The sequence below is a fragment of the Triticum urartu genome, chromosome 1, assembly GCF_003073215.2.
Source record: "Triticum urartu cultivar G1812 chromosome 1, Tu2.1, whole genome shotgun sequence".
NCBI lineage: Eukaryota > Viridiplantae > Streptophyta > Magnoliopsida > Poales > Poaceae > Triticum > Triticum urartu.
Window position 1 is genome coordinate 175785586 of NC_053022.1, and position 72089 is coordinate 175857674.

The 72089-nt window shown below is 41.7% G+C and overlaps 1 long non-coding RNA gene across 13 annotated transcripts; it reads left to right on the top strand.

The window, feature by feature from the left end:
* Positions 1–35491: 35491 nt before the first annotated feature.
* LOC125553150 lies at positions 35492–41614 on the top strand. Of its 13 annotated transcripts, none has more exons than XR_007303961.1 (7): positions 35494–36024; positions 36289–36355; positions 36916–37343; positions 37529–37612; positions 38128–40377; positions 40892–41227; positions 41347–41614. It is a non-coding gene; the product is annotated as an uncharacterized LOC125553150 (long non-coding RNA). The 13 variants fall into 13 exon arrangements; XR_007303940.1 differs by having other exon boundaries at positions 35495–36024; positions 36916–37612; positions 38128–38190; positions 38735–40377; XR_007303951.1 differs by adding an exon at positions 36488–36510 and having other exon boundaries at positions 35492–36024; positions 36916–40377.
* Positions 41615–72089: the final 30475 nt, after the last annotated feature.

Below are 72089 nucleotides of genomic sequence, written 5' to 3' on the forward strand. Positions count from 1 at the left end.
TGCGATATTAATGTGTCAGCTTTTTGTTACAAAAAGCACTTCATTGGCTACTAATGTGTGCGCCTTTTCTCAAACTGGACGATTTTTTTACCACGGCATATACGTGCCATGTCATGAAACCATGCCAAGTTTCATGTTTTTTGGGTGACTTTTTGACTTACTGGTATTTAAAAACCGAGATTCTCATTGTTTCAGGACGACGGCAAGTTTGTAATTCATTCTCATTCCTTAAATGAGACCTAAACATGCACCCAATGACACATGTATGATTTCCCACCCATTTTGCTTCACTGGAGCATGTGGTTGTAGTTCAAATTTGAATTATGGACTACATTAAATGCATAGAAAACTTAGTAATTACTACTTAGTAATATATATATAGGCCAAACGAACATTGAACAGTTTCAAATTTCAACTCGACACTCCTGTTATTCTATGTTGCCTGTAGAAATCAAAGTTCAAGGCGAGAAGAGGCATCGATTATCGTTTCGCCCACAAGAGGGGCATGTTTCCCTATGATACGACTCCAACGTATCTATAATTTTTTATTGTTCCATGCTATTATATTATCCATCTAGGATGTTTGATATGCATTTATATCATATTTTATATGATTTTAGGGACTAACCTATTAACCTAGAGCCCAGTGCCAGTTTTTGTTTTTTTCTTGTTTTTAAGTATAGCAGAAAAGGAAAATCAAACGGAGTCCAATTGACCTGAAATTTCACGGAGATTGTTTTTGGACCAGAAGAAGCCCACAGAGTATGGAGATGGGCAGAAGAGTCCCGAGGCACCCACGAGGGTGGGGGCGCGCCCTACCCCCTGGGTGCGCCCCCTATCTCGTGGCCGCCTCGGGGACCCCCTGACTTGTCCCCGGCTCCAACACCTTTTATGTATACCCAAACTTCCAGAACATAACCTAGATCGGGAGTTCCGCCGCCGCAAGCCTCTGTAGCCACCGAAACCCAATCTAGACCCGTTCCGACACCCTGCCGGAGGGGGGATCCCTCTCTGATGGCCATCTTCATCATCCCGGCACTCTCCATGACGAGGAGTGAGTAGTCCACCCTCGGGGATGAGGGTATGTACCAATAGCTATGTGTTTGATCTCTCTCACTCTCTCGTGATGAGGACATGACTACCTTGGATACGACCAAAATATTGCATACATGCATATTTGTTAGGTGATTTCTAATGCAAACTATTCAATAATCTATTTATGTTATCCAGAACAAAAATACTTCAAACACTTTCGTGTTTTGTCTAATTGCAGGTGTATGGGACATTTGTACAATCCACATATGAAGATAAGGGAAAAGGAGAAGTTTAGGTTCTGTTCAAAAAGTCCTCTCACGTCACTTTTGGGCCAAGAGAAGATAGAGTCCATGTCTCTCACGTTCTGGATTTAGATTCGGACTGCACAGACATACCTGACTCAAAACGGCAACAACTTTTTCATACGGACTCCGAATTGGGTGATTCTTTTTTTGTTGGAAATTAGATTTCGTGCTCTTTCCAACCCAATTAGATTCACCTTCAAATTCGTCCGAAGCGTTGAGTTATGGACGAAACAATCTGACGTTGCAGCAGAATCCGAGTCAAACTATAAGCCCAAAGGTGTTGCATCACCTCCACTTGGGCTCATGAGCCTTGTACGACCTAGGGTTAGTTTTAGGCTTCCTTGGGACGTCCTCCCACCTCCTTGGCCGCCACCCCTTGCTCCTATATAAGTAGATCCATCTAGTAGCTTTTTCTTTGGGTTTTATTTAGTTAAAAGTTAGCCATCGCTGCAACTTCGTGTACTTCATTTGTGTCCAACGCCCAGACCAAGACCGCTTATGAAACCCCACTTTTATCAATACTTCATCCATATTCGCAATATTCAGATTGCTTAATCATATTCTTGCTTGTTCTTCGATTGCTTGCAGGAATAGACCTTCGTGGTCAGGTTGATCGTGCTCTGGTGTGGTCAATAACCTCTCGGAGTTGGTTTAACGATTGCTAAGGCGCAACGTCATGCACGTTCGTAGTCGGATCGTCAAAGTCGTCTCCACCAAATCGATAGTTATCATCTCATCGAAAGATTGGGACACCCTCGCCTCTATCAAGTGGTATCAGTTTTCAGGTTGCTCGGTGAGAATTTCCAGTTTCCCCTAGATTAGATTTATTTTCTTACCTATTGTGCAAGAAAAAGCCACAAAAAAGTTAGATCTATTCTTCCTTTTGTCCAAGCCAGTCTGAGCCTTTGCAATTTTCTTTTCATTGTTTGCATTATTGAATTATCGGTTGCATCGTCGTGTCGAGTTGCTGGTCTTAGTGTCTAGTTCGTTTAGAGTTTCGAGTTCTGTTCACATTAGTCACGTCGTCGCTGCATCATTATCCCTTCTGCTGTCCACCACACCATCCAGCAATTTCCACCACGTGCTACCCATAGTTCATTGTCACAATCATAGTTGAGGTCGTTCACATCTTCGCTTGATCCAATCTGCATCTTATCTAGTTTGTCTTGGAAAGAGGGAGAGAAAAAAAGACAGAGAAAAAAAGAGAGAGAAAAAGAAAAGAAGTCAGAGAAAAAAAAGAGAAAGAAAAAGAAAAAAGTGTGAGGAAAAAAAGAGAGAAGAAAAAAAAACAAAATTCGGATCTATCTAGAGTCAATCTCGTAGTTGAATTCTGTTTTGTGCACTGTTCAGTAAAACATGCATAACTTCCTCATACGAAGTCCGATTTGGCTCCGCGAGTACTCAAATAAAAGCTAGCGACGAGCCACATCTAAATAGTTGCAGAAGCATGTTCAATATTTGGCACCTCAAAATCGGCTTCTAAATAGGTCTTTTTGCCCTCCGAAGTTCACGAACACAGCTTATTCCAGTTTTTCACGCCAGTTTTAGAATTTTTTGACTCCTTATATCAACTCGGAATTGAGTGATTCCTTTTGTGTTTGAAAGCATGAGGCAATACCATTCTTGAAAAAAAAGTAATCAGAAAATTGGCTCAAACTTTTCCAGAGGAAAGTTGGAGAGAGAGAGTTGTTGTATCTCCTGCTTGGCAGTTGTTTTTCATCATTATCTTTACTGCCGTTGTGATCTTCACTTATATCTTGCTGTCCAGAGCTACTTAGTATCCTTCATTGATGCTATTTGTGCTACATCGTGACCTCATTAGTGTTCTAGGCTCGCGTCTCGAGTCCGGTCTAGCCTAGGATCAGCATAGTACCGTCGTTGAACATTTATTCAACATTGCATCTTCGAATCGATTATTGCTAATCTTTTGCTACCATATATAGCCAACCTAGCTCCACATATTTCTACACCGTGTATACGTACGTTCCCCTGGCAATCGCTTTACACAATCTTCAGAGTTATTTGACACCGCTGGTTGCCTGTCACCACCTGCTGCTTGGTAAGAACTTGTAAGATATTGATATTTGCTTTACTGTGAGCGCTTTACCACCACACCCTAGTAGTTCATAGGAACATTATTCTTGAATTCTGTTTCTTGTTTCTACTAATCATGTCAGGTTCCGAAGATAGAAGTTCTTGGACGATGAACACATCTTCACCATCACGAGAGTTGGGACAACACACACAAGCACATGGTCAGGTTATCTTTTTACCGTCATTTGAGGGTAGATTTAATCCTACTACTTATCTAGCTTGGAAGCTTGAAGTACAACAAGTTTTTCATCACCATGACTTTTTTGAACTTGAGCGAGTGCGAGCAGCCACTAGAGCATTTACTGGTTTTGCTTCTGTTTGGTGGAGTGTACATTGTAAGAAAAACATTGATAACCAACCCACAACTTGGAAAGTTTTGAAAGCTGTAGTGAGACAACATTTTTTCCCTCCTTACAATCGTCGTGAATTGCTTCGCAAATTTGAACAATATAAACATGATAGAGACGAGGGTCCCAATGTTTCGATGAGATGATAACTATCGATTTGATGGAGACGACTTTGACGATCCGACTACAAACGTGCACGACGTTGCGCCTTGGCAATCGCTAAACCAATCTCCTGAGGTTACTGACGATGCTGGAAGCACGGTCAGCCTGACCACGAAGGTCTATTCCTGCAAGCAATCGAAGAACGAGCAAGAATATGATAAAGCAATCTGAATATTGCAAATAAATATGAAGTATTGATAATGGTGGGGATCCGGAAGCGGTCTTGGTCTGGTCGTTGGACACAAACGAAGTACACGAAGTTGCAATGGCTAACTTTTAACTAAACAAATCCCAAAGTCTAAACGACGCCCTAAGGGCTGTATATATGGAGGAAGAGGGGGGAATTTCGTGGCCCTTGAGGGTGGGGTCCGAAACCAACCCTAACTCTTGTTTCCCCACACATACGGACTCTAAAAATAGCCTATACTTAAGTATTTGAAAATTACATGGGCCTGGCCCATTAATAAGGTGACGCAGCACCTAGAATAGCCTATGGACGAATATTATGACGTGGCATCTTGTATATTTCGTCCAAGGCTTCATGCACTCCTTATGGCGGCTTCAAAGTCCTGAAATCATCACTTGTAACTCTGTTCTTGATCCCCTTGCACATGCCATCAACTCCATGCGTGTTCTTGCTCCAATGTTCATCCTTCTCCAAGCTAGGCCCTTCATTTGTAAGCAAAACAAATGTATCCAATTTAGGAAGCATCATAATCTCATGAACATTATAATCTTTACCAAGAAACGAAAGTACCTGGTAATTTAATTGGCGTGCGCGAGCTCCTAGTAATTGGTCCAGTATATGTAACAGTAGGGGCTATGGGTGTAACAATGGTATTGATGTCCTCATCATCCTCCCCTTCTTGAAATGAAGTCGTCCTCGACGGAAGCGCATCTTCCTCACCCAAATAAGGCTTCAAATCTGCAATGTTAAAAGTGGGACTAACCCCAAAATCTACAGGTAGCTCAAGTTTATATGCATTATCATTTATTTTCTCTAACACCTTAAAAGGACCATCAGCACGTGGCATTAGCTTTGATTTGCGCAGATTAGGAAATCTATCTTTACGCAAATGTAACCAAACAAGATCTCCAGGCGCAAACACAACATGTTTTCTACCCTTATCTCCAGCAAGTTTATATTTAGCATTCATACGCTCAATGTTTTCCTTAGTTAACTCATGCATTTTTAAAATCAATTCAGAACGTTCTTTAGCATCAAAATTAACCTTCTCTGAAGATGGAAGAGGCAACAAATCAATAGGTGCACGAGGTAGGAAACCATACACAATTTCAAAAGGGCACATCTTAGTAGTAGAATGCAATGAGCGATTATAAGCAAATTCAATATGAGGCAAGCATTCTTCCCACATTTTCTTGTTATTCTTCAAAACAGCCCTAAGCATAGTAGACAATGTTCTATTGACTACTTCAGTTTGTCCATCAGTTTGGGGGTGACAAGTAGTACTAAAAAGCAGCTTAGTCCCCAACTTAGTCCATAAACATCTCCAAAAGTGGCTAAGAAATTTAGTATCACGATCTGAAACAATAGTATTTGGCACACCATGTAAGCCAATAATTTCACGAAAGAACAAATTAGCAGCATTAATAGCATCATCGCTTTTATGACATGGTATAAAGTGTGCCATTTTCGAGAACCTATCCACAACAACAAATATGCTATCCCTCCCCTTCTTTGTTCGAGGTAAACCTAAAACAAAGTCCATAGATATATCCTCCCAAGGAACACTAGGTACTGGCAAAGGCATATATAAACCATGAGGATTGAGTCGTGACTTAGCTCTTTGACATGTAGTGCAGCGAGCAACAAAACGCTCAACATCCCGTCTCATCTTTGGCCAAAAGAAATGTGTAGCAAGTATATCCTCCGTCTTCTTGATGCCAAAGTGTCCCATTAATCCTCCTCCATGCGCCTCCTGCAACAACAAAAGATGAACGGAGCTAGCTGGAATGCATAGCTTGTTAGCACGAAACACAAATCCATCGTTAAGAACGAACTTGTTCCAAGTTCTCCCTTCCTTACAATTTTGCAATACATCTTTAAATTCAGCATCATGAACATATTGATCTTTGATGGTCTCCAAACCAAATATTCTAAATTCAAGTTGTGAAAGCATAGTATAACGACGAGACAAGGCATCAGCAATAACATTTTCTTTACCCTTCTTGTGTTTAATGACATAAGGGAAAGTCTCAATGAATTCAACCCATTTAGCATGTCTACGGTTCAGTTTTTCCTGACTTTTAATGTGTTTCAAAGATTCATGATCAGAATGTATAACAAATTCCTTGGGCCATAAATAATGTTGCCATGTTTCTAAGGTCCGAACAAGAGCATATAATTCTTTATCATAAGTAGAATAGTTCAGACTAGGCCCACTCAATTTTTCAGAAAAGTATGCAACAGGTTTTCCATCTTGTAATAACACACCTCCTAATCCAATTCCACTAGCATCACATTCAAGCTCAAAAGTCTTATTGAAATTAGGAAGTTGGAGTAAAGGAGCATGTGTCAACTTATCTTTCAATACCGTGAAGGCTTCTTCCTGTGCGGTACCCCAAACAAAAGGCACATCCTTCTTTGTAAGCTCGTTGAGAGGTGCAGCAATGGTGCTGAAATCTCTCACAAAACGCCTATAGAAACCAGCAAGGCCAAGGAAACTCCTCACTTGTGTGACCGTTTTGGGCTGCGGCCAACTCTCAATAGCTTCAATCTTGGCTTTATCAACTTCAATTCCCTGTGGAGTAACAACATAGCCAAGAAAAGATACTCGGTCGGTGCAAAAGGTGCACTTTCCAAGGTTTCCAAACAAACGTGCATCACGTAGAGCAATAAAAACAGCACATAAATGTTCCAAATGTTCCTCCAAAGATTTGCTATAAATCAATATGTCATCAAAGTAAACTACCACAAATCGTCCAATGAAAGCACGTAAAACTTCGTTCATTAACCTCATGAAAGTACTAGGTGCATTAGTTAACCCAAAAGGCATGACTAACCACTCATATAATCCAAACTTAGTTTTAAATGTTGTTTACCATTCATCACCCAATTTCATACGAATTTGATGGTATCCACTACGCAAATCAACTTTGGAGAATATTGTAGAGCCACTCAATTCATCAAGCATATCATCTAGCCTAGGAATAGGATGACGATAACGAATAGTAATATTATTAATGCCTCTACAATCAACGCACATACGCGACGTACCATCCTTTTTCGGCACTAAAATGATAGGAACAGCACAAGGACTAAGGGATTCGCGTATATAACCTTTGTCGAGCAGTTCTTGTACTTGACGCATAATCTCCTTCGTCTCCTCTGGATTGGTACGGTATGGTGCACGGTTGGGTAGCGAAGCACCGGGAATTAAGTCAATTTGATGCTCAATCCCTCGAATAGGTGGTAATCCCGGTGGCACGTCTTGTGGAAAGACGTCAGCGAACTCCTGCAAAATGTTAGTGACAGCAGGGGGCAAAGAGGAAGGCACGTCCTCGAATGAAAATAATGCCTCTTTGCACACAAAAGCATGGCAAATAGATTTGCTGAAATCTAGCTCATCAATATCAGATTTGGTGGCAAGTAAACATGCACTTTTCAATTTAATTTCAGAAACAACAGTAGATGGTTTATTATTAGGCTTCATTTGGTGCTCAAATTCTTTTGCCACAATCTGATTTTCACTCTGATTTGTCTCCTGTTTTGCTTTATTAGCTCTATTAATATCATCTTTCAAAATGGAATCAGGAGTCATAGGAAGCAAAGTAATATTTTTATCGTTATGAACAAGAGTATACTGATTGTTTCTACCATGGTGTACAGAATTTTTATCAAATTGCCATGGTCTACCAAGTAATAAGGAACATGCTTGCATAGGTACCACATCACAATCAACATAATCAGCATATGTAGAGATACTAAAATGCACACGAACAGTACGTGTTACCTTAACCTTGCCGCTGTTGTTGAACCATTGGATGTAGTAAGGATGTGGATGTGGTCTTGTGGTGAGAGATAGCTTCTCCACCATCTCCATGCTAGCCAAGTTATTGCATCTCCCTCCATCTATGAGCACGCGAACAGAACATTCCTTCACAACTCCCTTTGTATGGAACAAATTATGCCTCTGATTTTGCTCAGCTTGTGTAACCTGCACACTCAAAACACGTTGAGCAACTAAACATTCATACCTGTCAGCATCTTCAGGAGCCATGTATTGCGTCTCATGATCAGAATCGTCTCCACCGTGTTCGTCACGTGTAATAAGAGCCAAAGTCTCCTCATCATAGTCACTAGCGGACTCATACCCACCATCCTCAGTAACAATCATCACACGCTTAGATGGGCATTCTCTCGCATAATGACCTCCACCCTTGCAACGTCGACAAATAATATCATGTGTTTGCCCTGTTGATGCCATGGATGAAGAAGAGCTCTTTGCAGGCCCAGAAGGTGTGCTCTTGGCAGATAGTGGTGATTGTGCCTGCTTTATTGTATCACGGTTGGAGGTGGCAGCCGACGGAGGCGCCGGTGTAGCAGAACGTGTGGAAGTAGATGATGCACGTGGTGTCCATGATGAAGGTTGACCTGCAGAAAAGTTAGTCCGCGCCAATGCCTGTCGATCCTGCACTTCACGTTCAGCTTTACAAGCAAGATGGAATAAACGAGTGATATTAGTATACTCCTTATACTCTAGAATCGTCTAAATCTCTCTATTTAATCCACCCATAAAACGTGCAAGCATAGCTTCATTCTCCTCAACAATACCACATCTAATCATGCCAGTTTGTAAATCCTGATAATATTCTTCTACAGAATTTTTTCCCTGTCTTAAGCGCTGCAATTTTTGAAGTAATTCACGTTGATAATATGGTGGAACCCAACGAGTACGCATAGCAGTTTTCAAAGCAGCCCAAGTAGCCGGAATAGGATATAATCTAAAATGCTCAGACCACCAAACACATGCAAAACTAGTGAAAGCACAAACAGCAGCAGGAACACGTCTCTCCTCGGGATATTGTAAACATGTAAATCGTTGTTCAGTTTCTAACTCCCAAGTAAGATATATATCAGGAACATATCTACCCTCAAATGGTGGAATATTCAATTTTAGTTTAGGGAGATGGTCATGATCTCGTACCTGAGGGTGAGCCCTACCATTGCCATTATTTGCATGTGGACGACCTGGTGGTTGATGTGCTGTTGGTGGCACGTAGTTCTGATTTTGATCAACCTCATCCTCATAATCTCCCACATAAGCATCCTCCTCCACATCAGCAGTAGGAGCCACAGAAGCATCAACAGCAGCACCAGCAGTTTGGCCCAACTGAAGAGGGACACGGCTCGCTCGGCGGAGGGCTGTTTCCCGACGTGGAGGTAGTCGGTGTTGTTGCTGTTGTTGCAGAGGTGCGGCAGGAGCAGCCGGTGGTGGTGGTGGAAAACGCGACAGCAATTCAGCAAACTTGTTATCGAGCTTTGTTTCAAACGTCTTCTCCATGCCATCTATCTTCTCCATGGCCTCTTCAAATCTGTTTATCACATCTTTCACCTGTCCATTCATCATTTGCTGAAACGTATCATGAAGCTCCTTGTTCGTCAAGTTCTCCCAGTCAGTCTCGTCGGCTTGTGATCCTGGCATGGTTAGCAGCAATAGAAACACACAAGAATATGATCCTACAGACTACTAACAAGTGGTGGTGGTGGCGGGTGTCACAAATCCGTCAAGCAAATCTCAAATTCTTACCAATTCTTACCCAGCAGCAGGCGGTGATCGGCAACCGTTGTAGTCAAAAACTCTCAAAAGCTTGGATAGAGCGATTGCTAGGGAGAGTCAAACGCACGACGTAGATGTATGTGGAGCTGGGAAGGCTTATAGTATGGTAGCAAAAAGGGTCAGCAATAATCAATTCAGAGATGCAAAGTTGAATAAACGCTCAACGACGGTACTGTGCTGGTCCTAGGCTAGACCGTGCTAGAGACGCGAGCCTAGAACACTAACAAAATCACGGCGCTGCACGTAAATAAGGGAAAAGCACACTCTGGAACTCTCTTTTTTTCGCTCTCTTTTTTTTTGCGCTCCCTTTTTTTTGCGCTCCTCTTTTTTTTGTGCTCCTTTTTTTTTGCGCTCCTCTTTTTTTTTGCGAAAAATCACTATAATGGCGAGTGTCTCAAAACTCTTCCCTCGTCAAACTGATAGGATGGGCACGAAATTTTTTTTTTCACTTTTTTTTTCGGACATCAGGGGAGCGACGACGAAAAAGTGCGACAAAAAATCACTATGATGGCATGTGGCTCAAAAGACTCAGAAAAGTCTAAAAATAGGATAGGGAAAAAAAATTGCCCGTGAAAATTTTGGCCTAAAAACTGCCCGGGGGTCTCCAGACTTTTTTTTCCGAGACCTACGCAGGCAAGGAAACATGAATCGGAATTTAGATTGACCTCAAGAACAAACCTAATATGAGAAGAACTCGGATTGGTGGTGGATATATGGTTGTGGTATATGGCAGCGGTGGTGGTATATGGTAGCGGTGGTGGTATATGGATATGGATGGTAGTGGTATATGGATATGGATTCAGAGCGGTGGCGGATAAGCAAAAGTGGTAGATGGGCGATGATGATGGTGCGGCGGCGGCGTGACAACTTATGACCAGAACTCGAAACTCTAAAAGACTAGACTCTAAGACCAGCAACTTGACACGACGATGCAACCGCAAATTCAACAAAGCAAAAACCCTAAAAAGATTATGCAAAGGCTCAGATTGGTTCGGATATGATGAACTAACCCTAATTTTTTTGTGTGGCTTTTTCGTGGACTGTAGGTATGAAGAACAGACTCGATCTAATCTACGAAAAACTGTAAAATCTCACCGAGCAACCTGGAAATCTAATACCACTTGATAGAGACGAGGGTCCCGATGTTTCGATGAGATGATAACTATCGATTTGGTGGAGACGACTTTGACGATCCGACTACAAACGTGCACGATGTTGCGCCTTAGCAATCGCTAAACCAATCTCCTGAGGTTACTGACGATGCTGGAAGCACGGTCAGCCTGAACACGAAGGTCTATTCCTGCAAGCAATCGAAGAACGAGCAAGAATATGATAAAGCAATCTGAATATTGCAAATAAATATGAAGCATTGATAATGGTGGGGATCCGGAAGCGGTCTTGGTCTGGTCGTTGGACACAAACGAAGTACACGAAGTTGCAATGGCTAACTTTTAACTAAACAAATCCCAAAGTCTAAACGACTCCCTAAGGGCTGTATATATGGAGGAAGAGGGGGGAATTTCGTGGCCCTTGAGGGTGGGGTCCGAAACCAACCCTAACTCTTGTTTCCCCACACATACGGACTCTAAAAATAGCCTATACTTAAGTATTTCGAAATTACATGGGCCTGGCCCATTAATAAGGTGACGCAGCACCTAGAATAGCCTATGGACGAATATTATGAAGTGGCATCTTGTATATTTCGTCCAAGGCTTCATGCACTCCTTATGGCGGCTTCAAAGTCCTGAAATCATCACTTGTAACTCCGTTCTTGATCCCCTTGCGCATGCCATCAACTCCAGGCGTGTTCTTGCTCCAATGTTCATCCTTCTCCAAGCTAGGCCCTTCATTTGTAAGCAAAACAAATGTATCCAATTTAGGCAGCATCATAATCTCATGAACATTAGAATCATTACCAAGAAACGAAAGTACCTGGTAATTTAATTGGCGTGCGCGAGCTCTAGTAATTGGTCCAGTATATGTAACAGTAGGGGCTATGGGTGTAACAATGGTATTGATGTCCTCATCAAAACAAGGCAAAAACACTGTTCATGCTTACTACCAAGAGTTGAAATCTTATATGCATCATTGTGGCATAGAAGAATCTGAGAATGATACAATGAATAGATTTTTTGGTGGTTTGAACCATGATATTCAGGCAAGATTTCAGTATATTCCTCATTGCATTACTGGTATGTATGTTCGTGCTTGTACCTTTGAGAGACAGATACAGGAGGATGCATTAGGTGACTACAACAACTACTATTGCAGTTCATGCTCACCACCGCCGGTTGGTTCCTCCACCGTTGCACCTCGGATTGTGAGCGCGGCATCATCTCAAGAGTATGGTACATTGTCAACGTCCGTACCTACATCAGCTACATATTTGCGACAAGGTAATAGTAAAGGTATTGATGATATAACTTGACATGAGAATGATGCATGCCTAGTTAACTTGAATGCGTCATGTATTGAGTTACCTGTTGATTTGAGCACACCACCTATTTTAGAGAATCTTGTTACTGTGATGAATGCGTCATGTGATCAAACAACTGAAATATCAACAATTTTGAGTGCACCCATTGAATTAACTGTTGATGCAAAAGAACCAATGTTTAATCATTTTGATATGACCTCCAATCTTGGTGATGATTCTGTGTTCAATGACTTATTGCATGTTTGCTTATGTAAGCATGTTGTAGCATGTAAATTTGATGCAAGTAATGTTTATTCACCAAAGTTGGGATGGTTTAATGATGAACATTGCCAATCTTTTGAAATGAATAAGGGCTTCACTTATATGTGCAAACTGAGTTGCAATATTTTCATGCCTTCTACTTCTTGTGATAATTTTTTGGCTTTAGATTTTATGAACTATGAAAGTTACTCATGTATACATGTGTCATATGTGCAAAAATCAAGGGAAGTTAAAATGGATGACATATACATATACAACATGTACACCTTGTCTCTTTTGTTAGCCACATTCAGATTAAGCAACGCTGAGGACGGTTTTGTTTTCAAAAAGGGGAGGATGATGAGGACATGACTACCTTGGATACGACCAAAAATATTGCATACATGCATATTTGTCAGGTGATTTCTAATGCAAACTATTCAATAATCTATTTATGTTATCCAGAACAAAAAATACTTCACACACTTTTGTGTTTTGTCTAATTGCAGGTGTATGGGACATTTATACAATCCACATATGAAGATAAGGGAAAAGGAGAAGTTTAGGTTCTGTTCAAAAAGTCCTCTCACGTCACTTTTGGGCCAATAGAAGATAGAGTCCAAGTCTCTCACGTTCTGGATTCATATTCGGACTGCACAGACATACCTGACTCAAAATGACAACAACTTTTTCATACGGACTCTGAATTGGGTGATTCTTTTTTTGTTGGAAACTAGATTTCGTGCTCTTTCCAACCCAATTGGATTCACCTTCAAATTCGTCTGAAGCATTGAGTTATGGACGAAACAATCTAACATTGCAGCAGAATCCGAGTGAAACTACAAGCCCAAAGGTGTTGCATCACCTCCACTTGGACCCATGACCCTTGTATGACCTAAGGTTAGTTTTAGGCTGCCTTGGGACGTCCTCACACCTCCTTGGCCGCCACCCCTTGCTCCTATATAAGTAGATCCATCTAGTAGCTTTTTCCTTGGGTTTTATTTAGTTAAAGGTTAGCCATCGCTGCAACTTCGTGTACTTGTTGTGTCCAACGACCAGACCAAGACCGCTTATGAAACCCCACTTTTATCAATACTTCATCCATATTCGCAATATTCAGATTGCTTAATCATATTCTTGCTTGTTCTTCGATTGCTTGCAGGAATAGACCTTCGTGGTCAGGTTGATCGTGCTCTGGTGTGGTCAATAACCTCTCGGAGTTGGTTTAACAATTGCTAAGGCGCAACGTTATGCACGTTCGTAGTCGGATCGTCAAAGTCGTCTCCACCAAATCGATAGTTATAATCTCATCGAAAGATCGGGACACCCTCGCCTCTATCATCTCGTGTTCTTGATTCGGCATGATCTTGATGTCCCGCGAGCTTTGCTATTATAGTTGGATCTTATGATGTTTCTCCCCCTCTAATCTCTTGTGATGGATTGACTTTTCCTTTTGAAGTTATCTTATTGGATTGAGTCTTTAAGGATTTGAGAACACTTGATGTATGTATTGCATGTGCTTATGTGTGGTGACAATGGGATATTCACTTGATCTACTTGATGTACGTTTTGGTGATTAACTTGCGGGTTCCGTGACCTCGTGAACTTATGCATAGGGTTGACACACGTTTTCGTCTTGACTCTCCGGTAGAAAGTTTGGGGCACTCTTTGAAGTTCTTTGTGTTGGTTGAATAGATGAATCTGAGATTGTGTGATGCATATCGTATAATCACACCCATGGATACTTGGGTGACATTGGAGTATCGACATTAGGGTTTTGGTTGATTTGTATCTTAAGGTGTTATTCTAGTATGAACTCTAGGATAGATTGAATGGAAAGAATAGCTTCGTGTTATTTTACTATGGACTCTTCAATAGATCGATCAGAAAGGATAACTTTGAGGTGGTTTGTACCCTACAATAATCTCTTCGTTTGTTCTCCGCTATTAGTGACTTTGGAGTGACTCTTTGTTTCATGTTGAGTGATAGTTATATGATCCAATTATGTTAATATTGCTGAGAGAACTTGCACTAGTGAAAGTATGAACCCTAGGCCTTGTTTCAACGCATTGCAATACCGTTTTCCCTCACTTTTATCATTATCTACCTTGCTGTTTTTATATTTTCAGATTACAAAAACCTATATCTACCATCCATATTGCACTTGTATCACCATCTCTTCGCCGAACAAGTGCACCTATACAATTTACCATTGTATTGTGTGTGTTGGGGACACAAGAGACTCTTTGTTATTTGGTTGCAGGGTTGTTTGAGAGAGACCATCTTCATCCTACGCCTCCCACAGATTGATAAACCCTAGTGAAGGAAATATGCCCTAGAGGCAATAATAAAGTTATTATTTATTTCCTTATTTCATGATAAATGTTTATTATTCGTGCTAGAATTGTATTAACCGGAAACATAATACATGTGTGAATACATAGACAAACAGAGTGTCACTAGTATGCCTCTACTTGACTAGCTTGTTAATCAAAGATGGTTATGTTTCCTAACCATGGACAAAGAGTTGTTATTTGATTAACGGGATCACATCATTAGGAGAATGATGTGATTGACTTGACCCATTCCGTTAGCTTAGCACTCGATCGTTTAGTATGTTGCTATTGCTTTCTTCATGACTTATACATGTTCCTATGACTATGAGATTATGCAACTCCCGTTTACCGGAGGAACACGTTGTGTGCTACCAAACGTCACAACGTAACTGGGTGATTATAAAGGAGCTCTACAGGTGTCTCCAAAGGTACATGTTGGGTTGGCGTATTTCGAGATTAGGATTTGTCACTCTGATTGTCGGAGAGGTATCTCTGGGCCCTCTCGGTAATGCACATCACCTAAGCCTTGCAAGCATTGCAACTAATGAGTTAGTTGCGAGATGATGTATTACGGAACGAGTAAAGAGACTTGCCGGTAACGAGATTGAACTAGGTATTGAGATACCGACGATCGAATCTCGGGCAAGTAACATACCGATGACAAAGGGAACAACGTATGTTGTTATGCGGTCTGACCGATAAAGATCTTCATAGAATATGTAGGAGCCAATATGAGCATCCAGGTTCCGCTATTGGTTATTGACTGGAGACGTGTCTCGATCATGTCTACATTGTTCTCGAACCCGTAGGGTCCGCACGCTTAAGGTTTCGATGACAGTTATATTATGAGTTTATGAGTTTTGATGTACCGAAGGAGTTTGGAGTCCCGGATGAGATCGGGGACATGACGAGGAGTCTCGAAATGGTCGAGCCGTAAAGATCGATATATTGGACGACTATATTCGGACATCGGAAAGGTTCCGAGTGATTCAGGTATTTTCGGAGGTACCGGGGAGTTACGGGAATATGAGGAAGAAGCAATGGGCCTTAATGGGCCTTAGTGGGAAGGACCAGGAGGTGGCGCGCGCCCCTCCCAAGCCCAGTCCGAATTGGACAAGGGATTTGGGGTGCGGCCCCTCTCTCCCTTCCTTCCCCTCTTCCCCCCTTTTCCCCCCTTCTCCTAGTTGGACTAGGAAAGGTGGAAACCTACTCCAACTAGGAGTAGGAATCCTACTCCTCCTTGGCGCGCCCACAAGGGCCGGCTGGCCTCCCCCTTGCTCCCTTATATACGGGGGCAGGGGGCACCCCATGGACACAAGTTGATCCACGCGATCATATTCTTAGCCGTGTGCGGTGCCCCCTTCCACCATAATCCTCGATAATATTGTAGCGGTGCTTAGGCGAAGCCCTGCGATGGTAGAACATCAAGATCGTCACCACGCCGTCGTGCTGACGGAACTCTTCCCCGACACTTTGCTGGATCGGAGTCCGACGATCGTCATCGAGCTGAACGTGTGCTAAAACTCGGAGGTGCCGTAGTTTCGGTGCTTGATCGGTCGGGCCATGAAGACGTACGACTACATCAACCGCGTTGTGCTAACGCTTCCGCTGTCGGTCTACAAGGGTACGTAGATTACAATCTCCCCTCTCGTTGCTATGCATCACCATGATCTTGTGTGTGCGTAGGAATTTTTTTGAAATTACTACGTTCCCCAATAGTGGCATCCGAGCCTATGTTTTATGTGTTGATGTTATATGCACCAGTAGAACACAAGTGAGTTGTGGGCGATATAAGTCATACTGCTTACCAGCATGTCATACTTTGGTTCGGCGGTATTGTTGGACGAAGCAGCCCGGACCGACATTACGCGTACGCTTACGCGAGACCGGTTCTCCCGACGTGCTTTGCACAAAGGTGGCTAGCGGGTGACAGTTTCTCCAACTTTAGTTGAACCGAGTGTGGCTACGCCCGGTCCTTGCGAAGGTTAAAACAGCACCAACTTGATAAACTATCGTTGTGGTTTTGATGCGTGGGTAAGATTGGTTCTTGCTTAAACCCGTAGCAGCCACGTAAAACTTGCAACAACAAAGTAGAGGACGTCTAACTTGTTTTTGCAGGGTATGTTGTGATGTGATATGGTCAAGACATGATGCTAAATTTTATTGTATGAGATGATCATGTTTTCTAACCAAGTTATCGGCAACTGGTAGGAGCCATATGGTTGTCGCTTTATTGTATGCAATGCAATCGCGCTGTAATGCTTTACTTTATCACTAAGCGGTAGCGATAGTCGTGGAAGCATAAGATTGGCGAGACGACAACGATGCTACGATGGTGATCAAGGTGTCGCGCCGGTGACGATGGTGATCACGACGGTGCTTCGAAGATGGAGATCACAAGCACAAGATGATGATGGCCATATCATATCACTTATATTGATTGCATGTGATGTTTATCTTTTATGCATCTTATCTTGCTTTGATTGACGGTAGCATTATAAGATGATCTCTCACTAATTATCAAGAAGTGTTCTCCCTGAGTATGCACCGTTGCGAAAGTTCTTCGTGCTGAGACACCACGTGATGATCGGGTGTGATAGGCTCTACGTTCAAATACAACGGGTGCAAAACAGTTGCACACGCGGAATACTCAGGTTATACTTGACGAGCCAAGCATATACAGATATGGCCTCGGAACACGGAGACCGAAAGGTCGAGCGTGAATCATATAGTAGATATGATCAACATAGTGATGTTCACCAATGAAACTACTCCATCTCACGTGATGATCGGACATGGTTTAGTTGATTTGGATCACGTGATCACTTAGAGGATTAGAGGGATGTCTATCTAAGTGGGAGTTCTTAAGTAATATGATTAATTGAACTTAAATTTATCATGAACTTAGTCCTGGTAGTATTTTGCAAATCATGTTGTAGATCAATAGTTCGCATTGTTGCTTCCCTGTGTTTATTTTGATATGTTCCTAGAGAAAATTGTGTTGAAAGATGTTAGTAGCAATGATGCGGATTGGATCCGTGATCTGAGGTTTATCCTCATTGCTGCACAGAAGAATTATGTCCTTGATGCACCGCTAGGTGACAGACCTATTGCAGGAGCAGATGTAGATGTTATAAACGTTTGGCTAGCTCAATATGATGACTACTTAATAGTTTAGTGCACCATGCTTAACGGCTTAGAATCGGGACTTCAAAAGACGTTTTGAACGTCATGGACCATATGAGATGTTCCAGGAGTTGAAGTTAATATTTCAAGCAAATACCCGAGTTGAGAGATATGAAGTCTCCAACAAGTTCTATAGCCAAAAGATGGAGGAGAATCGCTCACCAAGTGAGCATGTGCTCAGATTGTCTGGGTACTACAATCGCTTGAATCAAGTGGGAGTTAATCTTCCAGATAAGATAGTGATTGACAAAATTCTCTAGTCACCATCACCAAGTTAGTAGAACTTCGTGATGAACTATAGTATGCAAGGGATGACGAAAACGACTCCCGAGCTTTTCATGATGATGAAATCGATGAAGGTAGAAATCAAGAAAGAGCATCAAGTGTTGATGGTAGACAAGACCACTAGTTTCAATAAAAGGGCAAAGAGAAGAAGGGGAACTTCAAGAAGAACAGGAAGCAAGTTGCTGCTCAAGTGAAGAAGCCCAAGTCTGGTCCTAAGCCTGAGACTAAGTGCTTCTACTGCAAAGGGACTGGTCACTGAAAGCGGAACTGCCCCAAGTATTTGGCAGATAAGAAGGATGGCAAAGTGAACAAAGGTATATTTGATATACAGATTATTAATGTGTATTTTACTAGTGTTCGTAGCAACCCCTCGGTATTTGATACTGGTTCAGTTGCTAAGAGTAGTAACTCGAAACGGGAGTTGCAGAATGAACAGAAACTAGTTAAGGGTGAAGTGACGATGTGTGTTGGAAGTAGTTCCAAGATTGATATGATCATCGTCGCACACTCCCTATACTTTCAGGATTAGTGTTGAACCTAAATAAGTGTTATTTGGTGTTTGCGTTGAGCATGAATATGATTTGATCATGTTTATTGCAATACGGTTATTCATTTAAGTTAGAGAATAATTGTTCTTCTGTTTATATGAATAAAACCTTATATGGTTACACACCCAATGAAAATGGTTCATTGGATCTCGATCGTAGTGATACACATATTCATAATATTGAAGACAAAAGATGCAAAGTTAATAATGATAGTGCAACTTATTTGTGGCACTGGCGTTTAGGTCATATTGGTGTAAAGCGCATGAAGAAACTCCATGCTGATGGGATTTTGGAATCACTTGATTATGAATCACTTGATGCTTGCGAACCATGCCTTATGGGCAAGATGACTAAGACTCCGTTCTCCGGAACAATGGAGCAAGCAACTGACTTATTGGAAATAATACATACTGATGTATGTGATCCGATGAGTGTTGAGGCTCACGGCAGGTATCGTTATTTTCTGACCTTCACAGATGATTTGAGCAGATATGGGTATATCTACTTGTTGAAACACAAGTCTGAAACATTTGAAAAGTTCAAAGAATTTCAGAGTGAAGTGGAGAATCATCGTAACAAAAATAAAAAGTTTCTACGATATGATCGTAGAAGTAAAATATTTGAGTTACGAGTTTGGCCTTCAGTTAAAAACAATGTGAAATAGTTTCACTACTCACGCCACCTGGAACACCACAGCATAATGGTGTGTCCGAACGTCATAACCGTACTTTATTAGATATGGTGCGAACTATGATGTCTCTTACCAATCTACCACTATCGTTTTGGGATTATGCATTAGAGACAGCTGCATTCACGTTAAATAGGGCACCATATAAATCCGTTAAGACGACACCGTATGAACTATGGTTTGACAAGAAACCTAAGCTGTCGTTCCTTAAAGTTTGAGGTTGCGATGCTTATGTGAAAAAAACTTCAACCTGATAAGCTCAAACCCAAATCGGAGAAATGTGTCTTCATAGGATATCCAAAGGAAACTATTGGATACACCTTCTATCATAGATCCGAAAGGCAAGACTTTTGTTGCTAAATTCGGAAACTTTCTAGAGGATTTTCTCTCGAAAGAAGTGAGTGGGAGGAAAGTAGAACTTGACGAGGTAACTGTACCTTCTCCCTTATTGGAAAGTAGTTCATCACGGAAATCTGTTCTTGTGACTACTACACCAATTAGTGAGGAAGCTAATGATGATGATCATGTAACTTCAGATCAAGTTACTACCGAATCTCGTAGGTAAACCAGAGTGAGATCTGCACCAGAGTAGTACGGTAATCCTGTTCTGGAAGTCATGTTACTAGACCATGATGAACTTGCGAACTATGAGGAATTGATGATGAGCCCAGATTCCGCGAAATGGTTTGAGGCCATGAAATCTGAGATATGATCCATGTATGAGAACATGTATGAGAACAAAGTATGGACTTTGATGGATTTGCCCGATGATCGGCAAGCCATAGAAAATAAATGGATCTTCAAGAGGAAGACGGACGCTGATAGTAGTATTACTATCTACAAAGCTAGACTTGTCGAAAAAGGTTTTTGACAAAGTTCAAGGTGTTGATTACGATGAAATTTTCTCACTCGTAGCGATGCTTAAGTCTGTCCAAATCATGTTAGCAATTGCCGCATTTTTATGAAATCTGGCAAATGGATAAACAAAACTACATTCCTTGATGGATTTAAAGAAGAGTTGTATATGATGCAATCAGAAGGTTTTGTCAATCCTAAAGGTGCTAACAAAATATGCAAGCTCCAGCGATCCATCTATGGACTGGTGCAAGCATCTCAGAGTTGGAATATACGTTTTGATAAGTTGATCAAAGCATATAGTTTTATACAGACTTGCGGTGAAGCCTGTATTTACAAGAAAGTGAGTGGGAGCACTACAACATTTCTGATAAGTATATGTGAATGACATATTGTTGATCGGAAATAATGTAGAATTATTCTGCAAAGCATAAAGGAGTGTTTTGAAAGAAGTTTTTCAAAGAAAGACCTCGGTGAAGCTGCTTACATATTGAGCATCAAGATCTATAGAGATAGATCAAGACGCTTGATAAGTTTTTTCAATGAGTACATACCTTGACAAGATTTTGAAGTAGTTCAAAATGGATGAGTCAAAGAAAGAATTCTTGCCTGTGTTACAAGGTGTGAAGTTGAGTAAGACTCAAAGCCCGACCACGGCAGAAAATAGAATGGGAATGAAAATCATTCCCTATGCCTTGGCCATAGGTTCTATAAAGTATGCCATGCTGTTTACCAGACCAATTGTATACCCTACACTAGTTTTGGCAAGGGAGTACAATAGTGACCTAGGAGTAGATCACTGGACAGCGGTCAAAAATTATCCTTGGTGGAATAAGGATATGTTTCTCGATTATGGAGGTGACAAAAGGTTCGTCGTAAAAGGGTTACGTCGATACAAGTTTTGGCACTGATCCGGATGACTCTTAGTCTTCATCTGGATACATATTGAATGTGGGAGCAATTAGCTAAAGTAGCTCCGTGCAGAGCATTGTAGACATAGAAAATTGCAAAATACTTACGGATCTGAATATGGCAGACCCGTTGACTAAACTTCTCTCACAGGCAAAACATGATCACACCTTAGTACTCTTTGGGTGTTAATCACATAGCAATGTGAACTACATTACTGACTCTAGTAAACCCTTTGGGTATTGGTCACATATCGATGTGAACTATGGGTGTTAACCACATAAAGATGTGAACTATTGATGTTAGATCACATGGCGATGTGAACTAGATTATTGACTCTAGTGCAAGTGGGAGACTGAAGGAAATATGCCCTAGAGGCAATAATAAAGTTATTATTTATTTCCTTATTTCATGATAAATGTTTATTATTCATGCTAGAATTGTATTAACCGGAAACATAATACATGTGTGAATACATAGACAAACAGAGTGTCACTAGTATGCCTCTACTTGACTAGCTCGTTAATCAGAGATGGTTATGTTTCCTAACCATAGACAAAGAGTTGTTATTTGATTAACGGGATCACATCATTAGGAGAATGATGTGATTGACTTGACCCATTCCGTTAGCTTAGCACTCGATCATTTAGTATGTTGCTATTGCTTTCTTCATGACTTATACATGTTCCTATGACTATGAGATTATGCAACTCCCGTTTACCGGAGGAACACTTTGTGTGCTACCAAACATCACAACGTAACTGGGTGATTATAAAGGAGCTCTACAGGTGTCTCCAAAGGTACATGTTGGGTTGGCGTATTTCGAGATTAGGATTTCTCACTCCGATTGTCGGAGAGGTATCTCTGGGCCCTCTCGGTAATGCACATCACCTAAGCCTTGCAAGCATTGCAACTAATGAGTTAGTTGCGAGATGATGTATTACGGAACGAGTAAAGAGACTTGCCGGTAACGAGATTGAACTAGGTATTGAGATACCGACAATCGAATCTCGGGCAAGTAACATACCGATGACAAAGGGAACAACGTATGTTGTTATGCGGTCTGACCGATAAAGATCTTCGTAGAATATGTAGGAGCCAATATGAGCATCCAGGTTCCGCTATTGGTTATTGACCAGAGACGTGTCTTGGTCATGTCTACATTGTTCTCGAACCCGTAGGGTCCGCACGCTTAAGGTTTCGATGGCAGTTATATTATGAGTTTATGAGTTTTGATGTACCGAAGGAGTTCGGAGTCCCGGATGAGATCGGGGACATGACGAGGAGTCTCGAAATGGTCGAGACGTAAATATCGATATATTGGACGACTATATTCGGACATCGGAAAGGTTCCGAGTGATTCGGGTATTTTCGGAGGTACCGGGGAGTTACGGGAATACGAGGAAGAAGCAATGGGCCTTAATCGGCCTTAGTGGGAAGGACCAGGAGGTGGCGCGCGCCCCTCCCAAGCCCAGTCCGAATTGGACAAGGGATTTGGGGCGCGGCCCCTCTCTCCCTTCCTTCCCCTCTTCCCCCCTTTTCCCCCCTTCTCCTAGTTGGACTAGGAAAGGTGGAAACCTACTCCAACTAGGAGTAGGAATCCTACTCCTCCTTGGCGCGCCCACAAGGGCCGGCCGGCCTCCCCCTTGCTTCTTTATATACGGGGGCAGGGGGCACCCCATAGACACAAGTTGATCCACGTGATCATATTCTTAGCCGTGTGCGGTGCCCACTTCCACCATAATCCTCGATAATATTGTAGCGGTGCTTAGGCGAAGCCCTGCGACAGTAGAACATCAAGATCGTCACCACGCCGTCGTGCTGACGGAACTCTTCCCCGACACTTTGCTGGATCGGAGTCCGGGGATCGTCATCGAGCTGAACGTGTGCTAAAACTCGGAGGTGCCGTAGTTTCGGTGCTTGATCGGTCGGGCCGTGAAGACGTACGACTACATCAACCGCGTTGTGCTAACGCTTCCGCTGTCGGTCTACAAGGGTACGTAGATCACAATCTCCCCTCTCGTTGCTATGCATCACCATGATCTTGTGTGTGCGTAGGAAATTTTTTGAAATTACTACGTTCCCCAACACTTAGGTCATCCACTTGAGGGAAATTTGCTACTGTCCTACAAACCTCTGCACTTGGAGGCCCAACAACGTCTACAAGAAGAAGGTTGTGTAGTAGACATCAAGCTCTTTTCTGGTGCCGTTGCCGGGGAGGTTAGCGCTTGGAGGTATATCTTTAGATCTTGCAATCGAATCTTTTAGTTTCTTGTTTTATCACTAGTTTAGTCTATAAAAGAAAACTACAAAAATATAACTAAGGTTGCCTCATATGCTTCATCTTTTTAATGTCTTTCATGAAAATAAGGATTGTGATAATTGTGCCAAAGTGCTCGAAGAAGAATGTATTACAATGTTTGGCACTAAATATTTGAATGACGAGCATAATCGCAATGTTGTTAGTATGAGTTCTTTGAATATTCATGATTTTAATGATATGCAAAGTCACAAGCTTGAGGATTCTATGTTTGATGAAGATGATACTTTTAGTCCCCCAAGTTTTGATGAGAAAATTTATTTCGATGATAGCATGCCTCCTATTTCTGATGATTATATTGATGAAAGTGGGTTTGGAGAGGTCATGGCTTTAGTTAACGTTAATCCCACAATTTTGGAAGAGTGTCAACTTTGCATACATGTGGATCGTGTTAAGAATATGTTTTGTGATAGCTATATTGTTGATTTTTCTTATGCTCCTACGTGTAATTATTATGAGGGAGGAACATATGCTTGTAGGAATTTCAATAATATCAAGTTTCCTCTCTATGTGTTGAAAATCTTGAAGATTTGCTTGTTTTACCTTCCTATGCAAGTTGATTCTTGTTCCCACAAGTTGTTTGCTCACAAAATCCCTATGCATAGGAAATGGGTTAGACTTAGATGTGCTAGTCATATTCTTCATGATGCTCTCTTTATGTTTCAATTCTTATCTTTTATGTGAGCATCATTGAAATCATCATACCTAGCTAGGGGCGTTAAATGATAGCGGTTGTTGGGAGGCAACCCAATTTAATTTTTGTTCTTTGCTTTTTGCTCCTGTTTAGTAATAAATAATTCATCTAGCCTCTGTTTAGATGTGGTTTTATGTTTTAATTAGTGTTTGTGCTATATAGAACCTTTGGGAAGACTTGGGTGAAGTCTTTGCGATCTTTCTGTAAAAATTAGAAACATTTGCGCTCACGAGATTAGCTGCCATTTTTTTTACTGGAGAGTGAGTTTAGGTTGATTCATTTTGTAAATGATTAATAGACAAATTCCTCAGGTCCACAAATTTATTTCAGAATTTTTGGAGTGACAGAAGTATTCGAATGATACAGATTACTACAGACTGTTCTGTTTCTGACAGATTCTGTTTTCATTGTGTTGTTTGCTTATTTTGATGAATCTATGAGTAGGTATGAACCATAGAGAAGTTGGAATACAGTATATATTACACCAATATGAATTTAGAATGAGTTCACAATAGTACGTAAGTGGAGATTTATTTTCTTATACTAACAGAGCTTACGAGTTTTCTGTTAAGTTTTGTGTTGTGAAGTTTTCAAGTTTTGGGTAAAGATTCGATGGACTATGGAATAAGGAGCGGCAAGAGCCTAAGATTGGGGATGCCCAAGGCACCCCAAGGTAGTATTCAAGGACAAACAAGAGCCCAAGCTTGGGGATGCCCCGGATGGCACCCCCTCTTTCGTCTTCGTTCATCGGTAACTTTACTTAGAACTATATTTTTATTCATCACATGATATGTGTTTTGCTTGGAGCATCATTTTATTTTCTTTTGTTTTGCTTGCTTCTTTAATAATATACCAAGATATGAAATTCTTAAATGTTAGAGAGTCTTCACATAGTTGCATAATTATTCGACTACTCATTGATCTTCACTTATATCTTTTGGAGTAGTTTGTCATTTGCTCTAGTGCTTCACTTATATCTTTTTAGAGCACGACGGTGGTTTTATTTTGAAGAAATAGATGAACTCTCATGCTTCACTTATATTATTTTGAGAGTCTTTAGAACAGCATGGTAATTTGCTTGGGTTATAAAATTAGTCCTACTATGATGGGCATTCAAGAGGGGTATAATAAAAACTTTCATATAGAGTGCATTCAATACTATGAGAAGTTTGATACTTGATGATTGTTTTGATATATGACGATGGTGATATTAGAGTCATGCTAGCTGAGTAGTTGTGAATTTGAGAGATACTTGTGTTAAAGATTGTGATTCCCGTAGCATGCATGTATGGTGAACCGTTATGTGATGAAGTCGGAGCATGATTTATTTATTGATTGTCTTCCTTATGAGTAGCGGTCGGGGACGAGCGATGGTCTTTTCCTACCAATCTATCCCCTAGGAGCATGCATGTAGTACTTCGTTTTGAAAACTGATAGATTTTTGCAATAAGTATGTGAGTTGTTTATGACTAATGTTGAGTCCATGGATTATATGCACTCTCACCCTTCCACCATTGCTAGCCTCTCTAATACCACGCACCTTTCGCTGGTATCGTACACCCACCATATACCTTCTTCAAAACAGCCACCATACCTACCTATTATGGCATTTCCATAGCCATTCCGATATATATTGCCATGCAACTTTCCACCGTTCCATTTATTATGACACGCTCCATCATTGTCATATTGCTTTGCATGATCATGTAGTTGACATCGTCTTTGTGGCAAAGCCACCATTCGTAATTCTTTCATACAAGTCACTCTTGATTCATTGCACATCCCGGTACACCGCCGGAGGCATTCACATAGAGTAATATTTTGTTCTAAGTATCGAGTTGTAATTTTTGAGTTGTAAGCAAATAAGGGTGTGATGGTCATCTGAAGGAAATATGCCCTAGAGGCAATAATAAAGTTATTATTTATTTCCTTATTTCATGATGAATGTTTATTATTCATGCTAGAATTGTGTTAACCGGAAACATAATACATGTGTGAATACATAGACAACCAGAGTGTCACTAGTATGGCTCTACTTGACTAGCTCGTTAATCAAAGATGGTTATGTTTCCTAACCATGAACAAAGTGTTGTTATTTGATTAACGACGTCACATCATTAGTTGAATGATCTGATTGACATGACCCATTCCATTAGCTTAGCACCCGATCGTTTAGTATGTTGCTATTGCTTTCTTCATGACTTATACATGTTCCTATGACTATGAGATTATGCAACTCCCGTTTGCCGGAGGAACACTTTGGGTGCTACCAAACGTCACAACATAACTGGGTGATTATAAAGGAGCATTACAGGTGTCTCCAAAGGTACATGTTGGGTTGGTGTATTTCGAGATTAGGATTTGTCACTCCGATTGTCGGAGAGGTATCTCTGGGCCCTCTCGGTAATGCACATCACATAAGCCTTGCAAGCATTACAACTAATATGTTAGTTGTGAGATGATGTATTACGGAACGAGTAAAGAGACTTGCCGGTAACGAGATTGAACTAGGTATTGGAATACGGACGATCGAATCTCGGGCAAGTAACATACCGATGACAAAGGGAACAACGTATGTTGTTATGCGGTCTGACCGATAAAGATCTTCGTAGAATATGTAGGAGCCAATATGGGCATCCAGGTCCCGCTATTGGTTATTGACCGGAGACGTGTCTCGGTCATGTCTACATTGTTCTCGAACTCGTAGGGTCCGCACGCTTAAGGTTACGATGACAGTTGTTATGAGTTTTATGCATTTTGATGTACCGAATGTTGTTCGGAGTCCGAGATGAGATCACGGACATGACGAGGAACTCCGGAATGGTCCGGAGATAAAGTTTGATATATATGATAATAGTGTTTGGTCACCGGAAGGGTTCCGGAAATCACCGGAAGGGGTTCCGGATGTTTCCCGAAATGTTTAGGTACGAGAACACTTTATTTGGGCCAAAGGGGAAAGCCCACAAGGTTTTTGGAAAGCGCAAAAGGAAGTTTTGCGGAGTCCAGGGGCCAGACGCCAGGGTCCCTGGCGTCTGGCCCTGGAGTCCGAGAAGGACTCTTGCCTTTCGGGTGAAACCGACTTTGTGGAGGCTTTTACTCCAAGTTTCGACCCCAGGGCTCAACATATAAATAGAGGGGCAGGGCTAGCACCAAAGACAGATCAAGAAACACAAGTTGATCCACGTGATCTATTCCTTAGCCGTGTGCGGTGCCCCCAGCCACCATAGTCCTCGATAATACTGTAGCGGAGTTTAGGCGAAGCCCTGCTGCTGTAGTACATCAAGATCGTCACCACACCGTCGTGCTGACGGAACTCTTCCCCGACACTTTGCTGGATCGGAGTCCGGGGATCGTCATCGAGCTGAACGTGTGCTCGAACTCGGAGGTGCCGTAGTTTCGGTGCTTGATCGGTTGGATCGTGAAGACGTACGACTACTTCCTCTACGTTGTGTCAACGCTTCCGCAGTCGGTCTGTGTGGGTACGTAGACAGCACTCTCCCCTCTCGTTGCTATGCATCACATGATCTTGCGTGTGCATAGGAATTTTTTTGAAATTACTACGAAACCCAACATCATCATTATTTGAGCATTGTCCCATGTGAGGAAAGGATGATGGAGACTATGATTCCCCCACAAGTCTGGATGAGACTCTGGATGAAAAATAAAAAAAAGAGGCTATAAAAAAGAGGCTATAAAAAAGAGAAGGCCCAAAAAAACAAAAACAAAAAAATTAGAGAAAAAGAGAGAAGGGGCAATGCTACTATCCTTTTACCACACTTCTGCTTCAAAGTAGCACCACGATCTTCATGATAGAGAGTCTCCTATGTTGTCACTTTCATATACTATTGGGAATCTTTCATTATAGAACTTGGCTTGTATATTTCAATGATGGGCTTCCTCAAAATGCTCTAGGTCTTTGTGAGCAAGCAAGTTTGATGCACACCCACTTAGTTTCTTTTTGAGCTTTTCTACCTCTTGAGCACTGCGTTGGTTTTCCATTAAAGAGGTAAGGGTGATGCAACAAAGTAGCGTAAGTATTTTCCTCAGTTTTTGAGAACCAAGGTATCAATCCAGTAGGAGACTACATGCAAGTCCCTCGTACCTACACAAATAAATAAGAACCTCGCAACCAACGCGATAAAGGGGTTGTCAATCCCTTCACGATCACTTACGAGAGTGAGATCTGATAGAGATAATAAGATAATATTTTTGGTATTTTTATGATTTAGATTGAAAGTAAAATAGATTAGAAACTTATATGATAAAAGATAGACCCGGGGGCCATAGGTTTCACCAGTGGCTTCTCTCAAGATAGCATAAGTATTACGGTGGGTGAACAAATTACTCTCGAGCAATTGATAGAAAAGTGCATATTTATGAGAATATCTAGGCATGATCATGTATATAGGCTTCACGTCCGCGACAAGTAGACCGAAACGATTCTGCGTCTACTACTATTACTCCACACATCGACCGCTATCCAGCATGCATCTAGATTATTAAGTTCATAAGAACAGAGTAATGCATTAGGCAAGATGACATGATGTAGGGGGATAAACTCAAGCAATATGATATAAACTCCATATTTTTATCCTCGATGGCAACAATACAATACGTCCCTTGCTGCCCCTGCTGTCACTGGGAAAGGACACCGCAAGATTGAACCCAAAACTAAGCACTTCTCCCATTGCAGGAAAGATCAATCTAGTAGGCCAAACCAAACTAATAATTCGAAGAAACTTGCAAAGATAACAAATCATGCATAAAAGATTTCAAAGAAGAATCAAATATTGTTCATAGATAAACTTGATCATAAACCCACAATTCATCGGATCTCAACAAACACACCACAAAAAGAATTACATCGAATAGATCTCCAAGAAGATCGAGGAGAACTTTGTATTGAGATCCAAAGAGAGAGAAGAATCCATCTAGCTGATAACTATGGACCCGAAGGTCTGTGGTAAACTATTTACACATCATCGGATAGGCTATGGTGTTGATGTAGAAGCCCTCCGTGATTGATTCCCCCTCCGGCGGAGCTCTGGAAAAGGCCCCAATATAGGATCTCTTGGGTACAGAAGATTGTGGCGGTGGAAATAGGGTTTCGTGGTGCTCCTAGATGTTTTCGGGGTGTATGGATATATATAGGAGGAAGAAGTAGGTCGGTTGAGCTGCGAGGGGCCCACGAGGGTGGGGGCGCGCCCACGGGGGCAAGCGCGCCTCCCTACCTCGTGGCCGCCTTGCTTCTTTCTTTACGTCTACTCCAAGTCCCCTGGATCATGTTTGTTCCAAAAATAACTCTCCCGAAGTTTCATTCCGTTTGGATTCTGTTTGATATTACTTTTCTGCGAAACACTAAAATAGGCAAAAAACAGCAATTTGCACTGGGCCTTGGGTTAGTAGGTTAGTCCCAAAAATAATATAAAAGTGTATAATAAAACCCATTAAACATCCAAAACAAGTAATATAATAGCATGGAACAATCAAAAATTATAGATACGTTGGAGACGTATCAAGCATCCCCAAGCTTAATTCCTGCTCGTCCTCGAGTAGGAAATGATAAAAACAGAATTTTTTTTATGTGGAATGCTACCTAGCATAATTCTCAATGTAATTTTCTTTATTGTGGCATGAATGTTCATATCCGAAAGATTCAAGACAAAATTTTAATATTGACATAAAAATAATAATACTTCAAGCATACTAATAAAGCAATCATGTCTTCTCAAAATAACATGGCCAAAGAAAGTTAACGCCAGGGTTTTCCCAGTCACGACGTTGTAAAACGACGGCCAGTGAATTGTAATACGACTCACTATAGGGCGAATTCGAGCTCGGTACCCGGGGATCCTCTAGAGTCGACCTGCAGGCATGCAAGCTTTTTCAATCTTCACGCAATATATGAGCGTGAGCCATGGACATAGCACCATAGGTGGAATAGAACGATGGTTGTGGAGAAGACAAAAAGGAGAAGATAGTCTCACATCAACTAGGCGTATTAATGGTCTATGGAGATGCACATCAATAGATATCAATGTGAGTGAGTAGGGATTTTCATGCAACGGATGCACTAGAGCTATAAGTGTATGAAAGCTCAACAAAAGAACTAAGTGGGTGTGCATCCAGCTCGCCTGCTCACGAAGACCTAAGGCATTTTGAAGAAACCCATCATTGGAATATACAAGCCAAGTTCTATATTGTAAAATTCCCACTAGTATATGAAAGTGACAACATAAGAGACTCTCTATCAGGAAGATCATGGTGCTACTTTCAAGCACAAATGTGGTAAAAGGATAGTAAAATTGTCCCTTCTCTCTTTTTCTCTCTTTTTTCTTCTTTTTTTGGGCCTTCTCTTTTTTATGGATTTTATCTTTTTTTTCATCCGGAGTCTCATCCCGACTTGTGGGGGAATCATAGTCTCCATCATCCTTTCCTCACATGGGACAATGTTCTAATAATGATGATCATCACACTTTTATTTACTTACAACTCAAAAAATTACAACTGGATACTTAGAACAAAATATGACTCTATGTGAATGCCTCCGGCGGTGTACAGGGATGTGCAATGACTCATGAGTGACATGTATGAAAGAATTATAAAGGTGACTTTTCCACAAATACGATGTCAACTATATGATCATGCAAAGCAATATGACAATGATGAAGCGTGTCATAACAAATGGAACGGTGGTAAGTTGCGTGGCAATATATCTCGGAATGGCTATGGAAATGCCATAATAGGTAGGTATGGTGGCTGTTTTGAGGAAGGTATATGGTGGGTTTACGGTACCGGCGGAAGTTGCGCGGTACGAGAGAGGCTAGCAATGGTGGAAGGGTGAGCGTGTGTATAATCCATGGACTCAACATTAGTCATAAAGAACTCACATACTTATTGCAAAAATATCTTAGTTATCGAAACAAAGTACTAAGCGCATGATCCTAGGGGATAGATTGGTAGGAAAAGACCATCGCTCGTCCCCGACCGCCACTCATAACGAAGACAATCAATAAATAAATCATGCTCCGACTTCATCACATAACGGTTCACCATACGTGCATGCTACGGGAATCACAAACTTTAACACAAGTATTCATCAAACTCACAACTACTCGACTAGCATGACTCTAATATTACCATCTTCATATCTCAAAACAATCATCAAGTATGAAACTTCTCATAGTATTCAATGCACTTTTTAAGATAGTTTTTATTATTCCCTTCTTGAATGCCTATCATATTAGGACTAATTTTATAACCAAGGCAAATTACCATGTTGTTCTAGAGGACTCTCAAAATAATATAAGTGAAGCATGAGAGATCAATAATTTCTATAAAATAAAACCAACAACGTGCTCTAAAAGATATAAGTGAAGCACTAGAGCAAAATTATCTAGCTCAAAAGATATAAGCGAAGCACATAGAGTATTCTAATAAATTCTGATTCAAGTGTGTCTCTCCCAAAAGGTGTGTACAGCAAGGATGATTGTGGTAAAATAAAAACAAAGACTCAAATCATAGAAGACGCTCCAAGCAAAACACATATCAAGTGGTGAATATAAATATAGCCGCAAGTAAAGTTACCGATGAAAGACGATGAAATAGGGGATGCCTTCCGGGGCATCCCCAAGCTTAGGTTTTTGGTTATCTTTGATTTTTACCTTGGGGTGCCTTGGGCATCCCCAAGCTTAGACTCTTGCCACACCTTATTCCATAATCCATCAAATCTTTACCCAAAACTTGAAAACTTCACAACACAAAACTCAACAGAAAATCTCATGAGCTCCGTTAGTATAAGAAAACAAACCACCACTTAAGGTACTATAATGAACTCATTATTTATTTATATTGGTGTTAAACCTATTGTATTCGAACTTCTCTATGGTTCATACCCTCCCATACTAGCCATAGATTCATCAAAATAAGCAAACAACACAGGAAAAACAGAATCTGTCAAAAACAGAACAGTATGTAGTAATCTTTAGGTTTCGAATACTTCTATAAGCCCAAAAATTCTCAAATAAATTGTTGGACTTGAGGAACTTGTATATTAATCATCTGCAAAAAGAATCAACCTAATATCGCTCTCCAGTAAAAAATGGCAGCAAATCTCATGAGCGTTAAAGTTTCTGTTTTTTACAGCAAGATCACAAAAACTTCCCCCAAGTCTTCCCAAATGTTCTACTTGGCACAAACACTAATTAAAAGCATAAAACCACATCTAAACAGAGTATAGATGAATTATTTCTGAATAAACAGAATCAAAAAGCAAGAAACAAAAATAAAATTGGGTCGTCGCGCAACAAGCGCTATCATTTAACGCCCCTAGCTAGGCATAAAAGCAAGAATAGATCTAAGTATTATCATCTTTGGTATGCAATCCATAAGTGGATCTCATAATAGATTCATAAGGTAATTTAATTTTCTTTCTAGGAAATTGTTCCATGACTTTCCTTAACGGAAATTGGAATTTAATATTCCCTTCTTTCATATCAATAATTGCACCAATAGTTTTAAGGAAAGGTCTACCAAGAATAATGGGACATGTAGGATTGCAATCAATATGAAGAACAATGAAATCTATGGGCACATAATTCCTATTTGCAACAATAAGAACATCATTAATCCTTTCCATAAATTTCTTAATAGTGAAATCCGCGAGGTGCAAATTTAAAGAACAATCATCAAATTCACGGAAACCTAACACATCACACAAAGTTTTTGAAATCATGGAAACGCTAGCACCCAAATCACATAAAGCATAGCATTCATTATCTTTAATTTTAATTTTAATAGTAGGTTCCCACTCATCATGAAGTTTTCTAGGGGTAGAAACTTCTAATTCAAGCTTTTCTTCATAAGATTACATTAAAGCATCAACGATACGTTTGGTAGAAGCTTTATTTTGACTATAAGCATGCGGAGAATTTAGCACGGATTGTGCGGATTGCAACAGGGAAATACAATCTATCAAAGAGCAATTATCATAATTAAATTCCTTGTGATCCAAAATAGTGGGTTCATTGCTATGTAAAGTTTTGACCTCTCCAATCCCACTTTTACCAATTTTTGCATCAAGATCTAAAAACTCCGAATCATTGGGACCCCTTCTAACTAAAGTTGACTCATCTCCAGTCCCATCATTATCAAGATTCATATTGAAAAACAAAGATTTAATAGGAGACACATCAATCACTTTTAGATCTTCATCCTTATTATCATCAAAACTAGAAGAACACACTTTTATAAAGTGATTTTTTAACACGCATCCTAGCGGTTCTTTCTTTGCACTCATCAATGGAAATTCTCATTTCTTTAAGAGACTCATTGATATCATGCTTAGGTGGAATAGATCTAAGTTTCAAAGAATCAACATCAAGAGAAATTCTATCCACGTTCCTAGCCAACTCATCAATCTTAGACAATTTTTCTTCAATCAAAGCATTGAAACTCTTTTGCGAACTAATAAATTCTTTAATAATAGTCTCAAAATCAGAGGGCATCTTATTAAAATTTCCATAAGAATTGTTGTAGGAATTACCATAATTATTAGAGGAATTACTAGGAAACGGCCTAGGATTAAAGTTTCCTCTATAAGTGTTGTTGCCAAAATTGTTCCTACCAACAGAATGCACATCCATAGATTCATTATTATTCTCAATCAAAGTAGACAAAGGCATATCATTAGGATCAGAAGAAACACTCTTATTAGCAAACAATTTCATAATTTCATCAATCTTTCCACTCAAAACATTAATTTCTTCTATAGCATGAACCTTTTTACTAGTAGATCTTTCGGTGTGCCATTGAGAATAATTAACCATAATATTATCTAGGAGTTTGGTAGCTTCTCCTAAAGTGATTTCCATAAAAGTGCCTCCCGCGGCCGAATCTAAAAAATTTCTAGAAGCAAAATTCAATCCAGCATAAAAAATTTGTATGATCATCCACAAATTCAAACCATGAGTAGGGCAATTGCGAATCATTAATTTCATCCTCTCCCATGCTTGTGCAACATGCTCATGATCAAGTTGCTTAAAATTCGTAATATCGTTTCTAAGGGATATGTTCTTAGCGGGAGGAAAATACTTAGATATAAAAGCATCTTTGCACTTGTTCCAAGAATCAATACTATTTTTAGGCAAAGACGAAAACCAAGTTTTAGCACGATCTCTAAGCGAAAACGGAAATAGCTTAAATTTAACAATATCATTATCCACATCTTTCTTCTTTTGCATATCACACAAATCAACAAAGCTATTTAGATGGGTAGCGGCATCTTCACTAGGAAGGCCGGAAAACGGATCTTTCATGATAAGATTCAGCAAAGTAGTATTAATCTCACAAGATTCACCATCGGTAAGAGGAGCAATCGGAGTGCTAATAAAATCATTATTGTTGGTATTGTAAAAATCACACAATTTAGTATTATCTTGAGCCATCGTGACAAACAATCCAACACACAAGCAGACAAGAAGCGAGCAAAAAAAGAGCCGAACAGAAAAAGAGGGCGAATAAAACGGCAAAGGTAAAGTGGGGGAGAGGAAAACGAGAGACAAATGACAAATAATGTAATGTAAGGGATAAGAGTTTGTGATGGGTACTTGGTATGTCTTGACTTGTGTGTAGATCTCCCCAGCAACGGCGCCAGAAATCGCACGTTGGCGGGAGATCGAATCTTGACTTGACTTGGTGTAAGCCTTCCCGGCAACGGCGCCAGAAATCCTTCTTGCTACCTCTTGAGCACTGCTTTGGTTTTCCCTTAAAGAGGAAAGGGTGATGCAGCAAAGTAGCGCAAGTATTTTCCTCAGTTTTTGAGAACCAAGGTATTAATCCAGTAGGAGACTACACGCAAGTCCCTCATATCTACACAAACAAATAAGAACCTCGCAACAAACGCGATAAAGGGGTTGCCAATCTCTTCACGGTCACTTACGAGAATGAGATCTGATAGAGATAATAAAATAATATTTTTGGTATTTTTATGATATAGATTAAAAGTAAAGATTACAAAGTAAAATAGATTGGAAACTTATTTAAAACTATAATGAAGCTAGCCAACTCACCTCCACAAGGCTCCCCCGATTGGAGCTTCGTCGATCGTTCGATCTGACTTTCTGACGCGCCTGAGCCGTTGGACTTGCGATTAAATTATCTTCACCCCACGGTTCATTTTTCTGCCCAATGATTGATGGGCTCGTCTCGTGTCTGTATTAGCTGGGTAAGCGGCGCCCGGGTGACAGAGAATTTGTCCCATCCGCGCGCCGCGCCCGCACCCAACGCAACCCAATCCCCTCGTCCCGCACGCCGTGCACACTCCGGTCCCCTCATCCCGCACGAACCCTAGAAGAGAGATAGGAAGATGAGAGGGAGAGAAAGGGGAGAGGAGAGGAGAGGGAGGTCCGGCAGCGGACGGGAGAAGGTGACCGGCCAGCGTCGGCCTACACCGGCGAGGCGTCGGCCTGCGCCCCGCCTCCTTGCTGCTCCGTTTACTCCACCGATTTCTCTCCGGCTGCCGGCCTCCCAGCCCCCCCACCTCGCAATGGCATTTCCTAAGGATCAGCGCGAGCAAGGCCAACAGGCGGAAGGAGCGGATCGTGGCCTCGCACGCTGGCTCGTCATCTGCTTTGGCACCTTTCGGATCCGCGCTGCTGCGTGCGATGGTTCTAAATCAGTGCAGGACGTCGCCGCCGGATAGTAGGGCCGACGGATTCTTCGCATCGGGGGCTGGCTGGCAGGGGAGGGTCAGGAGGCCGGCATGACTTGCTAACGAGTAGAGGTCGGCCCCGCTCTTGCTTTGCTCTCTTTCTCCTCCTCGTTGTGTTGCGCTCTCTCTCTCTCTCTCTCTCTCTCTCTCTCTCTCTCTTCGATTGGATTGCCTCTCCTTCACCAGTGGTGTGCTCTTGTCGGCTGCAATGCCGTCCATACTCTGGACGGGACTGCTGGTTGAGATTCGTTCTCCTTTCCTGATCTTGTCGTGTACCCTTATTTTTGCTATGCCCTGCTGATTTCGTGTTCTTCCTTCTGTCCGCGTCGTGCGCAGGTTGATTATCTTGACATCCTCTCCTGCGTCCACTGTCGCGCCGTTCTGCCTTCGGCGATTAATTGAGGTGACACCACGCTCCATTTTCTTTTCTGCAAGATGTTTGATGAAATGCATATTTGTTAACCTTTTTTTGCGTTCAGTTCATTTTGCCTGTTGTTCATTCTTGCCTTATCGTCCGTCTTTCCTCCTTTTCTAGCCTACTTCTCCTTTCCAGGTCGGGTAAATGGACTGCTCTTTTGCTTGTATGTGGATGACTATTCTTTTACCTCTGTGCACCGATCCACGTCATGCGTGTGGTTTGACTACTTCATCTCCGTTTATTTTAGATGGTTCTAGGATCTCCTTTGTTGCTGCATCTTGATCTCCTGCTTTGCTGTAACTATGTTCTGCTGCTTGATGTGTGCTTCCTTTCTTTCTAGCTACATGCTTATTCTTTCTAGCCACATGCATGCTTTCCTTTTGCTGTGGGAAATAGTTCAGTTATATTTATCAGTAGCATCTCTATGTTTATAGATACATACTAGGAACGTGCTTCTTTAGTGTGGCCTTCTCTTTTTTATGCAAGAAGTGTGCCTTCTCTAATCTGACAATCATCTTATTTGTTGTTCTAAATAATTACTGCAGGATGGAGCAGCAGGCATAGATGAAATCTACTGCCAATTTCTATTGGTTGCGGCATCTTCCGCTGAGTAACTCTACAAAACAGCCTGCCAGCATTGATTCTTGCAATAAAAAAATAAGTCTGGCATCATTCATAATAAGCTTATAGACTTAGATAATTTCTTAATCCTGCACTGGTTCTCACCAGTGAGATTGTAGATGTGGTATTTTGAGAATACCAGTGTAATTCACAGGTCCAAAAGCTCCATTTCTTAATGTGTTTTTGCAGAATGCTACCAGTAATGTTTTTCTTTTCCTTAATGTACAAACATATCTATTAGATATGATTTTGGATCTGAACTTTTCCCTGTCTGCAGCTCACATTGTGGTATGGTCATGGTACAGCAAAAGGAAAAGATGTTTAAACTTTTTTTGGGCGTCATACATGAAAAGTACCTTTATTTCCATTGAGCTTAATTACTAAGAAAATGTTACCACTATTTCCTTACTAATAAACCTAAATGTTCTGAAAGTTCGGTCTCTTGCTCTCTTTGCTTATGAATCGGACACTTTACCTTTCTTTAATCCTTACACGGTTCCACCTCGCTTTGACTGCATACTTTGATGGTGTTTGTAGGTATGGAGAGTGGTCATAATGTTACTTAAAGGAGGCCTCAACTTGCACCAAATACATGGGCATGTGCAACAGCAACTTATGTAGGTGAGTAGGTATTTATGCTTAGTTTTGACTTGAGTACAAAAAAGAGCTTGCTGACATATACAAGAGAATAGGCTACCCATTCTTGAATTGAATCAGATTGGTAGACTAAACCACGGTGGTGTACTCTTTGCTGCTGAGTTATTACAATCCAACCGAAAATAAGGGGAAAACAAACATGATCCTGCCATTTAAATTATGTCATATTTGTGGAGAAAAGTTGCATAGTTAGCTATTGCAAAATACTATCGACCCAGTTTTTGTTCAATAGACGTCCCTTCTTCGAATGTAGCTTGAACCTGCGCAAGGGCATGGTAGCATGCTCATTCTATTTTTTTACTAAGGTGGTTACACTTTCCTACTTTTTGCTGAAAGAGAGTCAATTTAGTCATGAGCTATAGCGGCGTTTCTGTTTACTGAATTTCGTTTTGCAGTTCCCTTCTCTTGAATGTTTATTCAAATGTGCCTAATATTTTTTTCATGTTTCTAAAAACTAATAAATGCTGCTCTCAAATCAGTTAGGAGGATGAAGGTAGTAGCTTACTGAACTCTCATTTCTGGAAAAATCTGGAGATGTCTTGGTATGGAGTTTCATGATCAACTTGCTCCAGCATAGTTAGTCTCTCTAGACTAATTGTTTGTCACTATCTATTCTATACATGTGTTTGATTGGTTGTGCAAACATGCATGCATTGGTCTGTGTGGAAATTGCTTTATCCGGTCTGTTCTATAGCAATGTTTCTAGTGGCTGTTTAGCACATATATTTAGATAGTTGCATACGCATGCTTCGTTCTGCCAGAAAATTATCTTCCCTGATATGTTTTCAGATGCTATTTGTATACATGTTTGTCTTTGTCATCTTTATGTTGAGTTGTGGGTTCCAAATATATTTATGATGATCGTTTGCATGGTGGGTCATGTCAGCGATGTGCGTTGCATATTCATGATTCAAACTCTTTGTTGGGTATATATCTATATGAAGTTGTTTTTGAATGGCCCATGATTCGTTTTTTATTAGCATTTTAGTTTAAGCATTTCTCCAGAGAATCTTGATATCCAACTGTATATATATCCAGTCATGTTTTTTTACTCTGACTGATTTCTTTTTTTGTTTTGTTTTACAGTTTGTACAATCTCTAAAGATGGTGCTCCATTGTTCTGTTAATCAAGATTTGTTCCCTCCTTTCTCACTAGCTGATACGTGATGACCGTTTGCATGGGGGGTTATGTTAACTATATTCTATTCATGATTCAAACTGTTTGTTGGGTAATTTAGTTTAGACATTGTGTCCTGAGAATCTTGATGTCTAGCTGTATCGGTACAATATAGTTTGCGATTTTTCCCTCTGAATTTATATATCCACTCAGGTTGGGATAGGTTATGAGTATTCTTAGTGTGGAAACAGCGGCAGTGCTGCACTTTCATCAAATGATGATATGCCAACCTTGCGCCATTTGGCTCTATGTTACCCGAATAAGATAACAAAATACACATGCTCAAGTATATATTTTCAATACCCCCCTGATGATGCCTCATTTCTTCAGAATTTGAGGCTGTTCTTGATATGCCAGGTAGGTCCGGCTATCGAGTCAACAATTATATTTTGTACTGTGTGATGATACATTAATAATCACACTTGAATGTGTTACCTAAACCTGTCTTGCTTTTGTATTTCATCCTCCTTTGAACCATCCAATGACTTGTTCACTACAAATGATAAGTGTGAGGTGTACAGAAACCTGCACCTTATATTCCTGTCTTGCTTTTGTATTATATCCCCCTTTGAACCATCCGATGACTTGTGCACTACAAACGAGAAGTGTGAGGTGTACAGAAACCTGCACTTCATATTTCTTACATTCCTGTTTTATTTAATGTCTGAGCCTCTTTATATTGCTTACATGTGTGATTTATCTAATCTCTGAGCAAGTGTGAATGTTTATAATTGGGTTAATAAGCCCAGTTGTTTGAAGAAGCAATTTGCATTTCAGATTTTAGGATTGTACTAATTCTTCTATCCATTTTTGATTTGCCCCTGCCATTGTAGAAGTATGAGTGGGTTGACTTTTCTTGACGTGTATTTTATACAACGAGCAACTACCTTGCGCCGTCTTGCAGCCACCAACAACCCCATGACCCTGCATCAGGTCAAAAAAATATTCAATAATTATTTCTTATGCAGGGTCATTGAATTGTTGGCTTCAGACATACTGTACTGTTGGGCTGCAAGCGTACTTCAGTTCTAAACTTATCCCTTTTCCCTTCATTTTTCTAAGACTGTAGTGTTGGGCATTAAGTAGGAGTAGTTACTTATACTAAGGAGCAGATATGTATGACATGTTAATTTCACTTATTTTTGGAACGAAGGTCTCACTTCATTTATATTAGTCCTTGACGTCTGTGTTCTTGATTGTGCAAAATTGTTCCTTTCTGGGTAGATGAAAGTCCAGATTCCACTAAAGGAAGATTCAGTAGGCTTTCTGTTACATGTTGCTAAAAGTAAATGAATCGAATTCTTTCTGTTTTGGTTCAGGACAAATTTGATTTTGGGAAGACAAAGGTCTGACAAGGATGAGAATGGGATACCAGATTACACCGACGGAGGCTCGGACATGGATCTGCTCCTGCTCTCAGCGGGAATACTGGATGTTCTTGAAGCTTTGCCATACACACGTGCTACTTTTGGCACTTGCGTGGGCTCCTGTTTGTGTCAATGCAATTTGCATCTGTCAGCGGATTATGGCGACCTTGGTTATTGGCCTACAGGTATGTTTGTGTATGGATGTCACAAAATTGTTATGCAGAAAATAAGAGAGTAGTACATTTCAGAGATACAAGTATCTTGTTCAGTTTAGTCAGAGCACATGCAAACAAGTAGTTCCCTAGGGTGGAGGCCTTCCACTTGCTTTTGCTAGCTATATGAAATAGACTGAACCTTAACCTAACTACGATTGGATGTCTAAGCTGAATTGTTGCATCCTTAGACATGGAATTATGGATCAATTTTAGCTCTCAAGAAATGCCTACATATGGTCCTATGCAATCCCAATTTATTCAGGCAAGCATCCCAAAAGTTCACTAATGAACAAAGCAACGTCACACAGAATCTAAGTTTTAGGCCAGGTTACTGTAATGTATTTTTAAAGATGTACCTTAGAGAAATTGTTCTGCCAACAATCCAATTAAATTTACATGCCATTAGGCTTCCCTGTAAATTCTAAAATGTCTTAGGCTTCCCTGTAAATTCTGCAAATTTATGGCATGCCATTAAAACCTACAGGGTGCTCCACCGATGGTGAAAATACCTCACAGGATGATGTTGGATATTATTCTACACATTTCGGGCCTACCGGTGGCTGAGTATCGAAGCAAAATGTGACAGTGGCATGATGTGGATGAATATAATTTCCATACATCAACATTATCTTTTGGAGATAAAATAGCCGTATGGCTATTACATGAGACCATGTCAGAAGACCCTGCTGCTATGGAAGCAAAATGATTCATGAAATCTGCGGTGAAAACAGAGATAAGATACTACAATTACAGCAGCATTGAGAAATCAAGGACACGAAATGAGTCTGAAAAATGCTATGGGCTAATTCGTTGTAGCTAGGTACATGCATGACTTCTCTTATATATATGCAATGTAACAATGTGGATAACTAGAACTGTTGTGATGCTGCTCTATTATAAGTAGAAATAACTCATGGTTATCTTTTCTTTTGTTTACAGGCGATGTGTGGTGGAAGCTGTACTCACAGGAAGACTATCTTGCTATGTATAAACCATGTTCTACGATTCACTTTTGTTATGCATATTTACTTTCCAGTTTTAGGACTGAAATCCATCCATTTTAATGAATTTGGTTGTATGGGCATTACCTATTTGACTTAGGCTTGCTTCATCACATATAGACTGCTTTTCTTTTCCCCACTGCTTGTATGACCTAAAACTATCATGTATATGAGGCAAGTTATTAGCAATGTTTCACATTTTCTTACTTGCAATACTGTGTTTGCCTATTCAGGTGTTCCAAGACCCAAATCATCGGAAAAACAACACATACAACACTTTTTTTCTTTTGAACTTTGGTTACCCTTATGCAAGCCCCCGTTCATTTTGTTTATATAGTGGTTACAATAATAACCATATGTGCTTGCTCAATACTAATAATTGGAATAGTGGTTACAATAATAACCATATGTGCTTGCTCAATACTAATAATTGGAATATTTTCAAAGCACGTATGGTGTGGGTCTGTTTGCAATTTGGCGCAACGGGAGATTACTGAAAAATACACATTTTTTCAACATGACATGGTCTTGAAATGGGACTACTACCAAATTAAAATGTGTAGGCATATCTCATTGTAGATGACAAGTCTATTTTTTATTAAAGGGGGTTAAATTTGTTATCATATATATTTGCCTACTAATAAAACAACTAAAACATGGAGTTTCTTTTCATGCCGAACATGGATTCAGTGGGTCTCTGTGCCATTTGTTACCCAGCCGACGAACCGAGAAAGAAAGGAGGGGGATAGACAGTCTTCGCTCGCTCCGCCCCCTGCCGCTTCTTATTCAGCTCCTCACGGGCCACAGGCATCGCGGGTTGGGTTAAATAACATGGGCAATCCTAAAACCTTCTGATCCTTATATCTTCGTATATGCACAACAAAGACATGTTTTTTTCTTAGGTTTCTTATATTTTTCCTCATTTTTGCAGGAAAACTATGCATGGCTAGGTTTCTCATCATGATAACCATGTTTCCGAACTTGCTAAAAAATACAACCATGCCAACTTTACTCTCTCATCATAGTGCCCATATTTTCAAACTGAGCATATTCATATTATGCAAACTTTCCCTTTTCCCAGACTATTATTTAACAACGTAATAAACATGTTTAAAAAATAGCATGCTTTAGTTGAAGGTTCTTGCAGCATGAAATTATTTTCATCGACAACATGTCTTCAGTAGGTTTCTGCGCCATTTGGCGCAACGGGTCAACTAGTATGATAAAAGATAGACCCGGGGGCCATAGATTTCACTAGTGGCTTCTTTCAAGAGAGCATAAGTATTACGGTGGGTGAATAAATTACTGTCGAGCAATTGATAGAAAAGTGCATAATTATGAGAATATCTAGGCATGATCATGTATATAGGCATCACGTCCGCGACAAGTAGACCAAAACGTTTGAGAACATCAAAAGTGTGAAACAATTGCTTGGCTTGTCATCGGGGTTGCGTAGATTTAAGTATTTTGTGTGATGAAGATAGAGTATAGCCAGACTATATGATTTTGTAGGGACAGCTTTCTTTGGCCATGTTATTTTGAGAAGACATGATTGCTTTGTTAGTATGCTTGAAGTATTATTATTTTCATGTAAATATTAAATTTTTTTCTTGAATCTTTCGGATCTGAACATTCATACCAAAGTAAAGAAAATTACATTGATAAATATGTTAGGTAGCGTTCCACATCAAAAATTCTGTTTTTATCATTTACCTACTCGAGGACGAGCAAGAATTAAGGTTGGGGATGCTTGATACGTCTCCAACGTATCTATAATTTTTGATTGTTCCATGCTATTATATTATCCATCTAGGATGTTTATATGCATTTATATGCTATTTTATAAGATTTTGGGGACTAACCTATTAACCTAGAGCGCAGTGCTAGTTTCTGCTTTTTTCTTCTTGTTTTTAAGTACCGTAGAAAAGGAAAATCAAACGGAGTCCAATTGACCTGAAATTTCACGGAGATTATTTTTGGACCAAAAGAAGCCCACGGAGTATCGGAGATGGGCCAGAAGAGTCCCGAGGCACCCATGAGGGTGGGGGCGCGCCCCCTATCTCGTGGCCGCCTCGGGGACCCCCCTGACTTGTTCCAGACTCCAACACCTCTTATATATACCCAAACTTCTAGAACATAACCTAGATCGGGAGTTCCGCCGCCGCAAGCCTCTGTAGCCACCAAAAACCAATCTAGACCCGTTCTGGCACCCTGCCGGAGGGGGGATCCCTCTCCGGTGACCATATTCATCATCCCGACGCTTTCCATGACGAGGAGGGAGTAGTCCACCCTCGGGGCTGAGGGTATGTACCATTAGCTATGTGTTTGATCTCTCTCTCTCTCTCGTGTTCTTGATTCGGCACGATCTTGATGTACCGCAAGCTTTGCTATTATACTTGGATCTTATGATGTTTCTCCCCCTCTACTCTCTTGTGATGGATTGAGTTTTCCCTTTGAAGTTATCTTATCGGATTGATTCTTTAAGGATTTGAGAACACTTGATGTATGTCTTGCATGTGCTTATCTGTGGTGACAATGGGATATTCACATGATCTACTTGATGTACGTTTTGGTGATCAACTTGCGGGTTCCATGACCTCGCGAACTTATGCATAGGGGTTGGCACACGTTTTCGTCTTGACTCTCCGGTAGAAACTTTGGGGCACTCTTTGAAGTTCTTTGTGTTGGTTGAATAGATGAATCTGAGACTGTGTGATGCATATCGTATAAACATACCCACGGATACTTGAGGTGACATTGGAGTATTCAGGTGACATTAGGGTTTTGGTTGATTTGTATCTTAAGGTGTTATTCTAGTACAAACTCTAGGATAGATTGAACGGAAATAATAGCTTCATGTTATTTTACTACCGACTCTTCAATAGATTGATCAGAAAGGATAACTTTGAGGTGGTTTTGTACCCTACAATAATCTCTTCGTTTGTTCTCCGATATTAGTGACTTTGGAGTGACTCTTTGTTGCATGTTGAGGGATAGTTATATGATCCAATTATGTTATTATTGTTGAGAGAACTTGCACTAGTGAAAGTATGAACCCTAGGCCTTGTTTCAACGCATTGCAATACCGTTTTCGCTCATTTTTATCATTAGTTACCTTGCTGTTTTTATATTTTCAGATTACAAAAACACATATCTACCATCCTTGTTGCACTTGTATCACCGTCTCTTCGTTGAACTAGTGCACCTATACAATTTACCATTCTATTGGGTGTGTTGGGGACACAAGAGACTCTTTGTTATTTGGTTGCAGGGTTGTTTGAGAGAGACCGTCTTCATCCTATGCCTTCCATGGATTGATAAATCTTAGGTCATCCACTTGAGGGAAATTTGCTACTGTCCTACAAACCTCTGCAATTGGAGGCCAAACAACGTCTACAAGAAGAAGGTTGTGTAGTAGACATCACCCTACCGGAGCCACGAGGGTTGCGATATGCTTCGGTTTGTAAAAGGCTTGTAATATAGTTTCGCCCAAATTGGACAATTATATGTACCATGTAGTGACACCATGCGAAGTTTCATGATTTCCTGGTGAGTTCTGGATTTACAGACATTTAAAAACCGAGATTTGCAATGTTTGTGGCCAAGCCAGGATGGCAAGACGGTTGAATCCGTTCCATTCATTCCCTGGGACCTAAACATGCACCCCAAGGAAACATGTACTTTTTTCTAGCCATTTTGGTGCACTGGAGCATGTATTTGTAGTTCGGATTTGAATGATGGACATTAAATGCCTAGAAAACTCAATTAATGAATAAAAAAGGTCAAATAAACCTTGAATAATTTCAAAGTTCAGCATGAATCTCCAGTTGTTCTGTGTCGCGTGTAGAAGGAAATACGAGGCTAGAAGAGGGAGTGATTATCATTTGGCCCACAAGGGGACACGTTTCCCTATTGAAACCACGAGGGTTCTTGCGACAGGCTCCGGTTTGTAAGAGGTTTGTAATAAAGCTTGGCCCAAAATGGCAATGTTTTTACCACGGCATATATGTGCCATGACGTGACACCATGCCACCTTCGATGACTTTCTGGTGAGTTTAGGATTTATGGGGACTTAGAAACCAAGATTCGAAATGTTTGAGGACGAGCCAAGACACCGGTACAGTTGTAATTTGTTCCCATTCCTGGCATGAGACCTAAACATGCACCCAATGACACATGTATAATTTTTCTAGCCATTTTGGTGAACTGGAGCATGCATTTGTTGTTTAGACATGAATTATGGACATTAAATGCCTAGGAAACTCAATTAGTGTATAAAAAGGCAAACGAACCGTGAATAAGTTTAAATTTTAGCACGGATATCCTATCGTTCCATGTTGCCTGTGGAAGAAAATACAAGGCGAAAAGAGGCAATGATTACGTTTCACCCAAAGGGGAACATGTTTCCCTACCAAAACCACGAGGGTTCTTTGAGAGAAGCTCCAGTTTTTGTAAGAGGTTTGTAATAAAGCTTGGCCCAGATTGGACAATGTTTTTACCACGACATATCTGTGCCATGACGTGACACCATGCCACCTTTGATGACTTTCTGGTGAGTTTAGGATTTATGGGGACTTAAAAACCGGGATTCGAAATGTTTCAGGACGAGCCATGACACCAGTACGGTTGTAATTCGTTCCCATTCCTGGCATGGGACCTAAACATGCACCCAAGGACACATGTATAATTTTTCAATCCATTTTGGTGAACTGGAGCATGTATTTGTAGTTCAGATTTGAATTATGGACATTAAATGCCTAGGAAACTCAATTAGTGTATAAAAAGGCCAAACGAATCCAGAATAAATTTAAATTTCAGCACGGATATCCTGTCATTCCATGTTGCCTGTAGAAGAAAATACAAGGTGAAAAGAGGTAGTGATTACGTTTCGCCCACAAGGGGGACACGTTTCCCTATCGGAACCACGAAGCTTCTTTGAGAGAAACTCCGGTTTGTAAGAGGCTTATAATAAAACTTGCGCTACAATGGATGAAAAAAATTCCTCGACATATAAGTGCGATGTCCTGACAACATGGCAGGTTTCATGATTTTCAGCTTAGTTGTAAGTGCATCTAGTGCCCCTTAGTGATTTTGGTGTATTGAAGACTTATAGGTTAAGGGACTAATGCGTTTGTGAGTGTACATAGGTCTATAAGTCTATGAGGAGTTTGATATTTACAGAGAAAGTCGACCCCTAAAAATGAAGTTCTTCGACTGAAGACTTTGGATTTCTGAAGACTTTCTGAAGACTTTGAAAGTGAAGAAATTGGTGTGACCTTGAAGACTTGGTATTCATTCGAGGAACATGAAGCGTGAAGACTTTTGTTTTCGTAGTTTCATTTTCTCTTTCTTGAGTCATAGGAAACACCATACTATTAAAGGGGGTCGAGGAAATACTAAGGAAAAATTTCCATGTGATGCTCAACTCAAAATCCTACACCTACCAATCCCTTCGAGTGAAGCCATTGGAAATCTCATACAGTCCAGTCATATTCTTCAGTGACAGAGACGAAGTTCTTCTGGTCTCTGAGGAATTTGTTCTGACTGAGGAGTTAGGAATTCACCAATGCGGATTGCCTACACAGTGAGGAACATGATAGCCCTGAGGATTTTGCTACTCAAAATTCCGACCGTTGCTGTGCTATGCGCCAGCTGTCCCAAAATATCTATCCATCTAACGGTCATATCATTGAAGGGCATTTATGTCTTATCATGTCGGGCTGCTCCTAGGCTATAAATAGCCACCCCCTACAACCAATAGCTGGTTGGCTGCTCCGAGAGAAACTGACACTTGTCATTTGAGAGCAACCCATCCTCTGAGGACTTTGAGCAAAAATCATCGAGTGAGGAAAAACCCAAAACCCAAACACCTACAAACCCCAAGTGATTAAGCATCACTGAAGAGATTGATCCTGCGTGGATCCGACGCTTGTTACCTTTGAAGACTGTGCTTCTTCCAGACGGTTAGGTGTCATGGTCTAGAGCATCCAAGAGGAATTGTGGATCGCTGAGTGACCAAGTTTGTGAAGGTTTGGAAGTCGCCTGAAGACTTACCACGAGTGATTGGGCGAGGTCTGTGTGACCTTAGCTCAAGGAGAATACGGTGAGGACTGGGTGTCCTGAGCTGCGTGTTCAGGACTGGGTGTCCTGAGCTGCGTGTTCAGGACTGGGTGTCCGGGACTGTGTGTCCTCGAGTTGAAATACTCAGCCGCTCCAACCAGACGTACAACTGAGACAACAGTTGGAACTAGTCTACCAAATCATTGTCTTCACCAAGCTTACTGGTTCTATTTCCTCAACTCTTTCATTTCCTCATAACTGTGTTGTGTGCCTGTTCATATCTATTTTTGAAGACTTTGACTGAAGACTTTCTCAATTTCCTCAGTTCAATTTCTTCAGTCTGTTTGTCTTCATCCTGTGTTATCCTGTGCTTACGCTTCCTGTACTCTGTGCCTGTCTTCATTTCATCATGATGACTATGCTTGTATTCTGTTATGTTTACTTTTGAGTACTTATTCAGCTGCTAGTAGTTCTTCGCTAAGGTATTTCCTCACTGGCAAATTCCTGAGTGAAGAATTTCGTAAAAATCGCCTATTCACCCCCCTCTAGTCGATATAACGCACTTTCAATTGGTATCAGAGCAAGGTACTCCCTTGTTCTGTGTGATTTTGGTTTAACCGCCTGGAGTTTTAGTTATGTCGACCGCAGGTATGATCAAGTTCTCTGCTAGGTGTCCTACCTTCAATGGGACAGACTACCCCTACTGGAAGAATAAGATGCGAATGCATCTTGAGGCAATTGATAACGATCTCTGGTATGTTGTGGAAAATAGTGTTCCCTCAGTCACACCTTCTCTGAATGCTGCTAATGTGAAGAGATTCAAGCAACTCGACTCTCAAGCGAAGAATATCATATGTGGCCATCTGAGCAAAGGACAATATGGCAGAGTGAGTGCTTTGGAGATAGCGAAGCTTATCTGGGACATGTTGTCCAAAGTGAATGAAGGAGTCTCAACACAGCGTGACTCTCAAGTTGATGTTCTTCGCAATCTCTTCAACCGCTTCAAAAGACTCGACAATGAAAATGTTCAACAAACCTTCGATCGCCTCACTGACATCTCAAATGAGCTTCAAACACTTGGTGCCACTGATATCACCGACCATGAGGTGGTGAAGAAATTGCTGAGATCGCTTGATTCCTCATTTGACACTCTGGCATTGATGATACAAGAATGTGCTGATTACAAGTCACTTGATTCCGCTGATATTCTCGAGGCTAAATACTCATGAGTTCCAACTTGCTGAAAAAGAGATCTCTATGGTTCGAGCTATGGCAGATCACGCGCACTGAAGGCCAAGGCGGTATCTGAGTCCGAAGATGAAGACTCTAGTAGTAGCCTTGGTGATCCTGAAGAACTAAGCCATGATCTAGGTCTGCGCGTGAAGAAGTTCCAAAAGTTCTCAAGACGTGGTCTCCTTGGAAGACCCTCAAGGAGCAATGATTCCTCATCCAGTGACTACAAGAGGAGGCTCTGTCACAAATGCAAGAAACCTGGACATTACATTCAAGATTGTCCTCAGTGGGAAAAGGAATCAAAGAAGAACAAATACAAAGATTACAGTTCTGATGATGCGAAGAAAAAGAAGAAATCCATAAAATCTTCATCATCAAAATCCTCAAAGTCTTCATATCACAAGAATAGCAGCTCCAAGAAGGCTAGGGCATTCATTGGCAAGGAAATGGACTCTGAGGCTGAATCTGAAGAAAATGAGGAAGAGGAGTCATCTAAGGAGTCCGAATCCAGAGTGGCGAGCCTAGCTCTCGCTACTGCATTCGTCAGCAAGTCTATCTTCAACACTGAAGAAAATGACCTCACCAACAAGGCTGATGAAGGCGATGATGACTACGCTCCCACCTATTGCTTCATGTCAAAGGGTGCCAAGGTACTCAAATATACCTCCTCTGAATCAAGTGAGAATGAATCTGATAAAAACCTTAAGCCCAGCTATTCTAAACTTGCTAAGATTGCTGTAAAACAATAAAGGGCTCTTGAAAAGGTTCAAAACATGCTAGAAAAAAGTGATGATATGTTGGGTGAAGAAATGGATCGCACTAAAGCCTTGACTGAAAATCTTCAGAGGCTTCAGACTAGGTTTGACAATCTTCAAGGTCATCATAACACTCTCTTATACGATCATGAGAAGCTTTCTTATGAATTTCTTCAAAGAAAGCAAGACCTTGAGAAGCTAAGAGTGAGTTATGAAGATCTTCAGAAGGAGCGTGATTCATTACTTGCTCAACAAATCAGCGCCTCTCAGGAAGAATTTGTTCCTCCTTGTTTGAAATGCATTGAATGTGAATCTGCCAGTTCTTCACCTGAATGTTCAAATGCTGCTAATGTTTCAAATTCTTCACATGCCTCTGCTATCACTAATTCCTCATCTGAGGATATTGCTAGTATCACTGATGATGCAGGGCTGAAGGAATTGTACATGACAGGCATGTACAAAAGCCTCAAAGGGCATCAGACTCTTTGTGATGTGCTTAAAAAGCAGATCCTCAACAGGAACCCTAGGAAAGAGGGTATTGCTTTTGAGAGAAAACTCAATGCTGATGGTACATATTGGAAGCCTGAGCAGTACCCCAAAACTACATGGGTTGCTGGAAAGGGACCTCGAGTTGATCCATCTAACCTATCTGGATATGCATGTGAATCTCCTCATTCTGATGATGAGTCATTTGACTCCAACTACAAACTGTTCAAAAATCAGAGTGGTGAAGTATTTGCTAGATATGTTGGCACTAACTGCAGGAACGGTCCCCCTATGAAGAAAATCTGGGTTCCCAAAAGATGCCTTGAAAATCTTCAGGTGAATGTCATCATGACACCACCTGTGAAGAATAGGAACCCCAGATCAAATTCATCATATGGATCCAAGTCGTCATACGGACCAAACTCCTCACATGGATCATATTCCTCAAAAGGATCAAAGTCCTCAAATGAACATCATCGTGCTAACCCGTCTATTTCGCAGGGAAGATCTAAGGATTATGGATATGTGCATTATTCTTCAAATTATTATGTCCACAAGTCCTCGAAGAATTTCTCTGCTTACTCTTATGCTTATTCTAACCCCTCTTATGTGAAATGAAATGGACTGGCTTCTATGCCATCCTTCTCGTATGGAGCTCGCAGAATGATGAACTCTTTGCCACCCCTTCAAATGTGGTTGGTGAAGAAAAAGAACTAATCTCTTCTGCAGGGTCAGGTCTCCAGACGTACGTAATCATCTGAAGAAGTTGCTGGAGACCTGAGCATGCCTGATAGGATGCAGGCTAACCATGAAGAAATGAACTTTCATTTCTCACGTCCTCACACTACTTTATCTGTTTTGTTGCTTGATGAAATTGATCTGATGAATTGATGTCGTATTCTTCACTGATGAAGTATATGAGTTTGTAAGCTGCACTAATTCATCTGTAAGATGATCAACCCAAAGCCACTGAGTGGGTCCTCGATAGTGGATGTACAAATCACATGACTGGTGACAAGAATCTATTGATGGATGCTCCATTATCTCCGTCGCATCTGAAGCATATCATCTTTGCTGACAAAGGCAAAAGTCAGGTATTGGGTCTAGGTAAGGTTGCGATCACAAAGGATTGACACATGGACAAAGTCATGCTTGTTGAGTCCTTAGGATACAACCTTATGTCTGTCTCAATGCTTTGTGATCTTGATATGGTTGTTGTCTTTGGCAAATACCGTTGTGTTGTGGTTATGGAAGCTGACAATTCCAAAGTCTTCGAAGACTTTAGGAGAGGAGACCTGTATATTGTTGATTTCTCTACAAGACCACAACCAACCGTGTGCCTACTTGCAAAAGCTTCAGAAGGCTGGCTCTGGCATCGACGACTCGGTCATGCAGTCATGAGGAATTTGCACACGCTTGCGAAGAAGAAGCATGTCATTGGCATCGAGAATGTCAAATTCCTCAAGGATCACCTATGTGGAGCCTGTGAAGCTGGGAAGATGACAAAGGACAAGCATCCAGCGAAGACTATCATGACCACTACTCGCCCATTTGAATTGCTTCACATGGATCTCTTTGGTCCTAATCATTATTCTGCTGTTTTAAATGAAGCATCTCAATATGGCTTTGTTATTGTTGATGATTACTCTCATTATACATGGGTACACCTTGTTACTTACAAATATGAAGTGCAGGAAGTCTTCAAATGATTTTCCTCGAGGGCTTCAACCAACTTTGGTGTGAAGATCAAGCACATCAGAAGTGACAATGGCACTAAGTTCAAGAATTCTGGTCTCGATGACTATCTTGATGAACTTGGTATTACTCATGAGTTATCTGCTCCTTATACTCCTCAGCAGAACGGTGTCGTGGAGCGCAAGAACAGGACTCTTGCTGAGATGGCTCGCACTATGCTTGATGAATACAAAACGCCTCGTCGTTTCTGGACTGAGGCAATTGATACTGCGTGCCACATCGTCAACAGAGTATATCTTCACAAATTCTTCAAGAAGATTGCCTATGAACTCCTCACTGAAAAGAAACCCAATGTAAGTTATTTCAAAGTCTTCGGTGCTAAATGTTGGATTAGAGATCCTCATCACAACTCAAAATTTGCACCGAAAGCACATGAAGGTTTTATGCTTGGTTACGGAAAGGACTTGCACACCTACAGAGTCTTCAACAACGTTCTTCACAAGGTTGTTGAAACTGTAGATGTGCAGTTTGATGAAACTAATGGCTCGCAAAGAGAGCACCTACCTACTGTGATAGATGAACCTACCCGAGGAAACTATCAAGTTAAAGGCTACTAAGGATGTCATTCCTACTGAAGAATCTGCTGAAGAATTCATTCCAGAACATGAAGAACGTCGAGCTAATGCACCTGAAGAAAATACTGAAGAAAATGGTGCTGAAGAAAATGCTGATCAAATTCTTCAACGACAACCAGCTCATCCTCGCATTGCAAAAGAAGTGCAAGTTGAAAAGATCATCAATGACATCAAAGCGCCATGTCCTCTCACACGCTCAAAAGCTTCACATTTATCTAACTTTTGTGGGCACTATGCTTTTGTCTCTATTACAGAGCCCACTAAGGTGGATGAAGCATTTCTGGAGCCTGAGTGGATTCAGGCCATGCAAGAAGAATTACATCAGTTCGAGCTCAACAATGTCTGGGAACTGGTCAAACACCCAGATCCTCGCAAGCACAATATCATTGGCACAAAGTGGATCTACCGCAACAAGCAAGATGAAAATGGCCTTGTGGTGAGGAATAATCCACAGCTTGTAGCTCAAGGCTACACACAGGTTGAAGGAATTGATTTCGATGAAACTTTTGCACCTGTTGCTAGACTTGAGGCTATTCGCATATTACTTGCTTATGCTAACCATCATGATATCACTTTATATCAAATGGATGTGAAAAGTGCATTCCTCAATGGTAAGCTTGAGGAAGAAGTATATGTTGCTCAACCCCCAGGTTTTGAAGATGCAAAGAATCCTGACAAAGTCTTCAGACTCAGCAAGGCCCTCTATGGCCTCAAGCAGGCCCCACGGGTGTGGTATGATACCTTGAAGGAATTCCTCATGAAGAAAGGCTTCAAACCTGGTTCACTCGACCCTACTATTTTCACTAAATCTTATGATGGTGAATTGTTTGTGTGCCAAATATATGTTGATGATATTATCTTTGTCTGTACTGACCAATGTTATAGTGATGAATTTGCCTATATGATGAGTGAAGAATATCAAATGTCTATGATGGGAGAATTGAAATTCTTCTTAGGTCTTCAAATTTGTCAACAACGCAATGGCATATTCATATCTCAGGAGAAATACCTCAAGGATGTACCGAGGAAATACAACATGCAAGATTGCAAAGGCGTCAAAATTCCTATGCCCACAAATGGCCATCTGTGCACTGATGAAAATGGTATTGACTTCGATCATAAGGTATACCGCTCCATGATTGGTTCTTTATTGTACTTATGTGCATCTAGGCCAGATATAATTCTTAGTGTTTGCATGTGTGCCCGATTTCAAGCTACACCAAAGGAATCACACCATAAGGCTGTGAAGCATATTCTTCGATATCTAGGTCACACACCAACACTTGGATTATGGTACCCCAAGGGCTCGGCTTTTGATCTCATTGGATATTCTGACTCTGACTATGCTAGTGATCGTGTGGACCGCAAGTCAATATTTGGTACATGTCATTTCCTCGGACGATCTTTGGTCTGTTGGTCCTCGAAGAAAGAGAACTGCGTATCACTATCTACTGCTAAAGCTGAGAACAATGCCGCTGGTTCTTGCTGTGCTCAATTGCTATGGATGAAGCAAACTCTCAAGGACTACGGTGTCAACATGAAGAATGTGCCTCTCTTCTGTGACAATGAGAGTGCCATCAAGATTGCTCACAACCCAGTTCAGCACTCGAAGACCAAGCACATTCAGATTTGTCATCATTTTCTTCGTGATCATGTGTTGAAGGGAGACATTTCTATTGAGCATGTGAAGACTGAAGAACAGCTAGCCGATATCTTCACAAAGCCCTTGGATGAGAAGAGATTTAGCAAGTTGCGGTGTGAGCTAAATATCCTAGAATCTTCGAATGTTCTTTGAAAAGGACACTCATCCTAACACTTATGAAAAATTGATGACTTAGATGTGCAACACATGAAGAAACGTTTTCTTCAATCAATGAAGAATAACACTCTTAGTGTGAAGAAATTAACGAAGAATTTGATTCTCAGAACCCTATGATAATTGTACGCGGTGTCTGAAATCATCATTCTTATATGGTGGGTCACGCCACCACCAAAAGTTGGAATTCCTCAATTTATCATATATATATATATATATAGGGTCGCGCTATTCGTCACCCTGGGTGAGGAATAGTTATTCTTCACCCCCTCTTAATTTTGACATCAATGCAATGTATTTTTACGTTTCGTAAATTTTGTGTTATTTTATACATAAAAAGAGAATGTAAGAAAATATGTATTCGCCGTAAAAAATATTTATGTTACATAAAATTACGAATGTAAGAACATAGTGTAAAACGTACATAAAATGTGATTTTTCTGATCTTATAACCTTTTTTATACCAAATTTTACATATTGAATCAATATGCATGTAACTATTTATATTATAAACGTAATTTATTTAGGAAGCGATCGTAAGATTACCTCGGATGAAGAATAATTATTCTACACCCTAGGTGATGAATAGTAACACTATATATATATATAAGTTTATGTCCTCTACATCATTCACTTATTGCTAATTCTTCAAGTTGGTTTTTCTGCTAAGTGAATGTGATCGGACCCTTCCCCTCTATGCTATACTCAACCCAATCTGTTCACAAATTCTTCATGTGAGTTCTATTTGAAACTCGTTCAAAATCTTCACTATGTCCTTGTCAGCTGAAGAAATTGCAAACGGAACTTTAAAACCTATCTTATCTAAATTTTCGGCTTTGCCTCTCAAACCGTTCCGCATCCTACGATACACTTATCCATTCACCCACGATCACACACGATCTCCACCTCTCAGTACGTGGGTGACACATGTCATGCGAATGAGAAGGGTCAGGGGCACGTTCATCCAATTTCTTTGGGCGAGCAGTTTTTCATCGTGGCTATAAATACCCCTCCTTCCCTTCCTCACTTCTTTTACTCCGCTCGATCTCTCTCTCCAGCTCGAGCTTCTCAAACCCTAGCGCCGCCGCTACTTCATCATTGCCGGTGAGGAAGAGCTTCACTGCCTCGACCTCGTCGCCGACGTACTCGCGCTGACCGCGGAAATCTTCACTCCACCGCCGCCGTAGTCGTCTTCCTCCGCCGAGTTAGGGCGTGGAAGATCTACACAGAAGAACTTCACCTCTCCTCTTCACTATTCATCGTGTTCTTCATCCAAGGTAATTAAAAGTTACTTTTACGGCCCTCATTGATTCGAATGATTCTCTACAAAATCTTCAAAGGTGTTTTTTTTCTTCATATCTTCACACACTAAAAGACCTCACAAGTCATCTGTTCTTGATTCGTTTCTCTAAGCATCATTTTTCTTTAAGATTCCTCAATTGTGTGGATGTTCGATCTATAAAACTTTGGAACCTAAGACAAAGAATGCTTAGTGAAATTCTTCAAGACTCATCTGGTCAAATTCCTCAAACTTGTTCCTTTTGAAAAACCTTCTGAGAACGCATATGACCTCTCCAAATTCCTCGCAACTATACTCTGTTCACAGGTACTCATGTCAGCTGCTGAATCACTAGGTTCTCATCAACTTAACTCATTTGCAGCGTTCCTTGAAGAAAAGTTGCATACTTCTTCAGAGAATTCAATTGTCCAAATTCCTCAACTGAAGAAAATGGCTGACAGTAAGAAGCCACAGAAAGGAGGAAAGAGGCCTGAGGTTAATACATCGTTTGAGAACCCTGATGAAATATATGCTGGGTACTGCACACCTACTGAGGAAACCAAGAATGAGCGCAAGGTGCGCATTCAGAAGATAGAGATGAGATGGGCTAGAGAGTGGAGGGATTACAGATATGTCACTCCCAAGTACATGAAGAAATTCACACTCAATCCTCCATGCCCAAGACCTCCATTGGCACCTGGCCAAATAGCTGATCCCACCAGCCTCAAGCACGGTGAGGACTATCCTGACGAATGGACCAAGTGCCAAGCCAAGTTGGCTAAGCAAGCCAGAGAAGCAGTGAGGAAATTCAATGAAGACTCTGCTGCTGCTGCTGCCTCTGCTGAGGCCTCTGCTGTCAAGCCAAAGAAGGCTATGTCAAAGAAGCCTGCGCGCAAGCCAAGTGCTTCACCTACAATGCCCTCAAGGCCAAGCTCCACAGCAATGCCGTCATGGCCAAATTCCTCTGCTCCTATTGCGCCAACCCCAACTCCGATCCTTCCATCTGCATCAGATGTGAAGAAGACCAAGGCTGCGGAGCGTGCAGCAGTGAAGAAAAGGAAAGCATCAGCTACTTCAGATTCTTCAACTCTGAAGAAGATGAAGTCTATGACAAATTCATTTTCTAATCCCATTGATGCTGTTCCCATCTCAACCAGGCCATCAAAGGACCTTGTTCCTTTTGGTGAAGAATATGAGATCCCTAGCGGATCTGATGAAGAAAATCATTCTGCTGCTTCGTCAGAGCAGATTGATGAAGAAATTGAAGTGGATGCAATCCCTTCAACACCGATCATCTCCTTGCCTATGCCTCAGTTCACAGCTGAAGAGGCTGGCGTTGAAGAAATGGAAGATGAAGATGTGGACGTTGGCTGCTCCACACCCGTAATCAGTGATGAATTCTGGGAAAGTCAGCATCCTAACTCTCCAATGTTCACACCGTTGCAGCAAATACCTCAGTCGCCTACACCAACTGTTCAAATGGGCTTTGAAGAAACGCACCCCACTTCATCTGTGCGTGAAGAAATTCCAGCCACTAGTGCTGAAGAAACTGCTGCTGTTGAACATCTGAAGACGCAGACTGCCACTGAAGAGGAACCGGAAATTCCTCAGCCTGAAGAACCTGAGATTGCGATCCCTGAGGTCGTGATGCAACTCACTGACACTCCTCTGCCCAAGCCCAAGGATCCATTCTCACGCAAGCAAAAGTTCAAGGCTGATGATTTCTTCGGCGAGCACATATTCTTCGAAGATTACAACCCATATAACTCTGCTCGCATTAGGAAGAGGCATTTCTGGACTGCTAGTCAAGCCAATTTGTATTCCTCAGTGCTGTTCAACAAAGAGAAAATCTTCTACCATGAGCATATTCCTCACGTGGATATGGAATCTCTGCCGTGCTTCGCACCAGTCCTCACTGTTCTTCACGACGCTGGACTGTTAAAATTTTGCTCTAACATCTGCAATTGGAATGAAGAACTTATTCTTCAATTTTATGCAACGATGCACATCACCGGAGACTCTGAAGATGTGAATTCATGGGTGCTGGACTGGATTGCTTCTGAATTGCTTCGTGCCTTACCACTCAGTCCTCCCCTTGAAGACGCTCATTGCATCTACAGTGAACCCGAGCTTACAAATCACTACATGCAGGTTCTGATGAAGCCTTTGAAGCCAGGTCAGGCACCAAGAATCAAATTCCTCGTGAAGGAATTGCTTTATGTGCCCAGAACTGTCTATCATATTCTTACGAGGACAATGAGTCCTATCAAAGGTCACGACTCATCTGATGAGGAAATTGTTGGCATCATGAAGAATCTAGTATTCAACATCGTTCATGGCATTCCTGTCAATTATCACGATTTCTTCATGAGGACTCTGGCAAATGTTGCACTGTCTCCGTTTGAGCTGAAGCCTTATGCACCTTGGATTATGAGATTCCTCAGGACAAGGTCTTCACTCAACTACAAAGCTGATTTTCAGAATCACCTCAGCTACTTGCCCCCGATTGAAGTCATCAAGCGGACCTATTCCTCAGTTGATGGAAAGGGCAAGGCACCAGCTGTTATTGATGAAGGCATTCGTCCATTGGATGGTCAATTTCGCAAAGCTGCCTCTTATTCCACCAATGATGACTCTGCCACACATGACTCTGCCAATGCACCCAAGTCCACTCCTCAAGCCACTGCTCCGCGCGTGATGACTGACCGTGAACTTCTGCTTAGTCTTCACCAGAAGGTGGATCGAAATCACAAATGGGTTAAGCGTCAGTTTGGTTCATTTCTTCACAACATGACCGCTACACACAATGCAGTGAAGAAAAACCATTACTACCTCCATCAAGTCTTCGGTCGCACCTGGGCAATATTATCACATCTTTATGGTGAAGACGATCTGAAGAAAATGGGTCTCAAGGAAGATTTTGACTGGTCTGCACCTCCACCAAAGAAATTCAAGAAGGTCAAGGTTCCTTCTCTGGTGGCCAGCTCATTTTCTTCATCGCGCGACACTGATGAGAATGAAGACTTGGACGACACTGCGGCAGGCCGTACTACAACAAACAACCCCAACAACGCTGGCGCTCCTTCATCAACTTGATATTCTTTAGGGGCGTTAGTCCTCATATTCGATCCTTTTGGTCATTTGATGACAAAGGGGGAGAATTTTGAGTTAGTCTTCAAGCGGGTCTTTCTTGATGGGCGTTTTTCGTTAAGTTACAACTCTCATTCTTCTGAGACTTTATTGGATCGAGTTGTAAACTTAAACCTGATGGTGCTCTAATACTTTTGATATGTTTTTCTGCATGCTTATTCCACATCTATGCTAATGCACGCATGCTGAATTACACCAGTCACCATATTTCATCATGCATTTCAAATTCTTCATTGTGATATGTCAAATGCGTGTATGAATTACAAGATATAGGGGGAGATCTCCATGATTTAACTCGTCAAGTGTGCATTGCTTCAAAAGCAAATTCCTCACTATGCACATCTTCAGGGGGAGTTCTTCTATATCTTGCAATCAAATTCCTCAATATCAATATTTACACTTCATATGTTTATCCCCGTTGCAAATTTAACCTATATTGTCATCAATCACCAAAAAGGGGGAGATTGTAAGTGCATCTAGTGCCCCTTAGTGATTTTGGTGTATTGAAGACTTATAGGTTAAGGGACTAATGCGTTTGTGAGTGTACACAAGTCTATAAGTCTATGTGGAGTTTGATATTTATAGCGAAAGTCGACCTCTAAAAATGAAGTTCTTTGACTGAAGACTTTGGATTTCTGAAGACTTTCTGAAGACTTTGAAAGTGAAGAAATTGGTGTGACCTTGAAGACTTGGTATTGATTCGAGGAACATGAAGCGTGAAGACTTTTGTTTTCGTAGTTTCATTTTCTCTTTCTTGAGTCATAGGAAACATCGTACTGTTAAAGGGGGTCGAGGAAATACTAAGGAAAAATTTCCATGTGATGCTCAACTCAAAATCCTACACCTACCAATCCCTTCGAGTGAAGCCATTGGAAATCTCATACAGTCCAGTCATATTCTTCAGTGACAGAGACGAAGTTCTTCTGGTCTCTGAGGAATTTGTTCTGACTGAGGAGTTAGGAATTCACCAGTGCGGATTGCCTACACAGTGAGGAACATGATAGCCCTGAGGATTTTTCTACTCAAAATTCCGACCGTTTCTGTGCTATGCGCCAGCTGTCCCAAAATATCTATCCATCTAACGGTCATATCATTGAAGGGCATTTATGTCTTATCATGTCGGGCTGTGCCCTAGGCATAAATAGCCGCCCCCCTACAACCACTAGCTGGCTGGCTGCTCTGAGAGAAACTGACACTTGTCATTTGAGAGCAACCCATCCTCTGAGGACTTTGAGTGAAAATCATCGAGTGAGGAAAAACCCAAAACCCAAACACCTACAAACCCCAAGTGATTGAGCATCACTGAAGAGATTGATCCTGCGTGGATCCGACGCTTGTTACCTTTGAAGACTGTGCTTCTTCCAGATGGTTAGGCGTCATGGTCTAGAGCATCCAAGAGGAATTGTGGATCGCCGAGTGACCAAGTTTGTGAAGGTTTGGAAGTCGCCTGAAGACTTACCACGAGTGATTAGGCGAGGTCTGTGTGACCTTAGCTTAAGGAGAATACGGTGAGGACTGGGTGTCCTGAGCTGCGTGTTTAGGACTGGGTGTCCGGGACTGTGTGTCCTCGAGTTTAAATACTCAGCCGTTCTAACCAGACGTACAACTGAGACAGCAGTTGGAACTGGTCTACCAAATCATTGTCTTCATTAAGCTTACTGGTTCTATTTCCTCAACTCTTTCATTTCCTCATAGCTGTGTTGTGTGCCTGTTCATATCTGTGTTTGAAGACTTTGACTGAAGACTTTCTCAATTTCCTCAGTTCAATTTCTTCAGTCTGTTTGTCTTCATCCTATGTTATCCTGTGCTTACGCTTCCTGTACTCTGTGCCTGTCTTCATTTCATCATGATGACTATGCTTGTATTCTGTTATGTTTACTTTTGAGTACTTATTCCGCTGCTAGTAGTTCTTCGCTAAGGAATTTCCTCACCGGCAAATTCCTTAGTGAAGAATTTCATAAAAATCGCCTATTCACCCCCCTCTAGTCGATATAATGCACTTTTCATTAGTTTTGATTTACAGGGATTTAAAAACCGAGATTCTTCTCACGAAATGTTTTCAAATAGCACACGGTTCAGTCACGAAAGCCGATATTCAATGAAATCTTCGTGGAAACCATATTTAAAGTTTCGTTAAAATCTGAAAAAAATGTGGAATGTTAAGAAGGTGATGTTTTATTGTGACACAAAATTTCAAGTTGAAGAACATTACGAGATGTGAGCTATGAAAAAGACAAATTCCGTCCTGAATAGTGACATTACTATTCGACACTATTCAACACTGATTTTGTCTTTTTCATAGCTCACATCTCGTAATGTGTTTCAACTTGAAATTTTGTGTGGCAATAAAACATCATCCTCTTAACATCCTCCATTTTTTTTGAATTTCTTTTGAAACTTCAAAACATCTTTTTTCTCGTGGTTTTCATCGGATTCCATTGAATGTTGGTTTCCGTATGATTCCCCCCCGCTGCATGCGCGATCTGAGTCCTGTGTTCTGACTGGCCAGAACCCAAACCCCACGGATTGTACGTGTGCACCGTTGGATGCTCCCAGATCGAATGGCAACCCTAAGCCCTTTCGATAGCACATGCAGTACATGGGTAACCACTATGCGCATGCATCGTGTAGCTCACACTTCCTTCTCTACTAGGTTTTCATTCAAAACAGGGTACCGTTTCTCGCCACTCCTCTCATCGGTTTCCCGCCTCTTCTCCCAGATATGCATGATGTAGATGTTCGTTTAATTCTTATAGTTCATCTCATCCAAAATCAATTAGTTTTATAAAAAAACTATTTTAAGATTCATGGAATTGTGCATTGTAAAGGTAAAAACAAAAAGTGACAATTCATTTCGAAAAAAGGTTTGGGCAATTAAGATATGGAAGATTCTAGAGAACAAAGGAGAAGTGCTTGTGTTTTGAGGTTTGTGCGTTATGCTTAAATTCAACCATGGAGTCTTATAGATTGTACATGTGGCAGAATCTGGTGGAATGTAGATGATATCCAACAGCCAGTAGTGCTCGGATTTGCCATCTCTGTGCTATCGGATTGGCTTCAGCCAATGAGCAACTTTCATAGTTATTCGCACACTATATAGGTGTATAGATGTATAGATATATATAGATGTGCCCCATGCTAGACAAAATAAAGTTTGAGTGCATGCGTGGGACGACCCCCCCGCCCCCCACGCCACCCCCGCTGCCGCCGCCTCAAAGTTGGGAAACTGACATCATAGGTATTGAACCAGGCTTGGAGTCGGGTACGGTGTTCGGTTTGTAATGTAGTTGGCGTGGCCCATCGAATTTGTGCATTTGGGATTTAAAAACATCATACACCATCATACCCATATATATTTTCGGGTCGCATGCAGTGTATACGGGGTCTTCTGATCGACCATGTCTCCCTTGTGCGGTGTTTTGTGACGACACGGATGTTTGTGGGCTCCCCGAGTGTATATATATCATCCCTCTGACCGATAATGAGGGTTATGTGTTAGGCCATGAATGGATTCCTCCTGGTTCGTGTTAGGGCCGGTCATCGTCAAATGTCGGTCAACCAAAGGTCGAGCTCATGCGTTGTCCGGATTCCCTCCCAGATGCTCGGATTGCTGGGTTCGACCTACATCAAACCCTGCGTACGTATCTCGTCCTTAACTACCTTGCCTTCATGGTTGTTGTCTGTATCGACAGGTAGGCACCACATCTAAATTGTACATTATTCTATATTGAAAACACACATCACCCCTTCCCAACGTACATCATTTTGGGCTGCATGAAAGAGGTGCTGGTTTTGTGGTCCCTCTCGTGCGATTTTTATGACGGTTCAATCTATTGGCCCAAGCGGTTTATCGACAACAACAACTGTCATTTGACCAAACGAAAGATTCATTGGTCCGTCTTATGGTAGGTCATGGCGACATGCATGAATGACCAAAGTATCGATCATTACGTGCATCTGCGCCGCTGAAACAAAGTGGGATGTGGTGGGCCAAGCATCCTAGCTAGGTACGACATTATGTCATCATATATATCCTAGCTAGGTGGTTGTTAGGGTGCTTTCGGGTTTGCGAGGCAGGTGCCACCAAAGTTATGCATTGTGTATTTAAAGTTTTAAACATCCCCAATATTCGTACATATGTTTGGCCATTTCCAGGTGGTTCTTGACTTCTGTCCCCTCTCATCGATCTTCAATGACGCGCCCAACCGTGGGCCCGCGGGGTCAAACTTGTGCATTGGAATTTGGAACATCACAGACCACCCTTTTTAGTCATATATATTTGGGCCACATGCTGCTGTTGTTGTCTTTTGACCCTCTCTAACTTATTTTTTGATGCAAATATTCTGATGACCCTCAACGGACACTGGGTATAATATCTTAACCGTGTGCGATATATGTGCAATGTGAATCTCCACGACCGCGCAAGTGTAAGCAGATTAAGGTGGAGGTACTGGCTCAACCGTGTGCGATGCAAGTGCGCTGAAATCACCACGACCGCGCAATCGCGAGAAAAGGGTGGAGGTACTGGCTCAACCGTGTGCGATGCAAGTGCGCTGAAATCACCACGACCGTGCAAGCGCGAGCAAAGAGTGGAGCTACTGGCTTAACCATGTGTGATGCAAGTGCGCTGTAAAACCACCACCTGTGCAAGCTAAAGGCGGGTAACTTTATTTGGAAATTAGGACGAACCGTGTGCGGTAGACCAGCTAGCTAGAAATATAAAAAACAAACTACCCGCCTTGAGCGTTGCAAAAATCGGCGGATCTGCGCCACTTTTCCTTATTATCATACATGCATATTGTTATTGGACCGTGCATGATCTTGGGCACTCCCGTCCCGCATCGATTCCTTTACCCAAATTTTAGTAGCCGCCGTACTTCAATCGTTGCCCACACTCCTCCATTACCGACCTTATAGTAAAATTGCAGTAGTCGAGGCATTTGAATCGTCGCCCTCCCTCGTCCACCACCATCTCCACCCACCATTACTAAAAAAATTAGTAGCTGCGGCGTATCTTCAAACAGCACCCCCCTCCACAGTCCCCCCAGACCAAATGTGAAGACATAGCAAATGTAACGCCATGAGTGAAACACTTCAAACAGAACATTTGGTGGTGGCGTTACCCACCGTATAGGAAGTATTAGACCTAGACACGGCGCACAATTATCGTGGCGCTCCGAAGTCAAATTCCTCATTAATGTATTCACACTTAGAATGCATGTCTTCATAGATTGAAGATATACTTTACTTCGTGTGTTGCACATCTAAGTCATCAATATGCATAAGTGTTAGGATGTGTGCCTGATCACAGGACATTTGAGGATTCCAAGATATTTAGCTCACACCGTAACTTGCAAAATCTCTTCTCATCCAAGGGCTTGGTGAAGATATCTGCCAATTGCTCTTCAGTGTTGACGTGTATTATATCAATATCTTCCTTCACAACATGATCTCTGAGAAAGTGATGACGAATCTCAATGTGCTTTGTCTTTGAGTGCTGAACTGGGTTGTTGGCAATCTTGATGGCGCTTTCGTTGTCGCAGTAGAGTGGCACTTGCTTCAGATGAATGCCATAGTCTTTGAGTGTTTGCTTCATCCACAGAAGCTGAGCGCAGCAAGATCCAGCAGCAATGTATTCAGATTCAGTAGTGGAGAGAGATACACAGTTCTGCTTCTTTGAAGACCAACATACAAGTGATCGTCCCAGAAAATGACGTGTGCCTGATGTAGACTTGCGATCCACCATGTCACCAGCATAATCAGCATCTGAGAATCCAACTAGATCAAACTCTGAGCCCTTTGGATACCATAATCCTAGAGGTGGGGTGTAAGCCAAATATTGAAGAATTCGCTTCACAACTAAGTGATGCGATTCCTTTGGTGCCGCTTGGAATCGAGTACACATGCAAACACTAAGCATAATATCTGGCCTAGATGCACATAGATAAAGTAAAGAACCAATCATGGAGCGGTATACCTTTTGATCAAACTCTTTACCATTGTCGTCGGGACCCAGATGATGTTTGGCTGGCATTGGCGTCGTGAAGCCTTTGCAGTCTTGCATATCAAACTTCTTCAGGCAATCTTTGAGATACTTCTCTTGAGATATAAAGATGCCGTTGTGTTGCTGTCATATTTGAAGACCAAGGAAGAACTTCAGCTCTCCCATCATGGACATCTGGTATTGCTCTTGCATCATATATCCAAATTCTTCACTGTATTTCTGATTGGTGCAGCCGAAGATAATGTCATCCACATATATTTGGCACACAAACAGTTCACCATCATATGTCTTCATGAAGAGAGTGGGTCGAGGGAACTAGGTGTGAAGCCTTTGCTCTTCAGGAAGTGTTTGAGTGTGTCATACCAAGCCCGAGGGGCTTGTTTGAGGCCATACAGTGCCTTATTGAGCTTGTATACCATGTCAGGATGTTTTGGATCTTCAAAGCCAGGCGGTTGTGCAACATACACTTCTTCTTCAATCTTGCCATTGAGAAATGCGCTCTTCACATCCATTTGATATAGAAGTATGTTATGATGATTTGCATAGGCCAGCAGTATGCGTATGGCTTCAAGTCGAGCCACGGGAGCAAATGTTTCATCGAAGTCAATCCCTTCCACTTGAGTATATCCTTGAGCAACGAGACGAGCTTTGTTTCTGACAACTTGACCATGCTCATCTTGCTTGTTGCGGAATATCCATTTGGTGCCTATTATATTGTGCTTCCGAGGATCAGGACGCTTAACCAGTTCCCATATATTATTCAGCTTAAACTATTGAAGCTCTTCTTCATAGCTTGAATCCATTCAGGTTCCATGAAGGCTTCTTCAACTTTCTTGGGTTCTGTTATTGAGACGAATGCGAAGTGCCCATAGAAATTTGCTAGCTGTGTTGCCCTTGAACGAGTGAGCGGACCGGGTGCATTGATGCTATCAATTATTCTCTCAATCTGCACTTCATTTGCAACACGAGGATGTACAGGGCGAAGATTTTGTTCTTGCTGATCATTGTCATTGTTAGAGGGATTGTCTTTAGGCTGAGCATTGTCTTCAGGTTGACCAGGTGCGGAGATGATAAGTTCCTCTTCAGGTTGAGCTTCAGAGGGTATGATTTATCCAGTGCCCATAAGTTTGATTGATTCACTGGATGGAACTTCATCTAGCACATTTGGCAGTTGCTCTCTTTGTGAACCGTTAGTCTCATCGAACCGCACATCGACTGTTTCAACCACTTTATAATGAAAGAGATTGAAGACTCTGTAGGAGTGTGAATCCTTTCCATATCCAAGCATAAAACGCTCATGTGCTTTTGGTGCAAATTTTGAAGTGTGATGTGGATCCTTGATCCAGCACCTGGCGCCAAATACTCTGAAGTAACTGACATTTGGCTTCTTGCCAGTAAGGAGCTCATAAGATGTCTTGTTCAAAAGCTTGTGAAGATAAACACAATTGATTGTATGGCATGCAGTATCAATGGCTTCAGGCCAGAATTTTCTTGGAGTCTTGTATTCATCAAGCATCGTTCGGGCCATCTCAATGAGTGTTCTGTTCTTGCGTTCGACGACGCCATTCTGATGTGGCGTATACGGAGCTGAGAATTCATGTGTGATGCCCAAAGTATCAAGATATGTATCAAGGCCAGTGTTCTTGAATTCAGTGCCATTGTCACTTCTGATGTGCTTTATCTTGGCGCCATAGTTGTTCATTGCTCGATTGGCGAAGCGTCTGAAGACATCCCGCACTTCAGTCTTGTAGAGGATTATGTGCACCCAAGTATATCTAGAATAATCATCAACAATGACAAAGCCATAGAGACAAGCAGTAGTAGTAAGAGTTGAGTAATGAGTGGGACCGAAAAGATCCATGTGGAGCAGTTCGAAGGGTCGAGTTGTTGTCATGATTGTCTTCGAGGGATGCTTTGCCCTCGTCATCTTTCCTGCTTCACAGGCACCGCATAAGTGATCTTTCTTGAACTTGACGCCCTCGATGCATATGACATGCTTCTTCTTTGCAAGGGTGTGGAGGTTCCTCATGCCAGCATGCCCTAGCCTCCGATGCCAGAGCCAGCATTCTGAAGCTTTTGCCAGAAGACATACGGCAAGTTGTGGTCCTGCTGAGAAATCTACCACGTACAAATCATCTTTCCTATACCCTTCAAACACTAGAGACTTGTCAGATTCCATTAGAACAAGGCAACGATATTTTCCAAACATCACGATCATGTTTAAATCGCAAAGCATTGAGACAGACATTAAGTTGAAACCAAGGGATTCAACAAGCATGACTTTATCCATGTGTTGATCCTTTGAGATGGCAACTCTACCTAGACCCAATACCTTACTTTTACCAGTGCCAGCAAATGTGATGTGACTCTTGTCGGATGGACGTAAGGTTGAGTCCATAAGAAGGCTTCTCTTGCCAGTCATGTGATTGGTACACCCACTATCAATAATCCATTCTGAAGCCGCTGGTGTCGTACCCTACAGTGCAGTTAGGGGGATAGGCTTCACGAAGAGAATTGTGAAGCAAAAACATTTGACGAACCAGAGGGTTATGAAAGCTTAGATCGAGATTTGGACTGATAGGGCGAGTAGCAAGCGATTCAGGAACGAAGTACATAATAAGACCATTTGGGCATCTGATCTTGCGCCCTACAAGATGTTTAAGGTCCCCAGCAATAGCATCAGACGATTTTGGTTTTCTGCTGGAGACCCTTCCCTGCAAAAGAGAGTTAAGCTTTCTTAGCCACCCACATCTTCAAGGGTGGCTTCGAAGCAATGAGTCTAAGTGCAGCATTTGAGAACTTTGGCTTTGCAGCCCTATTGAAAAGTCTTGCAGGAGGACAATAGTATTCATAAGAATAAGCAGAATAGTTCTTGGTCTTATGAACATGGCGGTTTGATGAACCGCGCTCATATTCATAGGCCTGAGTATGGCTTCCCTGCAAAACATTTGCGTTAGTTTGACTCCAGTGAGTCCTCTGTCTGTATGAAGCCTTTGGACCGTATGAAGCCTGTGGTCTGGGGTTTGTCTTCTTCACCTGTGGTGTCATGATGACATTCACAGGAAGATTCTCCAAACACTTTTTGGGCACCCAGATCTTCTTCATAGACGGTCCATTCCTGCAGTTAGTACCAATATACCTGGCAAACACTTTACCATTCTGATTCTTAAACAATTTATAGTTTGCATCAAAGGATTCATCAATGACAATGGGGTTAGCACAAGTGAAGCCAGATATAGTGGATGGATCTGCTGAAGGTTCCTTTGCAGCAACCCATGTGGTTTTGGGGTACTGCTCAGGTTTCCAGTAAGAGCCATCAGCATTCATTTTCCTTACGAACCCAACACCCTCTTTCCTAGGGTTTCGGTTCAGGATCTGCCTTTTGAGGACATAACATAATGTCTGATGCCCTTTGAGACTTTTGTACATCCCTGTTTCAAGCAATGTCTTCAACCTAGCATTCTCATCAGCAATAGCAGTGGTATCCTCAGCAGAGGGGTTAGTTCCCACATCAACAGTTGAAGACATTGCAATAGTAGCAGCAGTAGAACATTCGCAACAGAAGTAGCATTATCACGCTCAATGCATTTAAGACATGGTGGTTCAAATCCTTCCTGAGCTGAACTGATCTGTTCGGCGCGAAGCGACTCGTTTTCTTTTTGAAGATCTTCATGAGCCGCTCTCAATTTCACAAGATCTTGCTTCCTTTGAAGATAATCATAGGAAAGCCTTTCATGAGCTGTTGAGAGCGTTTCATGATGACTTTCAAGTTCCTCATACTTAACGTGAAGATTTTTTATGTCTTCAATTAAGGACTGAGATCGAGTCATTTCAGCGTCTAACAGATCATCACTTTTGTCTAACAGTTTTTGAATGTGTTCCATGGTTTTCTGTTGTTTAGTTGCAATTTTAGCGAGTGTTTTGTAGCTGGGTTTGGAACCACAATCAGAGTCATCGTCACTAGATGTTTGATAGTGAGTACTGCATGTGTTTACCTTGGCACCGCGTGCCATGAAGCAGTAGGCAGGAGCGGAGTAGTCCTTGTCATTTGCATCAATTTCGGTGATGGAGTCATTGTCTTCAGTGTTGAAGATGGACTTGGCAACGTATGCTGTAGCCAGACTCGCAACGCCAGAATCGGACTCCTCCTCGGACTCAACCTCCGCCTCCTCAGAAGCGGACTCCTCCTCTGAATCCATTTCCTTGCCAACAAACGCACGTGCCTTGCCAGATGAGCTCTTCTTGTGTGATGAAGACTTTGAGGAGGACTTGGAAGAAGACTCTGAGTATTTCTTCTTTTTCTTGTCATCAGAATCATACTCCTTGCTCTTCTTTTTCTTCTTGTTCTCAATGTCCCACTGCGGACACTCAGAGATGTAGTGGCCAGGTTTCTTGCACTTGTGGCATGTTTTCTTCTTGTAGTCATGAGCAGAAGCTTCATCATTCCTTGAGCTTGATCGTGAAGACTTTCTGAAGCCTTTCTTCTTGGTGAATTTTTGGAACTTCTTCACAAGCATAGCAAGCTCCTTTCCAATGTCTTCAGGATCATCAGAACTGCTGTGTGATTCTTCTTCAGATGAGGAGACAGCTTTCGCCCATAGTTGGGACCGTAGATATCTCTTTTCTCAGAAAGCTGAAACTCATGTGTGTTGAGCCTCTCAAGTATGTCAGATGGATCGAGTGTCTTGAAATCAGGACGTTCTTGAATCATCAGGGCTAGGGTGTCAAACGAATTGTCAAGTGATCTCAGGAGTGTCTTGACGACTTCATGCTTGGTGATCTCAGTAGCGCCGAGGGCTTGAAGCTCATTTGTGATGTCAGTGAGTTGATCAAACGTGAGCTGGACATTCTCATTGTCATTTCTCTTGAAGCGGTTGAAGACGTTGCGAAGGACACTGATTCTCTGATCTCTCTGGGTTGAGACGCCTTCATTGACCTTGGAGAGCCAGTCCCAGACTAGCTTAGATGTTTCCAAAGCACTCACGCGGCCATACTATCCTTTGGTCAGATGACCACAGATGATATTCTTGGCAGTAGAGTCCAGTTGAACGAACTTCTTGACGTCAGCAGCAGTGACACCTTCTCCAGCCTTGGGAACGCCGTTCTGGACGACATACCATAGGTCGACGTCAATGGCTTCAAGATGCATGCGCATCTTATTCTTCCAGTAGGGATATTCAGTTCCATCGAAGACGGGGCACGCATCGGAGACTTTAATTATCCCTGCAGTCGACATAGCTAAAACTCCAGGTGGTTAAACCGAATCACATAGAACAAGGGAGTACCTTGCTCTGATACCAATTGAAAGTGCGTTATATCGACTAGAGGGGGGGGGGGGAATAGGCGATTTTTATGACAGTCTTCAAAACGTGGAAGTTTCGAAGACAAATGATAGAAATAAACCTATTACCATGCAGCGGAAGGTAGACTACACTAGGCAAACCGTAGTCAAGTATTCAATAAAGTGAAAGCACAATGACTAATAGCAGCTAGGTAGTAAGGATCAGGTAGGAAGATATTATGAAGCCAATCAGAACAAGCAGTCACTCCATGAAGACAAAAGATAGTGCAATCATACAATGACTTCACAAGGACCAACAGTAAGTAAAGGGAAGGGAAGGATGAAACCAGTGACTCGTTGAAGACAATGATTTGTTGGACCAGTTCCAGTTGCTGTGACAACTATACGTCTGGTTAGGGCGGCTAGGTATTTAAACCTGAGGACACACAGTCCCGGACACCCAGTCCTGAACACGCAGCTCAGGACACCCAGTCCTCACCGTATTCCCCTTGAGCTAAGGTCACACAGACCTCACCCAATCACTCTGGTAAGTCTTCAAGGTAGACTCCCAAACCTTCGCAGACTTCGTTCACTGGCGATCCACAATGACTCTTGGATGCTCAGAACGCGACGCCTAACCGGTTGGAGGATTCATAGTCCTCAAGTGTAATAAGTCTTTAGATCACACAGACAGGAAGACTTAAGTGATGCCTAACACTCTTTGGCTCTGGGTGGTTAGGGCTTTATCCTCGCAAGGAATTCTCTCTCAAAGGCTTCGAGGTGGGTTGCTCTCAAACGACAAAAGCCGTACTCTAACTCTGAGCAGCCAACCGTTTATGGTTGTAGGGGGTGGGCTATTTATAGCCACTAGGCAACCCGACCTGATTTGTCCGAAATGACCCTGGGTCACTAAGGAACTGACATGTGTTCCAACACTCAGATTTCAAACACACACGACAACTTTACTTGGGCTACTGACTTGTCCGACTCTGGACAAGATTTGCTCTCATAGTCTTCACTCGAAGACATAGGTTTTGGTTAAGCATCACTTCAGTCATTCTGACTATTTCTCTTGGACCCCACTTAACAGTACGGTGGTTCCTATGACTCAATAAAGAAGAAAAAGAACTACGAAAGATCTGAGTCTTCGAGCTCCATAGGCTTCATGCGATGTCTTCTCTTCAATGTGAATATCTTCACATACCACCTTTGACATCAATGTCTTCATACATTTTTAGGGGTCATCTCTGGTAGGAAAACCGAATCAATGAGGGACTTCTACCTGTGTTATCCTGCAATTCTCACAAACACATTAGTCCCTCAACTAGGTTTGTCGTCAATACTCCAAAACCAACTAGGGGTGGCACTAGATGCACTTACAGTAAATGACTTAACCAAAAACTTACCGATGACTGCATCTGGCTGCTCTTCAACCTCCTCCACGTTAACATGGTTCACCTGTCCCCTTTTGAAAGGGTTCGGCTTCTTCCCAGAGCTTCCATTGCCATTCTGGCCTTCAGGACATTCATTGGCATAATGTCCGGTCTTTTGGCACTTAAAGCAAGTGACTTGGCTCAGGTCTTTCTTGGCTGGGGTTGATGGGTTGGTACGGTTCTGGCCGTTGCTTCCTTCATTACCATTACCATTCTTGGTGCCGTTGTGATTGTGAGAGCTACCTCCTCCATGGGTATGCTGAAAATGGCCTCCCGATCTAGGGGTAAAACGTGGCTTCTGCCGAGCTCTAGAATTGTACTTCTCTTGTCCATACTTCCTCTTGTGGTTCTCAATTTGCTGCTGCTTGCCTTCAATCATAAGAGCACGGTCTACCAACTCCTGGTAGTTGTTGAAGGTTGCTATCATCAACTGCATGCTCAACTCATCATTCAGTCCTTCCAGAAACTTCTCCTGTTTATCTGCATCCGTAGCAACGTCATCTGGGGCATAACGTGCTAATTTACTAAAGTCCTCCACATACTGGCCAACTGTCCGTCCTCCTTGGCGCAAGTTGCGAAACTCACGCTTCTTCATGGCCATAGCTCCTGCTGAGACATGGGCAGTACGAAAAGCCTGCTGAAACTGGTCCCACGTGACAGTGTTGACAGGGAAAGTGGCTGTGAAATTCTCCCACCATGATGCTGCGGGTCCTTCAAGCTGATGTGCGGCAAACTTCACCTTCTCCGCATCTGTGCATCCTGCTGTGGTCAACTCTCTAGCTATCTTGCAGAGCCAATCATCTGCCACTATCGGCTCGGTACTACTGGAAAACACCGGCGGATTCAGCCGAAGA